The following is a 72,089-nucleotide window of genomic DNA, read 5'->3' on the forward strand; positions in this document are numbered from 1 at the left end:
ACGTGCAGCGGGCAAGCGCATGGGGTGAATATATGGCAACGTGTAGCATGATATTTTTCCGACTTTGACAGTCCACCCTTTTGGCAGTCATCAATAACTGCCACTTCCTAAAACAGTTCAAAGAAAGAAAAATATATGTCATCCTGAAAATACCATTTTATGATTGGGTAAAGGGAGGAGAGGAGCAGGTGGGAAAAAGTATGACCTAGTGAGATAGTAGAAGCATGTATGTATGAATCCATGTTTGAGGGGTCATGTATCATCGTGCCGTACGTGTTTTAAATCAAGCTTCGAGGTATTGCGAAGTATACATTTGAATTCCTTCTTATCCCATATCAAGGGTCTGTGGATGGGCTGTCAAACTTTACCGAGCTCTTTTCGGCTTTTGGTTGCAACAAATGGGGAGCACATTTAGTTGATGATACATGAATGGGAGGATATGTGAGTGCTGATATCTGTGTCTATATTCCCTATCGACTATGTGTGTTATTACCTGAAGGTTGTAGAGGTGAAGATAAGAAGCAATTATTATAAATGCAGTCATAAACTATGTGAGTTTAATATGCATTTGCCGATTGAGGTCTTGTCTGATGTCTTGTCTTGATGTACATGTTGTCTGATGTCTCTCGGTGCTTTTGCTATAAATAGCAACAAAAGCTTTTCCAGTGTCCATGAAATTACAGTCTCTAAAGTATTTGGGCTATCGTAAAAATTTAAAGTCACTAGGGATATTGGGGGTCTGTGGCATAGTCCATCAATGGTCTGTATAAAAGAGGTTGTCAAATTCTTCTTCCAAGCGGATGTCTTTGTACCTTGGAGGAAAACAAAGGAGAAATGGGTGAAAGAAACGGACCGTGGAATCACATTTTCATCACAACATTGTCTCTATCGTTGGGTCATAAATCAAATTAGTTGTTGTTATTACAGTGTCCTCGCTCCTCAGATTCATCACTCTAGTACTACCTTTACACTTTGTTAAAGCCCGAACGCATCTAAATATCAGTCCAACCAATATGACGACTCCTAGAATACACAAAAGAAATTTCCCTACATCCATAATAATACCTTGGGCCCATTCTCCTAAACCAGAGAACCAATTTTGTGGGTTCAACCATGACACCCAACTGGTCAGCTCATTACCCACAGCGGCGAGAGTGAGATTATGTCTCCTTCGGAACTCCCATTTTAATTGTAAAATGTCATCCATCTTTTGGTCTATGACCTCTGCTGGGTCCTCCGTGCTGTTTGTGATATACGTGCAGCCTTTTATTCCATATTGAGTTGCTAGGGTAACACAATACCCGCCTGTCACAGCTGTGAGGTAATTGAGAATCATTCTATGCTGAACCAGTTCTGTTTTGTAGGCTTGTAACTCTTTCCCAGTGTACCTGAATGTGTCGTCATACATTTCGGTGATGGTGTCTAATAAATTTGCAAGCACAGATATATATCTATAATTTATCACTCCTCTGGCGGTACGAGTGATATCTAACGCGAGTAGGAATTGAATCCCGGTGGACTCATGGATCAGATCAGAGGCCGGATGCTCTGTCCTCTCTATCAGGTGCCGTTTAACGACGTGCTCGTAATGAGTGTGAGTATAAGGAGCTTGGGCACTGCGGTGAATATCTTTCATTTTGTTATGGGTTACAGTCATTACTTCAGGCAGTACTTTTCCAATATAACACAATCCCTCTGAGTTTGGGGCAAGCCACTTATACGCCTTCCTCCCGCATATGAAATATGCATAATCGGGGAGAACATATGGGACGGAGTATGACATAACCATGTTACAAATTTTTCATGTGAAATCTCCTAACCCTAATTCTCCCATCTGTTTAGTACACATATCTGTTTGTACGATATGTGCACAGTATCCTGGTGATACTTCTCCAACTCGCATGGTCCTACTTCCTAGAGTGTACCTATACTGGAAAAAATTTCTATTGTCGACTATCTGGCGTATAAGCTCTGTGTCTATGGGCATTTTGTCGGGTCTGTATGAAAAGGTCATGGTTTGATTACTCCATGACACTTCCCAATTTCCTGGCTTTCGGGGATTGGAAATGTTAAAGCACACTAAGGACCTATCCACATGATATTGGTGGAGCTTCAAACTAGGAGGACTAGAGATATTAAACCTCTTGTCCACCGGCCTCCCACCACTTAGCTCAAGTACCTCTCCTACAGCTAAAGGGAATGGTACTAGTCCTGATTTGCTATAACCTTGAGGTACTTGAGAGCATACCCAACAGTCTGTCTGATTTAACACTTTACCCACTAAGGAGTGATAGTCACTCAATGGATGCCGGTCCATGTGGATATTAAAACTGGACTGACATTTCTTGATGCACCCATCCTCAACTATGTTATCACAATGCCTACAGATGCAGTTTTCTTCAGCTAACAATACTTCACAATTCCTTCTATTGTCAATGCTACCAGATCGTTTTCTGATACTCGCCTTTACTCGGTGATTGTGCTGTTCTTGGAAAACTACGCCTCCATCCTGGTCATCAGAACCCATTTCAGATCCTTCCTTGACCTCCATGGTACTCTCACCGAAACAGACTGCTCTGGTCAACAACAGGGTCAACAGGAAAATCCGGATCACAGTCTCTTGGGGCAAGTCCATCTTAGAGGAGTAAAAGGAGAAAAATAAGAAAGGGGAAAAGAAATAGGAGGGAGGTGGGAACTGGAGAAAATAACAAATGGGAAAAAGAAATCTGGCTCGACAAGCTTCCGGTCTTATTATTCTCAGCGCTCAGGTGTCGTCTCAATCTTCCCTGAACAGACACTCTAGTGATACAACCTCTACCGTCTGTTCTTTATCACGGGACCTCTCTGGATCAGCAACCTTTTTACAATGAGACGAATGGACCCAAGTCTTCCTCTCGGCAACCTTCAACGCTGTTGTGCTGGATAATAAGACTTGGTATGGTCCTTCCCATCTGTCAATAAGGCAACCTGAGCGTAGAAAATTCCGTATCATTACATAATCCCCAGGTTCAATGTCATGACAATTACTGTCTGGCAGATCAGGAATCACCAACTTTAGATTATCATTCTGATTCCTCAATTGCTTACTCATCTTAACCAAGTACTTTACAGTTACTTCATTGTTACATTTCAAATCATCCTGGGGGTTAATCATAACATGGGGTTGTCGACCAAACAAGATTTCAAAAGGAGACAGATTAAGAGGGGACCTGGGAGTGGTTCTGATGCTGTATAATACAATTGGCGAAGCTTCGGGCCATAACAGTCCTGTTTCAGTCATTACCTTGCTCAATTTATTTTTAATAGTGCTGTTTACTCTTTCCACCTTCACACTCGCCTGAGGGCGGTACGGAGGGTGCAGCTTACTATTAATTCCCATCAACTTACACATTGTTTGAAAGACTTCACCTGTAAAATGGGTACCCCTATCACTTTCAATGATTCTAGGGATACCATACCAACACACAAATTCCTGCACAATTTTCTTTGCAGTAAATACAGCGGTATTTGTGGCTGCGGGAAATGCTTCAACCCAATTTGAGAACACATCAATACAGACCAATACATATTTTAAATTTCTACAAGGTGGCAATTGTATGAAATCAATTTGTATTACCTGAAAAGGGACATCTGTCGGAGGGATATGGGATGGCTCTGTCGGTATTGCCTTCCCGATATTCTTCCTCAAGCAGGTGAGACATGTCATCGCTCTTTTACCCGCATGGGAAGAAAATCCTGGGGCGCACCAATAAGCTCTTACCAACTTACACATTCCTTCTTTGCCTAGATGAGTCAGCCCATGTGCCGCTTCCGCTAGACTTGGAAGGTATGCTCTGGGTGCCACTGGCTTACCCTGTCCGTCTGTCCAGAGTCCTGAGGACTCCTGGCCATATCCTTTTGACCTCCAAACTGCTTTTTCTTGTGGGGAACACAAATTTTGCATTTCATATAATTTCTGTGTATTTACGTTATTAAATACCATCAGTTGTGTGCTGTCTGTCTGTATGGGGGTACTGGCTGCTGATTTAGCAGCTTCGTCTGCTCGGCTGTTACCAAGTGATACCGGGTCTTGGCTGTACGTGTGAGCTTTACACTTGATAACAGCCACTCTGTCGGCTTCCTGTATCGCTGTTAGAAGTCTTTTAATGTGGGCTGCATGCGCTACGGGTGTGCCAGCTGCCGTCATGAAATTTCTGAGGCGCCATAGGGCCCCGAAATCATGGACTGCTCCGAAGGCGTACCTAGAATCTGTGTAAATATTGGCTGACTTGCCCTTAGCCAATTCGCATGCTCTGGTTAGGGCAACCAGTTCAGCAACTTGTGCTGAGTGTGGTGGGCCTAGGGGTTCCGCTTCTATGGTACCTTGGTCATCTACGACTGCGTATCCAGTACACAAGTCTCCCGAGTCCGTCTGTCTGTGACAACTACCGTCAGTGTAGAAAGTAAAATCTACATCTTCCAGTGGGTTGTCACTGATGTCAGGCCTTGCCGTGAAATTTTGGGTCAAATATTCCATACAATCATGCGTGTCATTTTCCCTACTAAATCCTCCTTCACCATCACTCTCATCCTCCACCCTTTGTGCCTGTCCAGGCACACCTGGGAGATATGTTGCAGGGTTTAATGCACTGCATCTCCTTATGGTGATGTTTACGGGGGCCATCAATGCCAATTCCCATCTTGTAAACCGCGCTGATGAGACGTGTCTGGTTTGGGCCGAATTCAGTAAGGCTGACACTGCATGTGGTGTATGAATTGTGAGATTGTGTCCTAGCACTACATATTCGCTTTTACTTACTAGCAATGCTATTGCTGCAACACTTCGCAAGCATGTGGGGAGGGATCGCGCTACCGTGTCTAGCTGAGCGCTATAGTAGGCTACCGGCCTGCTGGCATCACCATGCTTCTGGGTTAAGACACCTGCTGCGCACCCAGCACTCTCTGTTCCATACAGCTCAAAGGGTTTCCCATAGTCAGGCATACCTAATGCCGGTGCCTGCGTTAGGCACTGTTTAAGTCTCTCAAATGCCATCTCAGACTCGTCTGTGTGCGAAATCCGATCAGGTTTGCTTGATGAGACCATCTCCTGCAAAGGTAGGGCTAGTATGGAAAAACCTGGGATCCAGTTACGGCAATACCCACACATTCCTAAAAATGTTCTAATCTGTTGCTGGGTTTGTGGCAGGGTCATGTCACGAATTGCTTGAATTCTATCAGCGGTGAGGTGTCTCAGTCCTTGTGTCAGACAGTGTCCCAAATACTTCACACGGGTCTGGCATAATTGTAACTTGTCCTTGGAAACCTTGTGTCCTGTGTCTGAAAGATGAAACAGGAGTTGTTTCGTATCTCTCAGGGACGCTTCCAGTGAATCTGAATACAGCAGTAAATCATCCACATACTGTATCAATATTGATCCACTCTCTGGTTGGAAAGACTGTAAACAATCATGCAGGGCCTGTGAGAAAATACTTGGACTGTCTATGAAACCTTGTGGTAATCGAGTCCAGGTGTACTGAACTCCTCTGTATGTAAATGCGAATAAGTATTGACTGTCAGGGTGCAGAGGTACCGAGAAGAAAGCGGAGCAGAGGTCAATCACAGTGAAAAATTTGGCAGTGGGAGGGATTTGCATAAGGATGACAGCTGGATTTGGCACTACGGGGAATTGACTCTCAACTATTTTGTTGATCCCTCTTAGATCCTGCACTAATCTGTAACCCCTCCCCCCACTCTTTTTAACAGGGAAGATGGGACTATTGGCAGTGCTGGACGTTCTTACCAGAATGCCCTGTTGTAGCAAGCGCTCTATTACAGGGTAAACTCCTAACTCCACTTCTGACTTCAGAGGGTATTGTGGGATTTTTGGAGCTATCCTACCATCTTTTACTTGCACAACTACTGGCGCTACGTTTGCCATTAATCTAGTGTCTTGTCCATCCTTGGTCCAAAGTGATTCCGGTATCTGGGAAATCATTTCCTCTACCTTGGACGGACACCTATTTACAACAACAGTGTGGGACATTAATCTTGTTGGGGAGTCTAGCATATCCTGCACTTCCTGAGCGTGGTTTTCGGGTATGTCCAAGAACACACCTTCAGGAGTACAATATATGACGCATCCCATTTTGCACAGTAAATCTCTCCCTAGGAGATCAGTCGGAGCCGATGCAGCCAGCAGAAAAGAATGCTTGGTATGCAAAGGCCCTATCGTAATCTCTGCAGGTTTGCTTAAAGGGTAGTGCTGTACTACTACTGTTACTCCCATGGCTGGAATTGTTTTACCAGTGGTTCTCATGCCCACGGTCGAATTTATCACTGACTTGGCCGCCCCCGTATCTACAAGGAAATTTAGAGATTTACCAGCTACATTAATTGTGACCTCGGGTTCACTTCCAAGGCTCGCAATTAATTTCACTGGCTGCAGACTACAGGTGTGGCCCCACCCCTATTGTATGTGGTGACCTCCCTGCATTGCGCTGGCAGCTATTACCTGTGAAGGGGGTAAATTGGAACTATCAGAGACTTGCCAGTCTCTTTTTGGGGGATACCTTTTTGTTTCCCCTGCGTGTGGCTCATAATTCCGTCTCTGCGGTCCTTGATCCCAATTTCGTGTGTCATGTTGTTGTCTAGGGGGTTGATATGATTTTTGTGCATTTTTCAATCTACAGTCTCGTGCAAAATGTCCCTCTTTATGACAGTAATAACAAGTTACCACATTTGACTTACCCACAGGGGTCGGAGATTTATACTGTGGTGGCCTTGTGGTCAGGGCCTGTATACTTACGGCCATTAACTTATCACTTTGTGACTCCCTGTGTCTGGTGATATTCCGATCATGATCAATAACGGCCTCTCTCAAAGTAGCCACCGACAGACCTCGCCAACATGGTTGAGTGGTCTGTACCCTCGTCCTCAATACTTCCTTTAAACCATCCATTAACACAGATACTGCTACTTCTCTATGATTCACATTTGTCTTAATGTCTTCTATGCCTGTATACTTAGCCATTTCCAGTAGTGCCCGATGAAAATAATCATCCGCTGTTTCTCCCTCCTTTTGCTTGATGGAGAAAATTTTGTTCCATTTAGCAACAGCTGGGAAATATACTCCCAGCTGCAAATTAATTCTTTTCACATTATCTTGATTGTACTCCTCAGTAAGGGGTACTTCTTCGTCTAGTCTACAGTCAGTTATAAAACTCGCTGAGTCGACATTGGAGGGTAAACATGCCCTCAGCAATGTCCGCCAATCTTTGTTATTGGGCTCTACCGTATGTCCTAGCTCTCTAATGTACTTCTGGCTTGCAACTAGATCTTTCCTAGGATCAGGGAATTCAGACACCATTGATCTTAATTCCGTTCGGGAAAAGGGGCAGTGCATGGCGATGTTTCTGACAGGAGTGACTCCTGAAGTGTCAGTTTTCCCATTTGGTACTGCAATTACCCTAACGGGATTAAGTTCAATAACATCATCACGGTTAATATTAGCATCAACAATCTTAGTTACATTATTCTTAACATTTATACAGTTACTAAGTGCATGTTTATCATACACCAGTGTGTCATTCTCTGTAACCACTTTCTCTCCTGTTATGTATGGTGGCGGTGGCTCAGTGGCTATCAGTTTCCTGATAGGGTTAGATCCAGCCGCTTGAGCCAATCCTCTTTGTATTTCACCTTCCTGTTGCCATAACTGTAAATAATCATAATGTTTGATCCGTCTCTTTGCAGATTTAATGAGACATATCCTTCTCCTTAGATTTTGTAACACCTCGGGACTAAAACTGCCTACCCTTGGGAACTTTTCCCTGTCATGCACAGTCATTCTTTCCCATTCATCGCACAAAACCTCTGTGTGTGAACCGTATTTCTCACACATGACATACCTTGCCGACCCGATTGGTCGGTTTACTGAATCAACTTGGACCAGGGTTGATCGCCCCCTACCTGAACAACTGGCCCCCATCTTTGCAGGTGTTGCTTTCACTACCTCTGACCTTCAAATCAGGGTCTTCAGCGAACCCTTACAAAAACCAAGATGTCCGGGGTAGACTGGCAGCGGAAGTTTACCGAGTACCTCCACTCACTTCTCGCCCACGTTGGCCAGTACTGCAATCACTGACTCAGAGCTGCTGTACCCAACCTAGGGCCCCTATGAACCTTTATTTACTGAGGCGTGTGGAAGTAGGTTACCCGTCCCCAGCAAGTATCGGTTGTTAGAGAATTCCCGAGTGACCAGCGAACCTCCCTTAAAATAAAAAAAAGTTACACAAATCACGTTAGAATGTACAAATAGCGTTTATGACCCTCTAGCGTACGCAAACGGTACTGGGTCAAGTTACAAACTAATGCACACAATTACGTGCGGTACAATCGTACTGCACATAAGCAACTAATCTTATGTGCGGAACGACCAGCGGAATTGAAAATTGTGGCTGCGAATTCCTTCAGCCGGAGCTTAATGGCCTATATGGGTACCGCACCAACCCTTCCTGGTGTTGTGCTTCTTTACCTGGACCTCCTGGTCCGTGACCTCCTGGTCTGTGCTACAGTAGACCTCCTGGTCTGCTATACTCTAATGCTCCTTTTTTAATATGTTTAACAAGGGATGCCTCCCAAGCCACCGTGCCGTCACTTACACGTATGTACCTCACGAGAACTCGATTTCCTGTGGTTCCACCCAAAAATTAGAAACTTATATATGTATATACACACACTTTCACCTCATATACTCTTTACTTTTGTTTCTGCGCAGAAATCCCTTTCATTCAGTATCGCAGGCTAATCCCGAGGAGTTGCAACTAGAGAAGGATCTATTAGCTTAAAATTTTGGACACTGAGATTGATTTGCGCTATTATCGCGTTGCCTCCGTATCGCCTACTAAAACAATACTATCGTGCGATTTGTATTACGTGGGCATACCCAGACGCTCCGTTGCGTAATATACACTCCGTGCGTCGGCCCTTGCGTACGCTAGTCCCGCCCTTTGTTAGAGACACGTGTACGCCAACCGGGTATATCCACAGAAATACAACTAACACGTTTATATCAATGTAAATGATTTTTAACTGTAATCATCTGCCGAGCACCACACAGATCTTTCCTTGTATCTTTAGGCAAAGCCATGTGCGTGTTTTACAAATTACTCCTTAACGTATTAATATTACTTTTAACTACCAATAGCAACAAATCTTTCTCAGCACGTTATCAATTGTGAAATGGCAAACAGGAAAGTGAGGTGTGAAAATACACAAATGAAAAGAAATGCAGGTGTGTGCGTGTGTTGCGTACGCAATGTGTACCAAACAGAAATGAAACAGTTTTAAAAGACAATAGCGTACTGTTCTTACCTTCCACCAGCACTCCTACAGCGTAGCGAAACAGACGCTTATCTAGCCAGCACTACTGTATCCCTCACCACCAATACGGATATGAAGGGATACTGCCTTCCCGCCCTTGCTGACAGATAAAGTCTGTGTTTGCTAGTGCGGATATGTGGAGGACGGACGAGGCCCCAATTGATAATGCCGATTTATTACCTTATAACCTTCACTATATACTGGTAAGAGGCTCAGTACGCAATTGGCGTATGGGGTACCGTAAGGGTACGCACTTAGCGTTGCATACGCTTAGCCGTGGTCGAGACGCACATGCGGCACGCTCGCTCACAGCTTAACGCGTGGTGTCGAGCACGCAGCGGCCGACTACCGTAATGCTACGCTACCAGCGTAGCGGACGCTCGTGACCACAAGGGGAACACGAGCGGCGCAGATGCTCACAGGATGACACTCAGTAAACCTTGTATGCAGCACACTGAAAGATTGAGTTTGTACTGTAAACCTTACTACTGAAATACTGTAGCGATATAACGCTGCTTAACTTTGTTAATGTGAAAGCTGTTTGAGCGATTGAGACGCTCCGATTACCCTCCGCAATGTAATAAACACACGATACCTTGCTAAGGTTCCAACACCTTTACTAACAATGTCTAGCTATGTAAAAAGGGGAAAACAGTTAACAGTTCATACACTACAGTCTAACATCAATATCTAAGCAGAATAACTACACATAAATATACAATAGCGTCACAATCTTATACAATAACAGAGAGTGAGAGAATATGGCAAATACAAACAGGGAATAAGTTGGTTACAGAGAATAACTTACACACACTGGGGAATGATCGCTGCGCAGTCCTGGTACCAGCTCCGAGTTAGTCAATGATGAAAACCGTTTGTGGAGAGAAGACTGAGCTGACCAGGCTGGCTGTCCTTATATACACTGCGTACAGTATACTACAAAGGGACCTATAATCTCATTGTTCATTGGACACAGGAATGTCTCCTCGCATCATAACAAAAGGTCATAGGTTAGTTTGAACAGGTGGGCTGTGACTATATCAAACTGCTCAGGTGGGAGGGAATCTCAGAATTCCCGCCGCATGGATAATGAACCGCAAAATAGTAAATGTCCAGAAACTACTAATAGACATAACTATACACAGGAGCGATTAATCTTTACCTAACCAGCACCGGATTGTTTCTAATAAAATGTTCTTTAGTTAGGTACCAAACACAACTGCTCAAACCCTGTCTGACCCTTCGTACCATGCAAAGAGGAATTCCTCTGTCCAGCAACCAGTTACATTAAACAAACTTACTGTTATTATTAAGGGGAACATTACCTATAAAACATACTATTTGAATTTATTATGTAACGATTGAGTCGCCCGCTAGACGCACACAAACTCCACCGTAAATGCACATACCATGCGCTCGAGCGCATGGCTGAGGAGGCGCCGTCACGCAACTGCGAATATGCGCACGCACGGGAGAGAATGTGCACGTGCAGCGGGCAAGCGCATGGGGTGAATATATGGCAACGTGTAGCATGATATTTTTCCGACTTTGACACTGTCTGCCGTAATGTGTAAAAAGGGGGACTGTCTGCTGTAATGTGTAAAAAGGGGACTCTCTGCCGTAATGTGTAAAAAGGGGACACTGTCTGCCGTAATTTGTAAAAAGGGGGACTGTCTGCTGTAATGTGTAAAAAAAGGACTCTGTCTGCCGTAATGTGTAAAAAGGGTACACTGTCTGCCGTAATGTTTAAAAAAGGGCCGCTGTCTGCCATAATGTGTAAAAGCGGGACGCTGTCTGCCATAATGTGTAAAAAGGGGACACTGTCTACCGTAATGTGTAAAAAAGGGCCGCTGTCTGCCGTAATGTGTAAAAGCGGGATGCTGTCTGCTGTAATGTGTAAAAAGGGGACGCTGTCTGCCGTAATGTGTAAAATGGGGAATCTCTGCCGTAATGTGTAAAAGGGGCTCTACCTGGTGTATTGGTGCTACTGTGTGGTGTAATTTGAATAATGGAAACTACTGTGCACCGTTATATGAATTGGTATTATTTTGTGGACACATACCTTCCCCATGAAGCCACGCTCCTGATGCCGTTTCTTGCACACAGCGCTAAAATGTCTAGTTACGGCACTGTTGCTAGGTATCCATTTCCCTGGCCCTGAGCAGGTCCCCCTCACTAGATCCTCTCCAAGACTTGGACGGGATGAGGGTTGGGGAAAGGGAGGTGGGAATGAGGTGCTGATTTGAGTTTTCCAGGAGAATATTTAGGCATGAAGAAGAAGACATGACCAAAATGCTAATGAAAAATAAGCTACTCTTATTTTGTTTGCTGAGGAAGGGAAAGAGCTGGCCTGTAGAGGGTTCAAATCTGCAACTCTGGCGTTATTAGAATTGCTCACTAACCAACTGAGCTAACCGACCACCTGGCACCACTGGTGTATGATACAAGGCACTAAGCAATGCTTCCCTTACATACACCCCTCCAGGGACAGACTGTGGGCCGAAATTGGCCCTGACATGCTTGTGCATATGACAGGGGCATGCGCGCTGCTAAAGGGGGTGCATGGACACTAGCGACTGGGGCGTGCCACTAGTAAAGGGGGTGTGGACTCGTGGCACCCCCCTATTTCCATTGAAATGGGTGTTGGCGTGCCACGAGTCAGGGGGCCTGGACTAGCGCCATGCCTCCATTTCCATGGAGATGGGCAGGGAAACAGGGTACCGTCCACAACAGAGAGCCAGAGGCTGCGCTGCACGTGGCCTTCCCGGCTCTTTGAATGACAGGACCAGTACACAAAACCCATTGGCCCTTCTGCCAGATGGGCAGTCTGGCCCTGCACCCCTCCAAACACCTCTGGCCTTTTCATTGATCACTCTACTCTCCCCGTCATCTCCCTTCTCTCACTTCTGTATTCTGACACCATTCTTCCCACCTCACATCTACAGGCTCTGCCCCAACCTCAAATGCTCCCTCAAAACTAAACTCTTGTGCTCACCTACCCTGCCCACCCATATAGACCCTCATGTCCAAAATAGGTTCAGTATACTTTATCGATGTTCATCGTGTTGACATAAGAAAGTCCACAAGATTGAATGCTGACATGCTGCATTTCAATATGGACCACAAAGACATGACACTGATGAAATGTCGACGTGCTTATAATGTCAACAAAAAGTTCCTGGTTTATCTTTTGGTGACTTACCAACATTGTACGTGATGACATTATGACTACATTTTATATTTGCAATTTTAAAAATCATCATGGAGTCTTCTTAATGGTAATAAGCATTTCCAAATGTGTGACCCCAGCTTGACTTTTTCAGCTGTGACCATCAGTGAGGTTGATCCTTATCTATTCCTCCTTATGGTGAAATAGACATGATGAATGGTTAAGGCTGAGTATGTGGTTATACAGATCCCCTGCATTGCCCTGACCGACAACTGGGGTGTGTGTCATTCTGATACCTGATAACCACTGTTATATTTAAATAGTTGATGATTCTGCTGGGAACGGCTGGTCTGCTCCTTATGACTTGTGATTTAAAGCTATTGGTTAAGAGCTGTTGATCTCTAGTGTTTTAAAAAGATTGGTGTTCTTAACTGATGCATCTTGGTGTTCAAATTATGGAGTTTTGACATAACAATAGAAAATATCCAGAAACATGATGTGGAAGCGCCTTACCTGGTCCTAGACACAGGCTCAATTTTTAACTGATTATCTAGTGATGATCAATATTATTTAGCCAATGATATTCTGTATTAACTGCAAACATGGCGATCCTGTATCCATATGAAAGATAGATGCAAGACGCCTATTGTCCATCCCTAGATTGTATCATAGATGGCCATCTCTGCTGTGGTGCACAGCAGGCTGTAGGCCAATAAGGAATGGGGGCCAAGCACTGTGACTCTGGTGATGGCTTACATCAATGGCGAGAAACCTTGGATTTCCACCACAAATGGTAAAACCATTAGTCATCTGTGCAAGACCGTCTATGGTTGATGTTTTTTGTTATTGATGACTAAGGTCTGATCTTTCTCCACCATAGATGGCTGATGGTGTTGTCATCGATGACTGAGGTCTGATATTTCTCTAGCAACAATAGTTGATGGCCATCCCTAATTTATACCCTTTGATTTAATGATTCAGCAATGGGACCTTGACAGACTGCAGATAACTAGCTACGTATAGGAAAAGTCACATTTGTGAGCTTCTGATTATGGGATCATGCTTTTCAGTGTACATGAACATATTTTTTAGGGAGCTTTGTACCATCAATGGTGAGGAACCATTAGCTCACTTGCAAAACCATCTGGAAATGGTGGTTAACCATCGATGATCAATGGACAACCCTAGTAAAATCCTCTCTAAGTGGAGATACAGTAGGTGTCTTTGAAGCAATTTACTTTTATAGACAAGACTAAGAATGGGCTGGACCTTACAGCTGCAGTATCTGTAACACCACCTGGGTTGTCCTGGCTTGTAATTTCAAAATAATGGCTTGATACAATCAGAACCTCTACATATGAAGAAAAGGACCTACTGAAAATTATACAAAAAAAATTAGTTTTATGTTATTTGCTTAGGACTGGAAAAAACTCAATGATGGCCAATACAGGGATCAAACACAGGACCTTGGCATTATTAGCACCATGCTCTAACCAATTGAGCTAACCGGCCAACTTGCCTGTCTTGCACTTAATACAAAGCTACACCCCAGCTTGGCCGCTCTGCTCTGCTTATAACCTCTGTCTCCTCTTTCTATCATATAGTCCATATGTAATAGGCTACTATTTGCTGGTCCTGATGTGATTTTGATGTGATTTTGCCAATAAAGCAAATGTATCCTGGTTTTGCTATAAAACTAACTGCTTCTTTAAATCTAGCAGCTATCTCGCTGAGAACACACCGGGACCAGCCAGTCCCAGCCTATCACATAAGGGCTTATGACCCATGTCAGTCTGTCTATATCAATAGTCCCTGTTATGCCATATGCTCAGTGCCATTTCTTGCGGTGGGCGTGCCGTGTGATTGCACAGGAAGTCCGCCGCTCCCCCTCCTCCCTCGTACTCTGCTCGGGGGGTGGAGTTTCATGGAATAACACATTTACATCATTCCACAAAACTCCGCCCCCCTCTCCTGGAGCAGAGTACTAGGAAAGAGGAGGGGTATATCAGTGCTGAGCATTACCCTTGGCAACAAGCATAGAGTCCAGGGCATATTTCTGTTGCTTGCACTGGGAGCCACATTATCTAGAAACAGCCCTGTTATGCTTAGTGTTAGGTTTCAGAGTATGGCATACCGGCACTTCGAGCACTGACCCAGACCGCCACCGCATTTCAAATTACGAGATGTTCAAGCGCTGTAACTGGCAGCCAATCAGGAGCAGCCTTGCGGGCGCTCCTGATTGGCTGCCTATTCACAGCAGATTTCAAATGGTGGTGGTGACGGTCATAGGGGCCGAAGGCCTTCCCCTCACTGACAGCCATGTACTGCCCACCGCCTTCACCGCCGGCCACGTCCTGCACACCGCCGCCGCCGGCCACATCCTCCTCTGCACCGCCACTGGCCAGGGCCTTCTACTCCACACCGCCGCCGCCCAGGGCTTTCTCCTCACTGTCACCAACTACAGTCCCCTCCGCTGCTCAGGTACTCTTACTCTGCTTCCCTATGTCCCTCTGTCACTCTGTCACTGCTGTCACTCTCCCTGTCACTCTGTATGTCCCTGCTGTCACTCTGTATGTCACTGTCCCTGCTGCCACTCTCTCTGTCACTCTCCCTGTCTCTGCTGTCACTCTCTCTTTTCCTGCTGTCACTCTCCCTGTCCCTGCTGTCACTCTCCTTGTGCCTGCTGTCACTCTCCCTGTCACTCTCTCTGTCCCTGCTGTCACTCTCTGGCGTAATGTGAATTTCTGGTCATACAGTGCGCTATAATGTGAATTTTGGCTCATACCGTGTGGTATAGTCCATATGTAATAGGCTGCTATTTGCTGGTCCTGATGTGATTTTGCCAATAAAGCAAATGTATCCTGGTTTTGCTATAAAACTAACTGCTTCTTTAAATCTAGCAGCTATCTCGCTGAGAACACACCGGGACCAGCCAGTCCCAACCTATCACATAAGGGCTTATGACCCATGTCAGTCTGTCTATATCAATAGTCCCTGTTATGCCATATGCTCAGTGCCATTTCTTGCGGGGGCGTGCCGTGTGATTGCACAGGAAGTCCGCCACTCCCCCTCCTCCCTCGTACTCTGCTCGGGGGGTGGAGTTTCATGCAATAACACATTTACATCATTCCACAAAACTCCGCCCCCCTCTCCTGAGCAGAGTACTAGGGAAGAGAAGGGGTATATCAGTGCTGGCAGGCGCAGTACACCCCCTTGGCAATGAGCATTACCCTTGGCAACAAGCATAGAGTCCAGGGCATATTTCTGTTGCTTGCACTGGGAGCCACATTATCTAGAAACAGCCCTGTTATGCGTAGTGTTAGGTTTCAGAGTTTGATAGTTACATAATATACACTGTTGTGTTCCAGAATGGTTTATATTCCTGATTATTGCACCAAGTCTCTGATTGTGCTTACTTGTGTGCTATTATAATTATTTGTACTTGTTACTATGCTCAGTTGTATTAATATACTTCTATGTATACTGATTGCTGATTGGCTAACGCTGTGGAATTTGTGGTTCCCTATAAATAAATGGAGGTGATGATGATATGTCCTGCTATCTGCCATGTGCTGGACTACATGTAACAGGCTCGCCAGCCCATGGGTGTAAGCAGATCCAAAGCTTCTCATTTTGTGATAAAAGATAATCATTGTGTAACAGCTGATGTGGAGTCTCCCTGATGTTACTAAACATTTCCAATCATGTGGCCCCAGCGTGACGCCATTAATCAGTGTCATCAGTGAGGTTTATCCTTACCTGTACCTCCTTATGGAGAAACAGACATGATGAATGGGGGAGGCTGAGTATGTGATTATACAGATCCCCTGCACCACCCTGACCGACAACCGGGGTGTGTGTTATTCTGATACCATCGCTCACTGATGATCACTTGTTATGGGTGAAAAAAAAAAGAATTGTTGAATAATTGCAAACCAGGTTCAGCTGCTGACCATGTATTGGTGTTGTAGTATACTCTCTTTGTTGTCTTATGTGTAAGTTTTGTTTCATTTCTGGTCACAGACAACTTCAAAAATTTACATGAGGGCCACCACCAACATTTCTCTTATTTAATAAAACATTTCAAAGCAAGATGATTTTTTGGATCCATTTTTCCTTTGTATGGACCTATTTTGTTAAGAATAATGACTTTGCACTTCAGGGAAGACAACCAATCATATTCTTTGGTTATGGAAGCAAGGATGTAGGCTTGTTTGCTTCCCAATTACCTAATTCACAATTTAGTATGTGCAGGAGGTCTATTGGTAATACAAAGCACCTGTAGCACATTACAACTGATTTTCACAAGAGAGCTCATGGCGCAACGGTGGCGCATCTGACTCGAGATCAGAAGGTTGCATGTTTGAATCATGTTGGTTTCAACTACTATTTTTTTATTTTTTATGCGACATTAAAGTTACTACAATTGTTTTATATATATATATATATATATATATATTGCTCAAAAAATAAAGGGAACACTAAAAAATAACAGATGTGCTCAATTGGATTCAGGTCTGGGGAACGGGCGGGCCAGTCCGTAGCATCAATGCCTTTGTCTTGCAGGTACTGCTGACACACTCCAGCCACATGAGGTCTAGCATTGTCTTGCATTAGGAGGAACCCAGGGCCAACCGCACCAGCATATGGTCTCACAAGGGGTCTGAGGATCTCATCTCGGTACCTAATGGCAGTCAGGATACCTCTGGCGAGCACATGGAGGGCTGTGCAGCCCCCCAAAGAAATGCCACCCCACACCATTACTGACCTACTGCCAAACCGGTCATGCTGGAGGATGTTGCAGGCAGCAGAACGCTCTCCTTGGCGTCTCCAGACTCTGTCACGTCTGTCACATGTGCTCAGTGAGAATCTGCTTTCATCTGTGAAGAGCACAGGGCGCCAGTGGCGAATTTGCCAATGTTGGCGTTCTCTGGCAAATGCCAAACGTCCTGCACGGTGTTAGGCTGTAAGCACAACCCCCACCTGTGGACGTCGGGCCCTCATACCACCCTCATGGAGTCTGTTCCTGATCGTTTGAGTAGACACATGCACATTTGTGGCTTGCTGGAGGTCATTTTGCAGGGCTCTGGCAGTGCTCCTCCTGTTCCTCCTTGCACAAAGGCGGAGGTAGCGGTCCTGCTGCTGGGTTGTTGCCCTCCTCCACGTCTCCTGATGTACTGGCCTGTCTCCTGGTAGCGCCTCCATGCTCTGGACACTACGCTGATAGACACAGCAAACCTTCTTGCCACAGCTCGCATTGATGTGCCATCCTGGATGAGCTGCACTACCTGATCCACTTGTGTGGGTTGTAGGGAGGTCATACAGGCACGTGGAGGCCACACACACTACTGAGCCTCATTTTGACTTGTTTTAAGGACATTACATCAAAGTTGGATCAGCCTGTAGTGTGTTTTTCCACTTTAATTTTGAGTGTGACTATAATTCCAGACCTCCATGGGTTAATAAATTTGATTTCCATTGATAATACAGTCCCCTCCGCTGCTCAGGTACTCTTACTCTGCTTCCCTATGTCCCTCTGTCACTGCTGTCACTCTCTTTGTCACTCTGTAAATGTCCCTGCTGTCACTCTGTATGTCACTGTCCCTGCTGCCACTCTCTCTGTCACTCTCCCTGTCCCTGCTGTCACTCTCTCTTTCCCTGCTGTCACTCTCCCTATCCCTGCTGTCACTCTCCTTGTCTCTGCTGTCACTCTCCCTGTCACTCTCTCTATCCCTGCTGTCACTCTCTGGCGTAATGTGAATTTCTGGTCATACAGTGTGCTATAATGTGAATTTGGGCTCATAACGTGTGGTATAATCTGAATTTTGGATCATACTGTGTGGTATAATGTGAATTTCAGCTCATAATGTGTGGTATAATGTGAATTTCGGCTCATTTTGTGTGCTATAATGTGAATTTCGGCTCATACTGTATGCTATACCATGATTTTTGGCTTATACTGTGTGCTATAATGTGAATTTCGGCTCATACTGCGTGGTATAATGTGAATTTCGGCTAATACTGTGAGGAATAATGTGAATTTCGGCTCATACCGTGTGCTATACCATGATTTTTGGCTCATACCGTGTGCTATAATGTGAATTTCAGCTCATACTGTGTGGTATAATGTGAATTTCAGCTCATAACATGTGGTATAATGGGAATTTCGGCTCATTTCGTGTGCTACAATGTGAATTTCAGTTCATACCGTATGCTATACCAGGATTTTTGGCTCGTACCATATGCTATAATGTAAATTTCGCCTCATACTGCATGGTATAATGTGAATTTCGGGTCATACTGCGTGGTATAATGTGAATTTCTGTTCATACTGTGAGGAATAATGTGAATTTTGACTCATAGTGTGTGTTATAATGTGTAAGGGGCACCAGTACTAGATAGTATAAGGGGTCCTACTATTGTGGTGCATAATGTGTGTAAGGGGTATATGATGATGTACACTACACTTAAGGACATGCCCCCTTTTGATGGCCACCCCCCTTTTCTGGAGCCTGCGCGCCTTAGGCGTGCGCATGATTACAACCATCACTTTTCCATACCCCGACTTCAAAATTTCCACTTCGCCACTGTGCAGTAATGTATATATATATATATATATATATATATATATATATTCATTATGAACTGCAAGTGATATGTGGCCATTTCATGCCTTTATTAGTGGATGGGGGTGGTATATTGGGGGGTAACACCAGATCCTGAGTATGTAACACTATGTGGTCTACTTGTACCTTGCACACAGGCAATGTATGGGGGGTAACACTCAGTCTTGGGGTAGATCATAAGTGCCCTGCTAGTAGCACTCAGTGGAGTAATTACCAGTGGAATAGTGTACAGGGGGCAATATATTGGGAGTAACAAGCAGTCTGGCAGATAGATCATGGGGTGGATTTAGCAATATATTGGGTACTTATCAATAGCTAGTGTATAGGGGGCAATATACTGAGGGGAACACGCCATCTGGTGGTGCATCATAGGGTACAGCACTGTGTGCGGGGTAATTATCAATAGATAGTATGCAGGTGACATATACTGGTGGTACATCATGGTGGTGATAGCACTTTGTGTGGGAGGCACTTATCAATAGATAGTATAAAGGTGGCAATGGGCCGTCTGCTGGTACGTTATGGGGGTTATAGATCTGTGTGGGATGCTTTGTTTCCAACATTACGTGGAGCCTCTGTTCCTGCACATAGTTGTACAGGAAAAGAGCTTGTGAAAAATGAAAGCCAGGAGGAAAACCACAATCCGACGAGGATGGGATTCGAACCCACGCGTGCAGAGCACAATGGATTAGCAGTCCATCACCTTAACCACTTGGCCACCTCGTCCCTGTGTGCAACCAATTCCCCATCCCAGCCAGGTGTCAGTATCTATTACACAGGTTCTCAAACTCGGTCCTCAGGACCCCACACAATGCATGTTTTGCAGGTCTCCTCACAGAATCACAAGTGAAATAATTAGTTCCACCTGTGGACCTTTTAAAATGTGTCAGTGAGTAATTAATACACCTGTGCACCTGCTGGGTTACCTGCAAAACATGCACTGTGTGGGGTTCTAAGGACCGAGTTTGAGAACCTATGACATACTTGCCTACCTGACCCTCTCCATGAGGGGGAAAATGCTCTGTTCCTGGACTTTCCTGGTAATGGAACAAAGGTTTTTGATCCTGCACAGACCTAGATTCAAAAATACACAGTAAATTATCTGAAAGCCAAAAATGGACAATAATGTTTGGAAATTCCTGTCTGTCCGTGTGGCGGTGCGCCCAGAGTCATAAAAAGGCAAACAATAGTATATGTACAAGAGGAAAAAGTATGACTCTTGTTTGGGCGCACTCTTGTTATATTATCTTAAATGATGGTCAATAGGTGATAAGTCTACAACTTAATGATGTCGTCTTTAGCTAGTACCCTTCTCCACACGTAAAAACTCAAAACAAGCTAAATTCGACATAAGTAATCATGATTGTATAGTGCGGGAAATATATCTGGAAGAAAAACATTTTTGGTTTCAAAGTAATGTATATGAAATGTTCAGATCTTAATTATGCCTGGATAAATGCATATAGGAAAAGTAGCTACATCACAAGCTGCCTCCGTCTGCCAAAGATCTGTACAAACTCAGTTTGTATTAATGCGGCCCTAAATGAGGTTAAATACGCGAGTGGGAGAGCCCACACACTGTTTAACAATTCTAATAGTTTGCCACTGTCATTGATAAGTAAATCATCACAATTGGAGATTAAAGAAGTAGTAGGATTGAGTATAAGTGGTGATACTGCTGTTGGCGTTATTACCATAGGGAAGAAAATCTTCCTACTTCACCAGGTATTCCCTAGCAGTCGCCTGTCTAGGTACTGACCCAGCCCACCTCCGTTTAGCTTCCAAGATCGGACGAGATTGGGCGTGAACGTAGGGGTATGGTCGTAGGGAGAACTTACCCTATATCACCAATGAGAGTGCACCGAAAAGGAAGGATTGATTCCTTCTTGAGAGAAAGAATGAATGATCAGACTGTATTGAGATTGGGTAGGTAACGGTTGTCAGATAGGTGTGAATCTGCTGTCCATGTTAGACTGGAGAGACGCGTCCCTCCAGTCTAACGTGGACAGCAGATTCACACCTTTCTGACAACCGTATAGGGTAAGTTCTCCCTATGGTAATAACGCCAACAGCAGTACAGGTTGAGTATCCCATATCCAAATATTCCGAAATACGGAATATTCCGAAATACGGACTTTTTTGAGTGAGATTGAGATAGTGAAACCTTTGTTTTTTGATGGCTCAATGTACACAAACTTTGTTTAATACACAAAGTTATTAAAAATATTGTATTAAATGACCTTCAGGCTGTGTGTATAAGGTGTATATGAAACATAAATGAAATGTGTGAATGTATACACACTTTGTTTAATGCACAAAGTTATAAAAAATATTTGCTAAAATGACCTTCAGGCTGTGTGTATAAGGTGTATATGTAACATAAATGCATTCTGTGCTTAGATTTAGGTCCCATCACCATGATATACCAGTATGGTATGCAATTATTCCAAAATACGGAAAAATCCCATATCCAAAATACCTCTGGTCCCAAGCATTTTGGATAAGGGATACTCAACCTGTATCACCACTTATACTCAATCCTACTACTTCTTTAATCTCCAATTGTGATGATTTACTTATCAATGACAGTGGCAAACTATTAGAATTGTTAAACAGTGTGTGGGCTCTCCCACTCGCGTATTTAACCTCATTTAGGGCCGCATTAATACAAACTGAGTTTGTACAGATCTTTGGCAGACGGAGGCAGCTTGTGATGTAGCTACTTTTCCTATATGCATTTATCCAGGCATAATTAAGATCTGAACATTTCATACACATTACTTTGAAACCAAAAAAGTTTTTCTTCCAGATATATTTCCCGCACTATACAATCATGATTACTTATGTCGAATTTAGCTTGTTTTGAGTTTTTACGTGTGGAGAAGGGTACTAGCTAAAGACGACATCATTAAGTTGTAGACTTATCACCTATTGACCATCATTTAAGATAATATAACAAGAGTGCGCCCAAACAAGAGTCATACTTTTTCCTCTTGTACATATACTATTACTTTCCTGGTAATGTTTGATTGCCATCACCTGTGGTGAAACACCTTTCTTATCAATTTACTAGCTCACCACAGGTGATGGCAATCATACATTACCAGGAAAGTAAAGGAACAGAGCATTTTCTCCCTCATGGAGAGGGTCAGGTAGGCAAGTATGCATACCTCCCAACATGACCCTCTCCAGGAGGGACAGAATGCTCTGTTCCTGGACTTCCCTCTTAATTTGTGATTACCATCACCTGTGCTCAAACACCTTTCTTATCCATTAACCTGTCCAAAACAGGTGCCGACAATCATAGAGAAAGGGAAAAGTCCAAAAGCAGAGCATTGTGTCCCTCCTGGAGAGGGTCATGTTGGGAGGTATGAGTATGACCTAGGATCATTACTTACTAGGGGGTGGGGGATTACCTTCCCGCACAGAGGCTATGGCAAGATGGCCACAACAGGGCCCCCTAAAGCATACCTCTCAACATGACCCTCTCCAGGAGGGACACAATGCTCTGCTTTTGGACTTTTCCCTTTCTCTATGATTGTCGGCACCTGTTTTGGACAGATTAATGGATAAGAAAGGTGTTTGAGCACAGGTGATGGTAATCACAAATTAAGAGGGAAGTCCAGGAGCAGAGCATTCTGTCCCTCCTGGAGAGGGTCATGTTGGGAGGTATGCCTAAAGACACGCAGTGGGGGAGTCTGCTTCCATGTATCAATGACCCATACCTCCCAACGTGACCCTCTCCAGGAGGGACAGAATGCTCTGCTCCTGGTCTTCCCTCTTAATGCATGATTGCCGTCACCTGTGCTAAACCACCGTTCGTATCCATTAACATGTTCAAAACAGGTGCTGGCAATCATAGATTAAGAGAAACGCCCAGAAACAGAGCATTGTGTCCCTCCTGGAGAGGGGCATGTTGGGAGGTATGATGACCCCCACCAGTCTCTCCTAAACATGTTCCACCAGGAAGATGGCTGATGACTGAGATCTTCGGGAAGGCAACAACCGAATGGGTGGGGTTTATGCAAATCAGCAGATCTTGGCTGGATTTAGGATAAATACAAAACTAACTCTACCTCCTGTTATATATATATCTATATAGAGAAGATGCTTAGTAGGATCCCAGTGACCAGGTCAGGGGGTGGGTGGTAAGGGGGTTACATGCCTGTTATAAGGTGCATGTGGGTGGTCTCCATGAGCTCACAAGAAGTGGGCTATGGTGTGTCCCCAGCGTGACACCATTAATTAGTATCATCAGTGAGGTTGATCCTTACCTGTTTCTCCTTAGGGAGAAGCAGACATGATGAATGGGGGAGGCTGAGTATGTGATTATACAGATCCCCTGCACCACCTTGACTGACAACCGGGGTGTGTGTTATTCTGATACTATCGCTCACTGATGATCACTTTAGTCATGGGCAAAGTGATGCACTGAACTGAGTTGAGATACATGATTCAGTTCAGTGAAGTGTCTCGAGTCAGTGTCTTGGCACATGAGTCATGGCTAGTGATGGGTAGTTCATGAATGATTTGTTCAAAATGAACTAATCTTCAAAGTGATCTAGTTCGTTCAGTTCCCAGCTTTGGCAAAGATTAGTTCATCAGGAAGGAGGAGTCAGATACAGACAGAATAGAGCCAGCAGCTGCATTAGGCTTCTCACTGTCTCATTCACTTCACTGGATTTTCACTTCCTGAATCTGATGCTGTAAAATGAAAGTTAAAAGTACAACACAGCCCAGCAATACAGATCTAATAAAAAAAATAGCATCTGCACTGCCTGGTCAACGTCTGTGTGTCTGTGAGTGAGCATGTGTGGTCATGCTGCTCACTTTTCTGTGATATAATCACTGTGCTATTAGTCCAGATGTCCAAACACTTGCTACTACTTCTGGTACTACTGGCTTCTGTGCATACTGTTGTGCTAAATCTTCTGCTGGGTGTTGTGTAGGTGCAGCTGCAGCAGCAGCAGCACTGTTGTTATTCAGCTCTCACTCAGCAATGCTCATGAGTCAGTACATCTCTGCTGCCACAGGGGTCACTGCTGTGCTAAGACATGGAGTGGACTCACTCTGTGGAGCTGATTGAGTTACATTGTCCTGACGACTCATGAGTCATTCTCCTTGCAAGTAGTTCAGTAGTTCAGTGATTCATTACAGTTCACTGATCAGTTCACTGACTCAATGACTCATACAGCCATACGAGTCAGTGCAGTACTTCTAAGCTACCATGTGTGGCACTGCTGTGCACAGGCATATGCATTGTATGGAGCAGATACTGAACTGCATATAGCCATCATTAATTCACCTAGCATATTAGGTGGTCACAAGGTACACTGTCACTCCCAATCAGCCAAAGACACAGTTCTGAGTGCTGCATTCTATCCTGTAGGGTCTGATTACTCTACACAAGACATAGGGGGATATGTATGTTTGTCTGATGAACCTTCAGACTTGAAATACTTAAAATATGATGGTACATATACTTAGGTAGTTCTATAGAAGTGGAGATGTTGCCCATAGCAACCAATCAGTGTGTGTGTGTGTGTGTGTGTGTGTGTGTGTGTGTGTGTGTGTGTGAGAGAGAGAGAGAGAGAGAGAGAGAGAGAGTGAATACTGAATACTCATGAGTCAGTTTACCTCAGCTTCCACAAGGGTCACTGCTGTGCTCATGGAGTCAGTGGACTCTGTGGAGCTGATTGAACTGCATTGTCCTGACGACTCATGAGTCACTCTCCTTGCAAGTAGTTCAGTAGTTCAGTGATTCATTTCAGATCACTGATCAGTTCACTGACTCAATGACTCATACAGCCATACGAGTCAGTACAGTACTTCTAAGCTACCATGTGTGGCACTGCTGTGCACAGGCATATGCATTGTATGGAGCTGATACTGAACTGCATATAGCCATGATTCATTCCTCCAGTATATTAGGTGACAAGCTACACTCCCAATCAGCTAAAGACACAGTGCTGAGTGTTGCATGCTATCCTGTAGAGTAGGATTACTCCACAGAAGACACAGGGGGATATGTACTATGAACCTTCAAGTGACATAAATTAGAGCAGTTGCCCCTAGCAACCAATCAGCTTCTGTCACTTTATATACTGTTGAAGATAAATGACAGAAGCTGATTGGTTACTTTACAACAGCTCCACTTTATCTCTCTAAGGTCTGTTACATTGGGGCAAAGGGACTTTTTTTTTCTTTTAATTATTGTATTTTAAAAGCAGAAAAAAAGTGACATGACATTACTCTGAATTTGGGTCTTTCACTTGCATATTATGAAGTAAAAAGGAGTACCAACAATGGGATTAATATTGCAGAGATACATATGTCACTATAAGGTTGTTCTATATCTTATTGATTTTCTTAAAAATAAAAATAATCTGACATTTTAAACATATCTGATCATTTAAAAAAGATTATAACTCCTACAATGAGCTAGTATTAGAAATACCTACTCTATGTGTAATAGTCTAGACTAGTTCTAAATCTAATCACTCCTTTCAGTCTCAGAGTCAGCGAGTGAAATGATGAACTACATGAACTAATCTTCTGAACTAATCTTTTCAGTGAACTAGATCATAATGAACTAATCACCAAAGTGAACTAGATTTCCCATCACTATGACTCATTTGTATTGGAATGTGTTGCAGAGACAGTGCACATGAATCAGTGAGTTGCCAGTGCTGGCAGATCAGTGCTGGACTCATGGAGGGAGTTATTCAGCTGCAGTGATTGTGCAGTGTATCTGGGGGAGGCAGCTGCTTATGCACTGATTATTAATAATATATTAACATAGATTCAGTGTTATGTTGATATATTATTAATAACCACTTATTGCACACTAGTTACAGAATATGCACATTACTTCTGGTTGAGGAAAGAAAGCTTAACAGCCATGCAACACATCATTCAGTCTGTAACTAAACCAAATAAAATTTTTATTTTTTATTTTGCATACTTTGCTAATTGGATGATTTTAGGTGGGATTGGATTTATTATATTATCCACTATCTAGCCTCCAGGGAGTTTGCCACTCACAACCACATTGAGCAGGAACAGTGAGTTGAGAACACTGAGCTGAGAGCCTTGTACTACATGGGCTCCACCTCCTGCAGGCTTATGCTGCATGAATCAGATCCATCCACTGAGTCACTGAGTCTACACAGTGTACAACCATACCTCCCAACTGTCCCGATTTTCGCGGGACAGTCCCGTTTTTTGGGGACTGTCCCGCTGTCCCACCCGCGGGCCGCAGTGTCCCGCGGTGGGGGGGGGGGCAGTTGGGAGTCTCTGTCACCCGCTGCCCTGCTTAGCAGAGCAGCGGTGAATAGACGCTGTGCGCATGCGCACAGCGTCTATTCAGTGCAGACAGAGGGAGAGGAGGCATGCCAGCGGCTCACAGAGCGCTGGGCATGCCCCCTCAGTGACGAAAACGGGGGCATGACTCGCGATCGCGGGTCCTCCTGCGAAACCACGCCCCCTTTTCGTAGGCCACACCCCCTTTTTGGGAGCGCGCTGCGAAGCCGCGCGAGTGTCCCGCTTCCCCGAAGAAGAAAGTTGGGAGGTATGGTACAACTGTCTCAACTCACTGGCAGACTCAGGATGAATCATGATTCATGAAATGGATCAGGCACAGCAGCAGAGCACTCACTGACTGGTGAGTCGTGACTGCTCCCTCCCCCCTCCCACTGGGTGTCACCTGGTATAGCCTCTGGCCAATCACAGCTAAAGACACTCAGCAGAAGACACTGACTGAAGGACATACTGAGTTTCCTCCTTCTGGCTGAGAGAGGCTGCTGCTGCAGCTGTCTCCACTCATTAAACAGTGAGTGACTCGAATCATTCAAACTTCCTGATGATGATTGTGTTGAGACAGTGAGTCAGTAGCCATGTCTAGATCACTTGTTATGGTTGAAAAACAGAGACATTGTTGAATAATTGTGGACAAGTTGTAGCTGCTGACCATTTGTATTTATAGAAGCATACTCTGTTTGTCCTCTTTTTTTGTGTTACGACTATGTCTACTCTTGTTTCATATTACATCGTTTAATTTCTGGTCACAGGCAACTTTGAAAGTTTACATGAGGGCCACCACCAACATTTCTCTAATTTAATAATACATTTAGAAGCAAGATGATTTTTTGGATCCATTTTTACTTCGAGCTAACCTATTTTGTTAAGAATAATTACTTTGTACTTAAGGGAATACAAACAGTCATATTCTTTATTTATTTTTGCTTTTGCATGTGCCTAATTCACAATTTAGTTTGTGCAGGTGGTCTATTAGTAATATAAAGCACCCGCAGCACATAACAGCTGATTTTCACAAGGGACCTCGTGGCGCAATGGTAGCGCGTCTGACTCCAGATCAGAAGGTTGCGTGTTCAAATCACGTCGGGGTCAGTTACTATTTTTATTTCTCTAACGTCCTAAGTGGATGCTGGGGACTCCGTAAGGACCATGGGGAATAGCGGCTCCGCAGGAGACTGGGCACATCTAAAGAAAGCTTTAGGACTAACTGGTGTGCACTGGCTCCTCCCCCTATGACCCTCCTCCAAGCCTCAGTTAGATTTCTGTGCCCGACGAGAAGGGTGCACACTAGGGGCTCTCCTGAGCTTCTTAGTGAAAGTTTTAGTTTAGGTTTGTTATTTTCAGTGAGACCTGCTGGCAACAGGCTCACTGCATCGAGGGACTAAGGGGAGAAGAAGCGAACTCACCTGCGTGCAGAGTGGATTGGGCTTCTTGGCTACTGGACATTAGCTCCAGAGGGACGATCACAGGCCCAGCCTGGATGGGTCCCGGAGCCGCGCCGCCGGCCCCCTTACAGAGCCAGAAGAGCGAAGAGGTCCGGAAAAATCGGCGGCAGAAGACGTTCCTGTCTTCAATAAGGTAGCGCACAGCACTGCAGCTGTGCGCCATTGCTCTCAGCACACTTCATACTCCGGTCACTGAGGGTGCAGGGCGCTGGGGGGGGCGCCCTGAGACGCAATAAAACATGATAAAAATACCTTACATGGCAAAAAAATACATCACATATAGCTCCTGGGCTATATGGATGCATTTAACCCCTGCCAGAATATACAGAAAAACGGGAGATAAGGCCGCCGAAAAGGGGGCGGAGCCTATCTCCTCAGCACACTGGCGCCATTTTCCCTCACAGCTCAGTTGGAGGGAAGCTCCCTGGCTCTTCCCTGCAGTCACTACACTACAGAAAGGGTTAAAAAAAGAGAGGGGGGCACTAATTAGGCGCAGTATTAAAACATACAGCAGCTATAAGGGGAAAAACACTTATATAAGGTTATCCCTGTATATATATATAGCGCTCTGGTGTGTGCTGGCATACTCTCCCTCTGTCTCCCCAAAGGGCTAGTGGGGTCCTGTCCTCTATCAGAGCATTCCCTGTGTGTGTGCTGTGTGTCGGTACGTTTGTGTCGACATGTATGAGGAGAAAAATGATGTGGAGACGGAGCAGAGTGTCTGTAACAGTGATGTCACCACCTAGGGGGTCGACACCTGAGTGGATGTACTGTTGAAAATTACGTGACAGTGTCAGCTCTGTATAAAAAAACAGTGGTTGACATGAGACAGCCGGCTACTCAGCTTGTGCCTGTCCAGACGTCTCATAGGCCGTCAGGGGCTCTAAAGCGCCCGTTACCTCAGATGGCAGATACAGACGCCGACACGGATACTGACTCCTGTGTCGACGGTGAAGAGACAACCGTGATTTCCAGTAGGGCCACACGTTACATGATTGAGACAATGGAAAATGTTTTATACATTTCTGATAATACGAGTACCACCAAAAAGGGGTATTATGTTCGGTGAGGGAAAAACTACCTGTAGTTTTCCTGAATCTGAGAAATAAAATGAGGTGTGTGATGATGCGTGGGTTTCCCCCCGATAACAATTGATAATTTCTTAAAAAGTATTGGCTGTATACCCTTTCCCGCCAGAGGTTAGGGTGCGTTGGGAAACACCCCCTAGGGGGGATAAGGCGCTCACACGCTTGTAAGAACAAGGGCTCTACCTTCTCATGAGATGGCCGCCCTTAAGGATCCTGCTGATAGAAAGCAGGAGGGTATCCAAAAATGTATTCACACACATACTGGTGTTATACTGCGACCAGCAATCGCCTCAGCCTGGAGGTGCAGTGCTGGGTTGGCATGGTCGGATTCCCTGACTGGAAATATTGATATCCTAGATAAGGATAGTATATTATTGCCTATAGAGCATTTAAAAGATGCATTTCTATATATGCATGATGCACAGCGGAATATTTGCCGACTGGCATCAAGTATAAGTGCGTTGTCCAATTCTACCAGTAAAATGGTCAGGTGATGCGGATTCCAAACGGCATTTGGAAGTATTGCCTTTGAAAGGGGACATTTGGGGTCGGTCTTTTAGACCTGGTGGCCACGGCAACAACTGGGAAATCCACGTTTGTACCCCAGGTCGCCTCTCAAAATAAGACGCCGTATTATCAGGCGCAGTCCTTTGTTGGCAAGCGGACAAAAGGTTCCTCTTTTCTGCTCATGACAGAGGGAGAGGAAAAAGGCTGAAGAGATTACCCAGTTCCCAGGAACAGAAATCCTTTCCCGCCTCTGCAAAGCCCTCAGTATGACGCTAGGGCCTTACAAGCTCAGGCACGGTGGGGGCCCGTTCTCAGTGAATTTCAGTGCGCAGTGGGCTCACTCGCAAGTAGACCCCTGGATCCTTCAGGTAATATCTCAAGGGTACATATTGAAATTCGAGACGTCTCCCCCTTGCCGTTTCCAAAAGTCGGCTTTACCGACGTCTCCCTCTGACAGGGAGGCAGTTTTGGAAGCCATTCACAAGCTGTATTCCCAGCAGGTGATAATCAAGGTACCCCTCCTGCAACAGGGAACGGGGTATTATTCCACACTATTGTGGTACCGAAGCCAGACGGCTCGGTGAGACCGATTCTAAATCTAAAATCTAAAATCTTTGAACACTTACATACAGAGGTTCAAATTCAAGATTGAGTCACTCAGAGCAGTGATTGCGAACCTGAAAGAAGGGGACTACATGATGTCTCGGGACATCAAGGATGCTTACCTTCATGTCAAAATTTACCCTTCTCACCAAGGGTACCTCAGGTTATGGTACAGAACTGTCACTATCAGTTCAGACGCTGCCGTAGGGATGGTACACGGCACCCCGGGTCTTTACCAAGGTAATGGCCGAAATGATATCCCTTCGAAGGAAGGGAATTTTAGTTATCCCTTACTTGGACGATTCCCTGATAAGGGTAAGATCCAGGGAACAGTTGGAAGTCGGTGTAGCACTATCTCAGGTAGTGTTGCGGCAGCACGATTGGATTCTCAATATTCCAAAATCGCAGCTGGTTCCGACGACTTGTCTTCTGTTTCCTAGGGATGTTCCTGGACACAGTCCAGAAAAAAGGTGTTTCTCCCGGAAGAGAAAGCCAGGGAGTTATCCGAGCTAGTCAGGAACCTCCTAAAACCGAACCAAGTCTCAGTGCATCAATGCACAAGGGTTCTGGGTAAAAATGGTGGCTTCCTACGAAGCAATCCCATTCGTTAGATTCCACGCAAGAACTTTCCAGTGGAACCTACTGGACAAATGGTCCGGGTCGCATTTTCAGATGCATCAGCGGATAACCCTGTCACCAAGGACAAGGGTATCCATCCTGTGGTGGTTGCAGAGTGCTCATCTTCTAGAGGGCCGCAGATTCGGCATTCAGGACTGGGTCCTGGTGACCACGGATGCCAGCCTGCGAGGCTGGGGAGCAGTCACACAGGGAAGTAATATCCAGGGCTTAGGGTCAAGCCTGGATACATCACTTCACATAAATATCCTGAAGCTAAGGGCCATTTACAATGCTCTAAGCTTAGCAAGACCTCTGCTTCAAGGTCAGCCGGTGTTGATCCAGTCGGACAACATCATGGCAGTCACCCACGTAAACAGACAGGGTGGCACAAGAAGCAGGAGGGCAATGGCAGAAGCTGCAGGGATTCTTCGCTGGGCGGAAAATCATGTGATAGCACTGTCAACAGTATTCATTCCGGGAGTGGACAACTGGGAAGCAGACTTCCTCAGCACGACCTCCACCCGGGAGAGTGGGGACTTCACCCAGAAGTCGTCCACATGATTAAAAAACTCGACAGGTATTGCGCCAGGTCAAGAGACCCTCAGGCAATAGTTGTAGACGCTCTGGTAACACCGTGGGTGTACCAGTCAGTGTATGTGTTCCCTCCTCTGCCTCTCATACCCAAGGTACTGAGATTGATAAGATGGAAAGGAGAAAGCACTATATTCGTGGCTCCGGATTGGCCAAGAAGGACTTGGTAACCGGAACTTCAAGAGATGCTCACGGAGGATCCGTGGCCTCTACCTCTAAGAAGAGACCTGCTCCAGCAAGGACCCTGTCTGTTCCAAGACTTACCGCGGCTGCGTTTGACGGCATGCCGGTTGAACACCGGATCCTGAAGAAAAAAAGGCATTCCGGATGAAGTCATCCATATCCTGATCTAAAGCCAGGAAGGATGTAACCGCAAAAACATTATCACCGCAATTGGCGAAAATATGTTGCGTAGTGCGAGGCCAGTAAGGCCCGACGGAGGAAATTCAACTGGGTCGATTCCTACATTTCCTGCAAACAGGAGTGTCTATGGGTCTGAAATTGGGGTCCATTAAGGTTCAGATTTCGGCCCTGTCAATTTTCTTCCAAAAAAGAACTAGCTTCAGTCCCTGAAGTTTAGACGTTTGTAAAAGGGTTACTGCATATACAGCCTCCTTTTGTGCCTCCAGTGGCAATTTGGGATCTCAATGTAGTTTGGGTTCCAAAAGTCACATTGGTTTGAACCACTTAAATCTGTGGAGTTAAAATATCTCACATGGAAAGTGGTCATGCTGTTGGCCCTGGCCTGGGCCAGGCGCGTGTCAGAATTGGCGGCTTTATCCTGTAAAAGCCCTTATCTGATTTTCCATTCGGACAGGGCGGAATTGAGGACTCGTCCTCAGTTTCTCCCTAAGGTGGTTCCAGCGTTTTCACCTGAACCAACCTATTTGTGGTGCCTGCGGCTACTAGGGACTTGGAGGAATCCAAGTTGCTGGATGTCAGGGTCCTGAAAATATGTGTCCAGGACGGCTGGAGTCAGGAAATCTGACTCGCTGTTTATCCTGTATGCACCCAACAAGCTGGGTGCTCCTGCTTCTAAGCAGACTATTGCTCGTTGGATTTGTAGTACAATTCAGCTTGCACATTCTGTGGCAGGCCTGCCACAGCTAAAATCTGTAAAAGCCCGTTCCACAAGGAAAGTGGGCTCATCTTGGGCGGCTGCCCGAGGGGTCTCGGCTTTACAACTTTGCCGAGCAGCTACTTGGTCAGGGGCAAACACGTTTGCTAAATTCTACAAATTTGATACCCTGGCTGAGGAGGACCTGGAGTTCTCTCATTCGGTGCTGCAGAGTCATCCGCACTCTCCCGCCCGTTTGGGAGCTTTGGTATAATCCCCATGGTCCTTACGGAGTCCCCAGCATCCACTTAGGACGTTAGAGAAAATAAGAATTTACTTACCGATAATTCTATTTCTCATAGTCCGTAGTGGATGCTGGGCGCCCATCCCAAGTGCGGATTGTCTGCAATACTTGTACATAGTTATTGTTACAAAAATCGGGTTATTATTGTTGGGAGCCATCTTTTCAGAGGCTCCTCTGTTATCATACTGTTAACTGGGTTCAGATCACAAGTTATACGGTGTGATTGGTGTGGCTGGTATGAGTCTTACCCGGGATTCAAAATCCTTCCTTATTGTGTACGCTCGTCCGGGCACAGTATCCTAACTGAGGCTTGGAGGAGGTTCATAGGGGGAGGAGCCAGTGCACACCAGTTAGTCCTAAAGCTTTCTTTAGATGTGCCCAGTCTCCTGCGGAGCCGCTATTCCCCATGGTCCTTATGGAGTCCCCAGCATCCACTACGGACTATGAGAAATAGAATTATCGGTAAGTAAATTCTTATTTTTTTTATTTTTATGCTACATTAATGTTATTACAGTTGCAATATGTGTGTATACACATATATAAATATATATATATATATATATATATATATATACATACACAAGCAGGTCGCACTCTCATTTTCACAATAGCCAACAGCTGGGGTGTCCACTCAAAATACCACAGGTATTTCAGTTATAGAAACAGTCACAGTCCAGGCTTTGTAAATATGCAAGACATCATTTATTGTGATATACTTAACACAATCCACAAGGTAATTGGAAACATCCCTCAAGCGCTTACGGCCCTCAATGGGCCTTCATCAGGAGGCACTAAGTAGCAGTATGTAGCAGCATAGCATCAGAGTACAAAGTAGAGATTCAGTCAATCACAGTGCAGGTTATAAGGATAACCAAGCTTGGGCACAGGTGAGTTAATTAGTAAAACCAAAAAAAGAAAAAATACAGACAGGGAGGGGGTAGGGAAGGAGAGGGACAGCTGCAGCAGCGCCTCCACCAATTACACTGCGCTGCTGCGACTCCTGAGTCTCCCTCTCTCCTCCTTCTTCTCCCCTGCCCGGGATCATCATCTGCCAGAAGCTGCACCGAGGAGCCTGACTGCCAGCGGAGACAGTAAGTATAATCTATCTATCTATCTATCTATCTATCTATCTATCTATCTATCTATCTATCTATCTATCCTGTCTGCCTTAATGTGTAAAAAAGGGGACGCTGTCTGCCGTAATGTGTAAAATAGGGGACGCTGTCTGCCGTAATGTGTAAAATGAGGACGCTGTCTGCCGTTATGTGTAAAAAAGGGGACGCGGTCTACCGTTATGTGTAAAAAGGGGGACGCTGTCTGCCGTAATGTTTAAAAAGGGGGACTGTCTGCCGTAATGTGTAAAATAGGGGACTCTGTCTGCCGTAATGTGTAAAAAAGGGGACTCTGCCGTTATGTGTCAAAAAGGGGACTCTGTCTGCCGTAATGTGTAAAAAGGGGGACTGTCTGCTGTAATGTGTAAAAAAGAGGACACTGGGGGTCATTCCGAGTTGTTCGCTAGCAAATTTCGGTCGCAGCGCAGCGATCAGGCAAAAAAACAGCACTTCTGCACATGCGTATGCAGCGCAATGCGCATGCGCGTCATACTATTACAACGAATGATATTGTTTCACACAAGGTCTAGCGAAGCTTTTCAGTTGCACTGCTGGCCGCAGAGTGATTGACAGGAAGAGGGCGTTTCTGGGTGTCAACTGACCGTTTTCAGGGAGTGAGCGGAAAAACGCAGGCGTGCCAGATAAAAACGCAGGCGTGGCTGGGGAAACGTAGGCATGGCTGGCCGAACGCAGGGCGTGTTCGTGACGTCAAAACAGGAACAGAATAGTTTGAAGTGATCGCAAGCGCTGAGTAGGTCTGGAACTACTCTGAAACTGCACAAAACTATTTTGTAGCCGCTCTCAGATCCTTTCGTTCGCACTTCTGCTAAGCTAAACTACACTCCCAGAGGGCGGCATTCCGAGTTGTTCGCTAGCAGATTTCGGTCGCAGCGCAGCGATCAGGCAAAAAAACAGCACTTCTGCACATGCGTATGCGGCGCAATGCGCACGCGCGTCATACTATTACAACGAATGATATTGTTTCACACAAGGTCTAGCGAAGCTTTTCAGTTGCACTGCTGGCCGCAGAGTGATTGACAGGAAGAGGGCGTTTCTGGGTGTCAACTGACCGTTTTCAGGGAGTGAGTGGAAAAATGCAGGCGTGCCAGATAAAAACGCAGGCGTGGCTGGGGAAACGTAGGCATGGCTGGCTGAACGCAGGCGTGTTCGTGACGTCAAAACAGGAAGAGAATAGTTTGAAGTGATCGCAAGCGCTGAGTAGGTCTGGAACTACTCTGAAACTGCACAAAACTATTTTGTAGCCGCTCTCAGATCCTTTCGTTCGCACTTCTGCTAAGCTAAACTACACTCCCAGAGGGCGGCGGATTAGCGTTTGAACGGCTGCTAAAAGCAGCTAGCGAGCGAACAACTCAGAATGACCACCTCTGTCTGCCGTAATGTGTAAAAAGGGAACACTGTCTGCCGTAATGTGTAAAAAACGGGACGCTGACTGCCGTAATGTGTAAAAGCGGGACGCTGTCTGCCGTAATGTGTAAAAAGGGGTCTCTGTGTGCCGTAATGTGTAAAAGGTGACTCTGTCTGCCGTAATGTGTAAAAAGGGGACGCTGTCTGACGTAATGTGTAAAAATGGGAATCTGTCCGCCGTAATGTGTAAAAGGGGCCTCTGTCTGCCGTAATGTGTAAAAAGGGGACGCTGTCTGCCGTAATGTGTAAAAAGGGGGACTGTCTGACGTAATGTGTAAAAAGGGGATGCTGTCTGCCGTAATGTGTAAAAAGGGGGACTGTCTGCCGTAATGTGTAAAAAGGGGAATCTGTCTGCTGTAATGTGTAAAAAGGGGACTCTGTCGGCCGTAATGTGTAAAAAGGGGAATCTGTCTGCCGTAATGTGTAATAAGGGGATGCTGTCTTCCGTAATATGTAAAAAAGGGGACGCTGTCTACCGTAATGTGTAAAAAGGGGACACTGTCTGCCGTAATGTGTAAAAAGGGTACACTGTCTGCCGTAATGTGCAAAAAAGGGCCGCTGTCTGCCGTAATGTGTAAAAAGGGTGCACTGTCTGCTGTAATGTGTAAAAAAGGGCCGCTGTCTGCTGTAATGTGTAAAAGCGGGACGCTGTCTGCCGTTATGTGTAAAAAGGGGGACTGTCTGCCGTAATTTGTAAAAAGGGGGACTGTCTGCTGTAATGTGTAAAAAAAAGGACTCTGTCTGCCGTAATGTGTAAAAAGGGTACACTGTCTGCCGTAATGTGTAAAAAAGGGCCGCTGTCTGTCGTAATGTGTAAAAAGGGTGCACTGTCTGCCGTAATGTGTAAAAAAGGGCCGCTGTCTGCCGTAATGTGTAAAAGCGGGACGCTGTCTGCCGTAATGTGTAAAAAGGGTACACTGTCTGCCGTAATGTGTAAAAAAGGGCAGCTGTCTGCCGTAATGTGTAAAAGCGGGATGCTGTCTGCCGTAATGTGTAAAAAGGGGACGCTGTCTGCCGTAATGTGTAAAAAGGGGACGCTGTCTGCTGTAATGTGTAAAAAGGGGAATCTCTGCCGTAATGTGTAAAAGGGGCTCTACCTGGTGTAGTGGTGCTACTGTGTGGTGTAATTTGAATAATGGAAACTACTGTGCACTGTTATATGAATTGGTATTATTTTGTGGACACACCCCTTCCCCATGAAGCCACGCTCCTGATGCTGTTTCTTGCACACAGTGCTAAAATGTCTAGTTACGGCACTGTTGCTAGGTATCCATTTCCCTGGCCCAGAGCAGGTCCCCCTCATTAGATCCTCTCCAAGACTTGGACGGGATGAGGGTTGGGGGAAAGGGAGGTGGGACCAAAGCATTTTGTTGCACCTGGGCGCACCACTCGCTAGTTCCACCACTGCCTCAATCAATTTTATTTAATAATCTGTGCTCAGCCATAGATATCCTTAAAACCTGGACCATTAGGGTGCCTTGAGTACCACATTTGGTAACCTCTGGGCTATGGTAAAATGGCCACAGAAGGGATGCGTGTGTCTACCCATTATGACATGCAGCGGTGAGGAGTCTGCTTCCATGTATCAGCGACCCTACCTGTTTCTCCTTAACGTGGATATAGGTGTTTTAGTACCATTTTACTTTTATAGACAAAACTAGGAATGTCCTGGACTTTGTGGCTTCAACCAACATACCTCCCAACATGACCCTCTCCAGGAGGGACACAATGCTCTGCTTCTGGATTTTTCTCCTAATTTATGATTGCCATCACCTGTGTTGAACAGGTTAATGAATACGAAAGGTGTTTTAGCACAGGTGATGGCAATCATAAATTAAGAGGGAAGACCAGGAGCAGAGCATTCTGTCCCTCCTGGAGAGGGTCATGTTGGGAGGTATGAACCAATGTTCTGGGTTTTCATTCCTCATGAATGAGGTGCTGATTTGAGTTTCCCAGGAGAATATTTAGGCATGAAGAAGAAGACATGACTAAAATGCAAATGAAAAATAAGCTACTCTTATTTTGTTTGCTGAGGAAGGGAAAGGAAAGAGCTGGCCTGTAGAGGGTTCAAATCTGCAACCCTGGCGTTATTAGAATTGCTCACTTACCAACTGAGCTAACCGACCACCTGGCACCACTGGTGTATGATACAAGACACTAAGCAATGCTTCCCTTACATACACCCCTCCAGGGACAGACTGTGGGCCGAAATCGGCCCTGGCATGCTCGTGCATATGACAGGGGCATGTGCGCTGCTAAAGGGGGCGCATGGACACTAGCAACTGGGGCGTGCCACTAGTAAAGGGGGTGTGGACTCGTGGCACCCCCCATTTCCATGAAAATGGGTGTTTGTGTGTCACGAGTCAGGGGGCCTGGACTAGCGCCACGCCTCCATTTCCATGGAGATGGGCAGGGAAACAGGAGACCGTCCACAACAGAGAGCCAGAGGCTGCGCTGCACGTGGCCTTCCCGGCTCTTTGAATGACAGGACCAGTCCACAAAGCCCATTGGCCCTTCTGCCAGATGGGCAGTCTGGCCCTGCACCCCTCCAAACACCTCTGGCCATTTCATTGATCACTCTACTCTCCCTGTCATCTCCCTTCTCTCACTTCTGTATTCTGACACCATTCTTCCCACCTCACATCTACAGGCTCTGCCCCAACCTAATATCCCTCAAATGCTCCCTCAAAACTAAACTCTTGTGCTCACCTACCCTGCCCACCCATATAGACCCTCATGTCCAAAATAGGTTCGGTATACTTTATCGACGTTCATCATGTTGACATAAGAAAGTCCACAAGATTGAATTCTGACATGCTGCATGTCAATATTGACCACAAAGACATGATGACATTGATGAAAATGTCAACATGATTATAATGTCATTTGTTTCCCCCAGCACCCTGAATGATAACCGTAACCAGATATAAATTCCACATAATAATAGAATTCAGAGATCTTCATTACACATATTTGCGCAAATGTGTGAATAAGCCCCAAAGCCGCATCAAGGCGTCTCTGTATATTTGGGGTCCCTAGCGCTATATCTAGGTGCAGGGTGTGGCACCCCAAAACACCAGCATTAGCCAGAAAGCCCAGCGTAGCATACCAGTGAAAAAACTATAGTGTTAATAAATTAGTATTTAGGAAGCCGAAGTTATAGAGAAAGTGATACAAAAATGAAATGCAATTAAAATAGAGAAATAGTGTTAAAAAATTAATAAGTGAAAGGTGTTAATAGAATGTAAAGGTATGCCACACTAAGGCCATCCAGCTCAGCCAGTCCAGAGGCACCACACCTCACACCTCCATTACCCCAATCTGGGTCTAAGATTAACCAGCAAGGAGCCACATGATAATGGCTCCTTACTACAATATGTCTAATCTAAGAGCTACCTACCTTGGAGCAACCCCATAATGCTCCATGTTGCATGTCAGGGCCTGCACCTCCTCCTAATGCAGGAACCTCTCTGCCTCTCACAACAAACATATATATTGGTAGATGCTCAATTAGCTTAGTGATATCATTCAGGTGCTCGAAAGGGAGGGGTATTTCTAAGCAAGAAAAAAAGGCATTTGTTTCCCCCAGCACCCTGAATGATAACCGTAACCAGATATAAATTCCACATAATAACAGAATTCAGAGATCTTCATTACACATATTTGCGCAAATGTGTGAATAAGTCCCAAAGCTGCATCAAGGCGTCTCTGTATATTTGGGGTCCCTAGCGCTATATCTAGGTGCAGGGTGTGGCACCCCAAAACACCAGCATAAGCCAGAAAGCTCAGCGTAGCATACCAGTGAAAAAAATATAGTGTTAATAAGCTGAGTTGGATGGCCTTAGTGTGGCATACCTTTACATTCTATTAACACTTTTCACTTATTAATTTTTTAACACTATTTCTCTATTGTAATTGCATTTCATTTTTGTATCACTTTCTCTATAGCTTCGGCTTCCTAAATACTAATTTATTAACACTATAGTTTTTTCACTGGTATGCTACGCTGGGCTTTCTGGCTTATGCTGATGTTTTGGGGTGCCACACCCTGCACCTAGATATAGCGCTAGGGACCCCAAATATACAGAGACGCCTTGATGCGGCTTTGGGGCTTATTCACACATTTGCGCAAATATGTGTAACGAAGATCTCTGAATTCTATTATTATGTGGAATTTATATCTGGTTACGGTTATCATTCAGGGTGCTGGGGGAAACAAATGCCTTTTTTTCTTGCTTAGAAATACTCCTCCCTTTCGAGCACCTGAATGATATCACTAAGCTAATTGAGCATCTACCAATATATATGGATGATTATAATGTCAACAAAAAGTTCCTGGTTTATCTATTGGTGACTTACCGACATTGTACGTGATGACATTATGACTACATTTTATATTTGCAATTTTAAAAATCATCATGGAGTCTCCTTAATGGTAATAAGCATTTCCAAATGTGTGACCCCAGCTTGACGTGTTTAGCTGTGATCAACAGTGAGGTCCGGAGGCGCCGTGGGTGGAGAAGGGGAAGGTGTGGGTGGTGCGGCGGAAGGGGAAGGGGGGTCTGGAAGTGCTGCAAGTGGTGGAGGGGAGGGGGTCTGGAGGTGCTGTGGGTGGTAGAGGGGCAGGGGAGTGGGAGCCGCGGGTGGTGGAGGGGGTCTGGAGGCACAGCATGTGTGGGGGTGGGGGGTGGAGTGCTGCATGTGGTTGAGGGGAACGTACGGAGGTGTGGTGCTTTGGGGAGGGGTCTGGAGGCGCTGAGGGTACTGTACCTGCCAAAAAGGTAATTGGAGGGTATGCAGTAACAGGGTCAGAACAGGGGTGACTGGGCCAGGACAGGGGTGACAGGGTCAGAACAGGGGTGACAGGGGCAGGACAGGGGTGATGGGGCAAGGACAGGGGTGACGGGGCCATGACAGGGGCAATGGGGCCAGGACAGAAATGACAGGTACAGGATAGGGGAGACAGGGCCAGGGTAGGGGCGGCAGGACCAGGACAGGGGTGACAGGGCCAGGATAGGGTTGACAGGGCAAGCACAGGGGTGACAGGACCAGGATAGGGGTAACAGGGCCAGGATAAGGGTGACAGGGCCAGGATAAGGGTGAAAGGGCCAGGATAAGGGTGACAGGGCAAGGCCAGGGGTGACAGGGCAAGGCCAGGGGTGACAGGGACATGACAGAACACAGGACACGGGAGAGATTGGTATTAGGGACAGAACAGTGGTGACAGACAGATGTGTCTTACCGGAGTCACTGCTGATGGCTGCTGCTGTTCCACTCCAACCTGTTGGAATCTGCTGCTGGTGGAGACTTGGCATGGCTGACTCTCTCAGGCTGGAGTCCTGCTTCCTCTGCCCGTCCGCATCCCACCCCCCCCTCCTCAGTCACACACCGCGGACCTCGCACGGCTGCCGGGCACTGTGGTAAGGGGAGACTGGGAGTGACTGGTTAGCCCCCAGGAGACGCTGCGGCTGGAGGGAGGGGGGGGGGGTCATAGCATGCACGCGGCACGGACCTCGCGGCTGCCGGGCACTGTGGTAAGGGGAGACTGGGAGTGACTGGTTAGCCCCCAGGAGACGCTGCGGCTGGAGGGAGGAGGGGATCGGAGCCTGCAAGCAGCGCAGACTTCTGCAGCTAAAGTGTGTGAAGGAGCTGGGCGCACCTCACTGCGGGCGGCAGTGCTGCAGCTAGCGGTGGGGTTGGCGGTGCTGGAGACAACAGAGGCAGTACGGAACCTGCACAGTGGCAGGTGCCTCACAAAACTGCAGCTAAGAAGCGTGGAGTGTGCCAGAAAGTGACGCTCCTCCGTGCCGGAGAGATCCTGCTGAGTTTGCTGATGTGGGGGTCAAGCACACAGTGAGCCGGTGCCCATCTGTCTGTACGGCATACCCCCTCACACACCCCCATACCTCCCAACTGTCCCCGTTTTCACGGGACAGTCCCATTTATTTGGGTCTGTCCCGCTGTCCCACCCGCGGCCCACAGTGTCCCGCTGTGGGGCAGGGGGCAGTTGGCAAGCTCCTGTACTAGCTGTTCTGCTTAGCAGAGCAGCTGTGAATAGACGCTGTGGAGACAGAGGGAGAGGGGGCATCAGGGGGTACGGATTAAGGGGGGGTTCCGGCAGCAGAGCCGGATTAAGGGGGGGCCCAGGGGGTACGTACCATGTGCCCCACAGGGGGCCCCCCAGCTGGAGTAGCTCTGTCCCAGCTCTGAAGCTCCCCCATCCTGCCAGCAACAGCAGCAGCATTGTGCTACAGGCAGCACACGCTGCTGCGAGTTGGCAGGTCTGTGGTGTTGCAGGGAGGCAGCTGCCTCCCTGCTTACTTCTGCCTGTGCGGGTGTGTAGGGGGGAGCGGATTTACCCCTAGCTGAGGGGCCAAAATCCCATTTAAAAAAAAGCCCGGAATTTGCATAAGGGGCGTGGCCACGTGGGGTGCGCGATTAGGCCACGCCCCCAAACCCAGAGCAGGCACAGCAATGAGATAGGGCCTCCCTGTCTCAAGTGCCCTGGGCCCGCCGGACTCATAATCCGCCCGTGGGGGCATGCCAGCAGCTAACAGAGCGCTGGGCATGCCCCCTCACTAACGTAAATGGGGCGTGGCTCGTGACCGCGGGTCCTCCAGTGAAGCCACGCCCCCTTTTCGTTGGCCATGCCCCTTTTTGCCACGCGTGTGTCCCTCCTTCTGCCTGAAGAAAGCTGGGAGGTATGCACCCCTGTGTGCCATGCCCATACCATCTGCTTCTGCTGTTAGTCTCCTATAGATTTGCCCAGATCTGTGACTCATTTGACTAACTCCGCCCAGTGTTGTGACTCCGCCCAGCTTTAGCGAATGAGGCACAAAGTCACAGATCTGGGCTATTATATAGGAGATACTTGTCTGTATACTGATTGCTGATTGGATAATGCTGTGGAACTTGTGGTTCCGTATAAATGGAGGTGATGATGATATATCCTGCTATCTGCCATGTGCTGGACTACACGTAAAAGGTTCACCAGCCTATGGGTGTAAGCAGATCCAAAGCTTCTCATTTTGTGCTAAAATATAATCATTGTCTAACAGCTGATGTGGAGTCTCCCTGATGTTACTAAACATTTCCAATCATGTGGCCCCAGCGTGACGCCATCAGCTGGTATCATCAGTGAGGTTGATCCTTACCTGTTTTTCCTTATGGAGGAACAGACATGATGAATGGGGGAGGCTGAGTATGTGATTATACAGATCCCCTGCACCACCCTGACTGACAACTAGGGGGTGTGTCATTCAGATACTATCACTCACTGATGATCACTTGTTTTGGATGAGAAATAGTTGAATAATTGTAAACCAAGTTCAGCTGCTGATGCGTTGGTGTTGTAGTGTACTATTTGTTGTCTTATGAGTAAGTTTTGTTTCATATTGCTTTGTTTCATTTCTGGTCACAGACAACTTCAAAAATTTACATGAGGGCCACCACCAACATTTCTCTTATTTAATAAAACATTTCGAAGCAAGATGATTTTTTTGGATCCATTTTTCCTTTGTATGGACCTATTTTGTTAAGAATAATGACTTTGCACTTAAGGGAAGACAACCAATCATATTCTTTGGTTATGGAAGCAAGGATGTAGGCTTGTTTGCTTCCCAATTACCTAATTCACAATTTAGTATGTGCAGGAGGTCTATTGGTAATATAAAGCTCCTGTAGCACATTACCACTGATTTTCACAAGAGAACTCATGGAGCAACGGTGGCGCATCTGACTCGAGATCAGAAGGTTGCATGTTCAAATCACGTTGGTTTCAACTACCATTTTTTTGTATGCTACAATTGTTTTATATATATTAGAGATGTGCACCGGAAATTTTTCGGGTTTTGGTTTTGGATTCGGTTCCGCGGCCGTGTTTTGGATTCGGACACGTTTTGCCAAAACCTCCTTGAAAATTTTTTGTCGGATTCGGGTGTGTTTTGGATTCGGGTGGGTTTTTTTTACAAAAAACCCTCAAAAACAGCTTAAATCATAGAATTTGGGGGTCATTTTGATCCCATAGTATTATTAACCTCAAAAACCATAATTTACACTCATTTTCAGTCTATTCTGAACACCTCACAATATTATTTTTAGTCCTAAAATTTGCACCGAGGTCGCTGGATGGCTAAGCTAAGCGACACAAGTGGCCGACACAAACACCTGGCCCATCTAGGAGTGGCACTGCAGTGTCAGGCAGGATGGTACTTCAAAAAAATAGTCCCCAAACAGCACATGATGCAAAGAAAAAAAGAGGCGCACCAAGGTCGCTGTGTGACTAAGCTAAGCGACACAAGTGGCCGACACAAACACCTGGCCCATCTAGGAGTGGCACTGCAGTGTCAGACAGGATGGCACTTCAAAAAAATAGTCCCCAAACAGCACATGATGCAAAGAAAAAAAGAGGCGCACCAAGGTCGCTGTGTGACTTAGCTAAGCGACACAAGTGGCCGACACAAACACCTGGCCCATCTAGGAGTGGCACTGCAGTGTCAGACAGGATGGCACTTCAAAAAAATTGTCCCCAAACAGCACATGATGCAAAGAAAATAAGAGGCGCACCAAGGTCGCTGTGTGACTAAGTGTACGTACCGTACTGCTATATATACTGGTGGTCACTGTCAGCAAACTGCAAAACTAAAATGCACCACAGGTATAGAATCTAGATGGATAGTATACTTGACGACACAGAGGTAGGTAGAGCAGTGGCCTTCCGTACCGTACTGCTATATATACTGGTGGTCACTGTCAGCAAACTGCAAAACTAAAATGCACCACAGGTATAGAATCTAGATGGATAGTATACTTGACGACACAGAGGTAGGTAGAGCAGTGGCCTTCCGTACCGTACTGCTATATATACTGGTGGTCACTGTCAGCAAACTGTAAAACTAAAATGCACCACAGGTATAGAATCTAGATGGATAGTATACTTGACGACACAGAGGTAGGTAGAGCAGTGGCCTTCCGTACCGTACTGCTATATATACTGGTGGTCACTGTCAGCAAAACTCTGCACTGTACTCCTCCTATATAATACTGCTGGTCCCCAGTCCCCACAATAAAGCAGTGTGAGCACAGATATATGCAGCACACTGAGCACAGATATGGAGCGTTTTTCAGGCAGAGAACGGATAAAACTGGTGGTCACTGGTCAGCAAAACTCTGCACTGTACTCCTCCTATATAATACAGCTGCTCCCCAGTCTCCACAATTAAGCAATAAGCACAAATATTTGCAGCAACATTAATAAATGGAGCGGACGCCAGCCACGTCCTCTCCCTAACATTTCCAATGCACGAGTGAAAATGGCGGCGACGCGCAGCTCCTTATATAGAATACGAATCTCGCGAGAATCCGACCGCGGGATGATGACGTTCGGGCGCGCTCGGGTTAACCGAGCAATACGGGAGAATCCGAGTATGCCTCGGAACCCGTGTAAAATGGGTGAAGTTCGGGGGGTTCGGTTTTCGAGGAACCGAACACGCTCATCACAATATATATATATATATATATATATATATATATACATACAGTAACAGTGCTCGAAGTGGGTCGGTATACACCGGTATGGCATATCAGCACTTTGAGCACTGACCCAGACCGCCACTGCATTTCAAATTACGAGATGTTCAAACGCTGTAACTGGCAGCCAATCAGGAGCAGCTTTGCGGGCGCTCCTGATTGGCTAAACCAAAAATACAAATAGAGTGCACTGTCAACGGCCAGCTGTACAGGGAAGGTCCGTTCCCTTGGAAGAATAAACAAGAAAGAATACAGGTACTGGCGCCGGCTGAGGTTCAAAGAAAATTAACTATACCAGTGTATAATAAAAATATTATGTTTTATTTCTACACATTCATAAAAATGAAGGAAAAATATTGCTTATTCCTCAGTAATAAAACACAAACAAGTGCTAATGTCTAAAATTATGAAGATAGGAACCACAGTTTCACCCTTTGAATATGTATCGTCCACACTCCCTGGCTAGGACTCTTTGTCCACAGTTATTCACAAGTTCAATTGGATATAGATTGGTTACCAGACTCTCTTTCCAAATGGAAGTCCCCTAGGTATCCGTATTGCAGTGGAAACCAGATAGCAGATGGGTGTGAGTCCGGATCTGTAAATCCCTTGTGTGCAAAATTGAAGATGGTGGGTGCATAAGAGTCCAAATATCGCCTGGAGATGGATGGGGGTGCTGGTACTTGTGGTCCTTCAGGTAAAAGTCCAACGCGTTTCACTGGTCTTATGGGTGCCAGCTTCCTCAGGAGCATATACTTAGTGTCTAACTGGCAAGCTATATATACCCTTAGAATCATAGGGCAATTAGAAACATCTGTTAATCCTGCCACAACATAATTAATAAACATATCATAAAATAATATAAAACTTCAGCAGGAGGCAATCCTTTGGAACTCAATACCACAGATATCATTTATTTGTAAAAACGAGATCTAGAAACGTTAGAAAATGTATAAATATATAATCAAGACCTATACCATGTGATCGTTCCCGATCACATGATATTTTTTAGCCAATGGGCTCCACATACTGGGCGTTTGTATATTCCCGCCCGGGAGCACGTGATCTTCTCCGATCACGTGGTCCCGCCGTCGGGTCGTATTGTCAACATACGGCGCATGTGCGGAAGTGTCATTGCGCTCCGTGGAGCGCACGACTGACACTCAGGAAGTAAATTGCATTCCAGAAACTCTGGGGCGCTACGCTATCAGTGGTACAGAACGAGTGGAGCATGTTAGGAGAGAAAAAATCCTCAGAGAGATATAGGGACAAATAAGTATATATACAGATAGGTGGAGGGTTATTTTCCATAGAGGGGGCAATCTTCTCCCTAGGTGAGAATGCTTCAATATACCAGTATAGGCACACATATGACTTAGAACACTTCTACATATACAGTTTCAAAAATAATAATACGGAGACACAAATGGCCAGAACTTCAAAGGCTTCAGCTGCCATGCTATGTTTTTGCAAAGAACTATAACCAAACTTTAAAAACTCATACATATACAAACGTGCACCTACATGTGCACATACATACATAGCGGTTAAATACACACATGGGAATGTACGCTAAGCGCACATTCTCACTATACTTGAAAATTTATGCACAGCACCATATAGATTTCTATTTCTTTGATGTAAAATATGTACTTCCGCTTTTCATTGAATAAATAATAAACAGTATAAGAAAAAATAATAATAATAATAATAATAATAATAATAATAATAGATATTATATGAATGAAGAGTAATTTCTTGAATGAAAACTATTCTTAGATAGTATAGTTACATCCCGTCTTGTTGTTATAAGACCCAAAACATACCTTATTTTATTTAATTTTATTTGATTCCATAAGAAAATATATTAAAAAAAAAAAGAATCAGAGCAAAGGTTATGGATATTCTATAATTACAAAGAGTATTATTGTATTGTGTTTAACGCTATGCTTTCATTAAGCCCATCTGGATACAAAGAGCCAAATTTGAGTATCCAATAAACTTCTCTGCAACAGAGCTTGTTGAACCTGTCACCCCCTTTAGGTGTGGGGGCGACATGTTCAACACAAATTAGGGACAGATTTCTGGGATCCCCTGAATGTATTTGTGAGGAGTGTCTCGAGACACTATGTTTATCATATTTTTTAATTATGTTTCTGCGGTGCTCCATAAATCTATCATGTATAGGTCTGGTAGTCCTCCCTACATAGTTAAGGCCGCAACCACAGTTCAATAGATAAATTACATAATTTGTGTCACAGTTCATAAATGTTTTTATATTGTATTATTCATTAGTCCCTGGTAGGGTAAGGGAACATGTTTTTTTGGGCATATGTGTACTCGTAGTGCAGCGGGTCTTCCCACAATTAAAACACCCAGTCGGTTTGGTTGGCAACCACATGCATCCTATAGATGTATCTTTTTTTCCGCTCTCGGGGGTCCAAATATGTTGGAGCCAGTATAGTTTTAAGGGACTTGTTCTTCTTAAATATCACCAGAGGTTTGGAGGGAAGTACTTGATTCAGGGTTCGGTCTTGTTTTAAAACTCTATAATTTTTGGAAATAATAGATCGTATTTCCTGAGCTGCATTGTTATACTTACAAATATAGGCTAGTTGTCTCTCACCATTGTCAGTATTGCCATTTTTATTTCTAATATTCGTATCTTTAATTTTTGGGATAAGCAGTTTGGTTCTATCCATATTATACACCTCACTGAAAGCTTGTTGGAGCAGATTTTCCGGATATTTTCTCCGTCTCAGGGAGTCCATTAGTTCTTTTGCCTGCTGCGAGAAGGTGTCAATATCAGAACAGTTTCATCTGAGTCGCATCATCTGCCCCTTGGGGATGTCACGTTTCCAGGGGGCATGGTGTGCACTCTCAAAGTGTAAATACGAAAAATGTGCTCACTGATTTGGTATAATTGGATGTAATAATTTGATTATCTATAATTTCAAGGGTCACATCCAGGAAATCTATGCGCTCCCTACTATGGTCAAAGGTGAATGATAAATTATAAGTGTTGTGATTAAGATAGGAAACAAAAGAGGAAATACTGGATAGATCCCCATCCCAAATAATAAAAAGATCATCAATGTAACGGCCATAGAAGACCAGGTTGTCCCCCCAGCTGCTTCCCCACACAAGTGAGTCCTCAAGGTCTCCCATGTACAGGTTGGCATAACTGGGGGGCAAACCTGGTCCCCATGGCCGTCCCCATTACCTGTAAATAATAAGTGGACAGAAAAAGAAAATAAATGTGAGATAGTATATAGGAAATAGACTGGAGAATAAAAGTCTGGTGTTCAGCGCTGAGGTCCCCATCCAAAGACAGTCTCCGGGAAATTGTATCAATCCCTCTGGAATGAGGGATGTGTGTGTATAATGCTTGTACATCTAACGTTAGAAAGTGGTAATTTTCTTTCCATTGTATATATACGATACGATAAAACTTTTGATCACCTAATTGTCGGTTGGCTTCACTGATATAATCTGTTTTGTTCATTACCACAAGACCCCCACCCTTATCTGCTTCCTTTATAATGAGGGTGCTATCTTGTGTAAGGTTCTTAAGTGCTCTCTTTTCCTCCATGGATAGGTTGGATGGAGATTTTCTACAGCCCTGCTGTCGTCCTACCAGATCTCGGAAATCTTCTAATGTTATCTTGTAGAATGATTCTATCGAGCTACTTTTAGTATGTATAGGAAAAAATTCCGATTTCTTCTTAAAAACAGTGGGTTCTCTCCTATAATCATAAACCTTCTGCTCATGATCCCCCTCTATGTGGTTCTGTTCCCAAAGCTCTTCTAAAGAGGCCAATAATACATCATCATTGCTGTCTAGCACTATTGGGATTGACAGTTCGTCATCTTTGGATAATTTTTTATTTGCGAAATACTTTTTCCTACACATAGTGCGGACATATCGATTTAACTCTACAAAGAGATCGAACATGTTGGGTCCACTCGTCGGGGCAAATTTAAGGCCTCTTTCTAACAACGAAATTTCTTAGTTGTTAAGTTCTCTAGAGGAAAGATTGAACACACTTTGTCTCTTATTTGAAAGATTCTGAGCCATATCTACATTCTCCTTGGGTTTTTCCTTTCTTTTTCTAGCTCTACCTGCTCTTCTTCTCCTTGATTTGAATCTCTTCTCCTTTTGGGGGTTCCCCATGTACTTGTTTTTGTTATATCCCAGGTTTTTGTTTTCGGCGTGCCCCCCAAAAATGATCCCTACAGTCGTTTCCTTCTCTATTCATGGAACTGTCCCTGTAGTTACTTCTATGGGGATAGAACCTATTGGACTGATAGTCTACCTTCTTTTCTCTAGCCCATCGTGTTTCTTCCCCCATTTGTTGTTCTGTGAATCGTGTCTTTAAACTAGTATTGGAATGATTCCAATTTGCCCGTCTATTCCCCTTATCCCAATTCTTCCTCCCCATATTTGTGTTTCTTGTCTTTCCCCAAAGAGACCACCCTTCTGTTTCCCTTTCTCTCTAAAAGTTCTTACTTTATTATTTTCATAATCTAATAGGTCCCTCCTAAATTTTTTCTGTTTAGTTTCCATAATATTGCGTTCATATTTAATGACTCTGTCATTGATTATCTTATCTTTTTCTTTCAATCTCTCATCGTTTTTATCCATTGTTATCTTAATATCTTCTATCTCCTTTTCAATTATCTGAACCTTTGATGTCCTGTATTTGATGGTTAGTCCAATCAATGCAAAAGAACAATCATCCAATAATTGGTTCCAGTGCCTCTGGTATTCCACATCATTCTGGAATATTGATGGCTTAAAGAGACGGAGGCCCCTGGGAATCATTTTTTTGTCTAAATATTGTTGGAGATTGACACTATCTAACCAGTTCCTTGATTCCGCTTTAAGCAGATCTTCTAATTTATATAATTTCTTAAATACATCTGTTTCATCAGATACAGGGACATCTATTTTTGGTTCATCTAAATGAGACCAAAAGGATTGCCTTCTACTGTTAGGTTCATTTAAATTTGAAAAACAGCTCATGACTGCAGCACTCACTGACCAAAAGTATAAACCAAAGCAAAAATACAAATAGAGTGCGCTGTCAACGGCAGGCTGTACAGGGAAGGTCCGTTCCCTTGGAAGAATAAACAAGAAAGAATACAGGTACTGGCGCCGGCTGAGGTTCAAAGAAAATTAACTATACCAGTGTATAATAAAAATATTATGTTTTATTTCTACACATTCATAAAAATGAAGGAAAAATATTGCTTATTCCTCAGTAATAAAACACAAACAAGTGCTAATGTCTAAAATTATGAAGATAGGAACCACAGTTTCACCCTTTGAATATGTATCGTCCACACTCCCTGGCTAGGACTCTTTGTCCACAGTTAATCACAAGTTCAATTGGATATAGATTGGTTACCAGACTCTCTTTCCAAATGGAAGTCCCCTAGGTATCCGTATTGCAGTGGAAACCAGATAGCAGATGGGTGTGAGTCCGGATCTGTAAATCCCTTGTGTGCAAAATTGAAGATGGTGGGTGCATAAGAGTCCAAATATCGCCTGGAGATGGATGGGGGTGCTGGTACTTGTGGTCCTTCAGGTAAAAGCCCAATGCATTTCACTGGTCTTATGGGTGTCAGCTTCCTCAGGAGCATATACTTAGTGTCTAACTGGCAAGCTATATATACCCTTAAAATCATAGGGCAATTAGAAACATCTGTTAATCCTGCCACAATATAATTAATAAACATATCATAAAATAATATAAAACTTCAGCAGGAGGCAATCCTTTGGAACTCAATACCACAGATATCATTTATTTGTAAAAACGAGATCTAGAAACGTTAGAAAATGTATAAATATATAATCAAGACCTATACCATGTGATCGTTCCCGATCACATGATATTTTTTAGCCAATGGGCTCCACATACTGGGCGTTTGTATATTCCCGCCCGGGAGCACGTGATCTTCTCCGATCACGTGGTCCCGCCGTCGGGTCGTATTGCCGTCATACGGAGCATGTGCGGAAGTGTCATTGCACTCCGTGGAGCGCACGACTGACACTCAGGAAGTAAATTGCGTTCCAGAAACTCTGGGGCGCTACGCTATCAGTGGTACAGAACGAGTGGAGCATGTTAGGAGAGAAAGGATCCTCAGAGAGATATAGGGACAAATAAGTATATATACAGATAGGTAGAGGGTTATTTTCCATAGAGGGGGCAATCTTCTCCCTAGGTGAGAATGCTTCAATATACCAGTATAGGCACACATATGACTTAGAACACTTCTACATATACAGTTTCAAAAATAATAATACGGAGACACAAATGGCCAGAACTTCAAAGGCTTCAGCTGCCATGCTATGTTTTTGCAAAGAACTATAACCAAACTCATACATATACAAACATGCACCTACATGTGCACATACATACATACATAGCGGTTACATACACACATGGGAATGTACGCTAAGCGCACATTCTCACTATACTTGAAAATTTCTGCACAGCACCATATAGATTTCTATTTCTTTGATGTAACGACTCTAGGGATCTTTTTTGGGGGGCACGCCCAAAAACAAAAACCTGCGATGTAACAAAAACAAGTACATGGGGAACCCCCAAAAGGAGAAGAAATTCAAATCAAGGGGAAAAAGAGCAGGTAGAGCTAGAAATAGAAAGGAAAAACCCAAGGAGAATGTAGATATGGCTCAGAATCTTTCAAATAAGAGACAAAGTGTGTTTAATCTTTCCTCTAGAGAACTTAACAACTCAGAAATTTCGTTGTTAGAAAGAGGCCTTAAATTTTCCCCGACGAGTGGACCCAACATGTTCGATCTCTTTGTAGAGTTAAATTGATATGTCCGCACTATGTGTAGGAAAAAGTATTTCGCAAATAAAAAATTATCCAAAGATGACGAACTGTCAATCCCAATAGTGCTAGACAGCAATGATGATGTATTATTGGCCTTTTTAGAAGAGCTTTGGGAACAGAACCACATAGAGGGGGATCATGAGCAGAAGGTTTATGATTATAGGAGAGAACCCACTGTTTTTAAGAAGAAATCGGATTTTTTTCCTATGCATACTAAAAGTAGCTCGATAGAATCATTCTACAAGATAACATTAGAAGATTTCCGAGATCTGGTAGGACGACAGCAGGGCTGTAGAAAATCTCCATCCAACCTATCCAGGGAGGAAAAGAGAGCACTTAAGAACCTTACACAAGATAGCACCCTCATTATAAAGGAAGCAGATAAGGGTGGGGGTCTTGTGGTAATGAACAAAACAGATTATATCAGTGAAGCCAACCGACAATTAGGTGATCAAAAGTTTTATCGTATACTGGAAAAAAAACCCACTGGGGCCTTTTTGAAGGAAATCAAAATATTGTTAGACTCAGCTCTTGAGTCGGGGGTCATATCCAAGGAGGAATATGGCTTCCTCCTACCCCAATTTCCTGTTTCACCCACTTTTTATTTTCTTCCTAAGATTCACAAGTCCCTCACCACACCCCCTGGGCGACCTATTATGTATGTGGAGCCCATTGGCTAAAAAATATCATGTGATCAGGAATGATCACATGGTATAGGTCTTGATTATATATTTATACATTTTCTAATGTTTCTAGATCTCGTTTTTACAAATAAATGATATCTGTGGTATTGAGTTCCAAAGGATTGCCTCCTGCTGAAGTTTTATATTATTTTATGATATGTTTATTAATTATGTTTTGGCAGGATTAACAGATGCTTCTAATTGCCCTATGATTCTAAGGGTATATATAGCTTGCCAGTTAGACACTAAGTATATGCTCCTGAGGAAGCTGGCACCCATAAGACCAGTGAAACGCGTTGGGATTTTACCTGAAGGACCACAAGTACCAGGACCCCTATCCATCTCCTGGCAATAATTGGACTCTTATGCACCCACCATCTTCAATTTTGCACACAAGGGATTTACAGATCCGGACTCACACCCATCTGCTATCTGGTTTCCACTGCAATACGGATACCTAGGGGACTTCCATTTGGAAAAAGAGTCTGGTAACCAATCTATATCCAATTGAACTTGTGAATAACTGTGGACAAAGAGTCCTAGCCAGGGAGTGTGGACGATACATATTCAAAGGGTGAAACTGTGGTTCCTATCTTCATAATTTTAGACATTAGCACTTGTTTGTGTTTTATTACTGAGGAATAAGCAATATTTTTCCTTCATTTTTATGAATGTGTAGAAATAAAACATAATATTTTTATTATACACTGGTATAGTTAATTTTCTTTGAACCTCAGCCGGCGCCAGTACCTATATTCGCTCCTGATTGGCTGCCTATCCACAGCAGATTTCAAATGGTGGTGGTGATGGTCATAGGGGTCGAAGGCCTTCCCCTCACTGCCAGCCATGTCCTGCCCTCTGCTTTCACCGCCGGCCACGTCCTGCACATCGCCGCTGCTGGCCACATCCTCCTCTGCACCACCACTGCCCAGGGCCTTGTCCTCCACACCGCCGCCGCCCATGGCTTTCTCCTCACCGTCGCCAACTACAGTCCCCTCCGCTGCTCAGATACTCTTACTCTGCTTCCCTATGTCCCATTGTCACTCTGTCACTGCTGTCACTCTCTATGTCCCTGCTGTCACTCTGTATGTCACTGTCCCTGCTGCCACTCTCTCTGTCACTCTCCCTGTCCCTGCTGTCACTCTCTCTTTCCCTGCTGTCACTCTCCCTGTCCCTGCTGTCACTCTCCTTGTCCCTGCTGTCACTCTCCCTGTCACTCTCTCTGTCCCTGCTGTTACTATCTCTGTCACTCTCCCTGTCCCTATGTCCCTGCTTTCACTCTCACTGTCCCTGAATTGTGGATCATACCGTGTTGCATAATGTGAATTTTGGATCATACTGTGTGGCATAATGTGAATTTTGGCTCACTCAGTATGGCGTAATGTGAACTTCTGGTAATACAGTGCGCTGTAATGTGAATTTTGGCTCATACCGTGTGGTATAATGTGAAATTCAGCTCATAACGTGTGGTATAATGTGAATTTCGGCTCATTTTGTGTGCTATAATGTGAATTCCGGCTCAATCCGTATGCTATACCGTGATTTTTGGTTCAAGCCGTGTGCTATAATGTGAATTTCGGCTCATACTGCATGGTATAGTGTGAATTTCGGCTCATACAGCGTGGTATAATGTGAATTTCGGCTCATACTGTGAGGAATAATGTGAATTTCAGCTCATACCGTATGCTATACCGTGATTTTTGTCTCATACCGTGTGCTATAATGTGAATTTTGGCTCATACTGCGTGGTATAATGTGAATTTTGGCTCATTCTGCGTGGTGTAATGTGCATTTCTGCTCATACTGTGTGTTATAATGTGTAAGGGGTACCAGTACTAGATAGTATAAGGGGTCCTACTTTTGTGGTGCATAATGTGTGTAAGGGGTATATGATGATGTACACTACACTTAAGAACATGACCCCTTTTGAGTGGCCACCCCCCTTTTTCCAGAGCGTGTGCGCCTTAGGCGTGCGCATGATTACAACCATCACTTTTCCATACCCCACTTCAAAATTTTCACTTCGCCACTGTACAGTAATGTGTAAATATATATATATATATATATATATATATAAATTTATATTCATTATGAACTGCAAGTGATATGTGGCCATTTCATGCCTTTATTAGTGGATGCGGGTGGTATATTGGGGGGTAAAACCAGATCCTGAGTATGTAACACTGTGTGGGCTATTTTTACCTTGCACACAGGCAATGTATAGGGGGTAACACTCAGTCTTGGGTTAGATCATAAGTGCCCTGCTAGTAGCTTTCAGTGGGGGTAATTACCAGTGGAATAGTGTACAGGGGGCAATATATTGGGAGTAACAAACAGTCTGGCAGATAGATCATGGGGTGGATATAGCAATATATTAGGTACTTATCAATAGTTAGTGTACAGGAGGCAATATACTGAGGGGAGCACGCCATCTAGTGGTGCATCATAGGGTACAGCACTGTGTGTGGGGCAATTATCAATGGTATACATGTGAGAAATACTGGTGGTACATCATGAGGGGTGATAGTACTTTGTGTGGGAGATACTTATCAATAAAAAGTATAAATGTGGCAATAGGCTCTCTGCTGGTACATTATGGGGGTTATAGCACTGTGTGGGATACTTTGTTTCCTACATTGCATGGAGACTCTGGGGGTAATTCAGACCTGATCGTAGCAGCAACTTTGTTAGCAGATGGGCAAAACCATGCTGCACTGCAGGTGGGGCAGATGTAACATGTGCAGAGAGAGTTAGATTTGGGTGGGGTGTGTTCAAACTGAAATCTAAATTGTAGTGTAAAAATAAAGCAGCCAGCACAGAAACAATATAACCCACCCAAATCTTACTCTCTCCATATTTTACATCTGCCCCACCTGCTGTGCACATGGTTTTGCCCATCTGCTAACAAATTTGCTGCTACGATCAGGTCTGAATTAGGACCTCTGTTCCTGCACATAGGCCCTCATTCCGAGTTGTTCGCTCGCAAGCTGCTTTTAGCAGCTTTGCACACGCTAAGCCGCCGCCTACTGGGAGTGAATCTTAGCATAGTAGATTTGCGAACGAAAGATTAGCAGATTTGCGAATAGACAGTTCTTAGCAGTTTCTGAGTAGCTCGAGACTTACTCTGCCACTGCGATCAGTTCAGTCAGTTTCGTTCCTGGTTTGACGTCACAAACACACCCAGCATTCGCCCAGTCACTCCCCCGTTTCTCCAGCCACTCCCGCGTTTTTCCCTGAAACGGCAGCGTTTTTTCGCACACTCCCATAAAATGGCCAGTTTCCGCCCAGAAACACCCACTTCCTGTCAATCACACTACGATCACCAGAACGAAGAAAAAACCTCGTAATGTCGTGAGTAAAATACCAAACTTAATAGCAAATTTACTTGGCGCAGTCGCACTGCGGACATTGCGCATGCGCATTAGCGACTAATCGCTCCGTTGTGAAAAAAAAATAACGAGCGATCAACTCGGAATGACCACCATAGTTGTACAGGAAAGGAGCTTGTGAAAAATGGAAGCCAGGAGGAAAACCACAATCCGACAAGGATGGGATTCGAACCCACGCATGCAGAGCACAATGGATTAGCAGTCCATCGCCTTAACCACTCGGCCACCTCATCCCTGTGTGTAGCTGTTACTGCACAGAGGCTACAGCAGAGGTACTCAATCACAGTCCAGGTTTTAAGGATAACCAAGCTTGGGCACATGTGACTTAATTAGTACCTCAATCAATTTGATTTAATGATCTGTGCTCAGACCTGGATATCCTTAAAACCTGGACTATTAGGGTACCTTGATGACCACATTTGGGAACCTCTGGACAAAGGCAAGATGGCTGCAGCAGGGATGCATGTGTCTACCCCTTATGACATGCAGCGGGGAGGAGTCTGCTTCATACTTGCCTACCTGACCCTCTCCATGAGGGAGAAAACGCTCTGTTCCTGGACTTTCCTGGTAATGTATGATTGCCATCACCTGTGGTGAAACACCTTTCTTGTCAATTAACTAGGTGATGGCAATCATACATTACCAGGAAAGTCCAGGAACAGAGCATTTACTCCCTCATGGACAGGGTCAGGTAGGCAAGTATGGTCTGCTTCCATGAATCAATGGCTCCCTCAGTTTCTCCTAAACATGGATATAGGTGTTTTAGTACCATTCTACTTTTATAGACAAAACTAGGAATTGCCTGGACTTTGTGACTTCAACCAATGTCCTGGGTTTTCATTCCAAATGAATAGGGTGCAGATTTGAGTTTCCCAGGAGAATATTTATACATGAAGAAGAGGACATGACCAAAACGCTAATGAAAAATAAGCTACTCTTATATTGTTTGCTGAGGAAGGGAAAGGAAAGATTTCAAAACCCGCAACCCACAACCCTGGCATTATTAGCGCCACTCTCTAACCATCTGAGATAACCAGCTATCTGGCACCACTGCTGTATGATACAAGGCCCTCAGCAATGCTTCCCTACATCTCCATACATCTCTGGCCCATAAATTACACCCCAGATTGATCACTTTACTCTTCCCATCATCTCACTTCTCTCACTTCAGTATTCCGACACCAATCTTCTTACCTCTACCCCAACCTAATATCCATCAAGTGTTCCCTCAAAACGTAACTCTTTGTGCCCGCATACCCTGCCCTCCTATATAGACCCTCATGTCCAAAATGGGTTCAGTATATTTTGTTTTACGTTCATCACATTGACATAAGAATGTCAACATGATTGAATGCTGACATGCAGCATGTCAATATCGACCACAAAGGCATGATGACACTGATGACATGTCGGCGTGATTACAATGTCAACAAAATGTTCCTGGATTGTCTATTGGTGACTTACCTACATTGTACATGATGACATTATGACTACATTTTATTTTTGCAATTTTAAAAATCATTATGTGATGTTCACATGGAGTCTCCTTAATAGTAAGCATTTCCAAATGTCTGAGCCCATTGTGAGGCCATCTACTGGTATCATCAGTGAGGTTGATCTGGAGAAATAGACATGATGAGTGGGGGAGGCTGAGTATGTGATTATACTGTTCCTCTACCCCACCCTGACCGCCAAGTGGGGCGTGTGTCATTCTGATATTGGACAACATTACAGCATGATTCTTTTTATAGTTTAACTTTAAATAATAGATGATTATCATCAACGAACATGACTTAGTGATAGAGCCATAGGACCTGCCCAGAGCTTAGGTGGATTACTAGGGATGGCCATTGGTGTGTTTGCCATTGATGGTCAATTGATTGATGGTCAATGTCTACAATATAAAATATGTATCAAGATAACGGGCGCACTTGCATCAGTCTTGGGTGCAAATAAAACACTGGGAGTATGCTAGAGTGCCTCACCTAGTTAAATTAGAAGCATGGGCAGCAAAATGGAGAATGCGCTTCAATACAGACAAGTGTAAGGTAATGCACTGTGGTAACAAGAACAAAAATAACACCTACGTACTAAATGGGGTAAAATTAGGGGATTCTGTACTGGAAAAGGACTTAGGTGTCCTCATAGATAGCAAACTAAGCAGCAGTACCCAAAGTAGGATTGCAGCAAAGAAGGCTAATAAGATATTAGCATGCATAAAACGGGGAATCGATGCAAGGGACGAGAGTGTTATACTCCCATTATATAAATCACTAGTGAGGCCACACCTTGAATACTGTGTACAATTCTGGGCACCATACTACAAAAAGGATATCCTGCAGCTAGAAAATATTCAGAGGCGGGCAACCAAACTAATTAAGGGCATGTTGACGCTGGAATACGAGGAAAGGCTTGCAAGACTAGGCATGTTTACATTGGAAAAGAGGAGACTAAGAGGGGACATGATCAACATCTACAAATATATAAGGGGACAATACAAAGATCTTGCACAGGATCTGTTTTTGGTTAGATCAACACAGAGGACTCGTGGACACTCGCTCAGGTTAGAGGTGAGGAGATTCTGCACAATATGGCGTAAAGGCATTTTCACAGTAAGTACAATACGTTTTTGGAATTCCCTGCCTGAGGGAGTTGTAATGGCGGACTCAGTAAACACCTTTAAGAAAGGGTTAGATAAATTCCTAATGGATAAGGGTATCCAGGGTTCTGGTGCTTAGTCACGCAGTATAGTTATTATAAAAAGAGGGATAAAACGTAACAGTAGACATCAGCATCAGTCAAAATTTTAGAGCAAATAATCCTGCATAGGATAGTGATGTGCACCCGACATTTTTTGGGTTTTGTGTTTTGGTTTTGGATTCAGTTCCGCAGCCGTGTTTTGGATTCGGACGCGTTTTGGCAAAACCTCCCTGAAATTTTTTTGGCGGATTCGGGTGTGTTTAGGATTCGGGTGACCTGGTGGCGCAACGATAGCGTGTCTGACTCCAGATCAGAAAGTTGCGTGTTCAAATCACATCGGGGTCATTTACTATTTTGAAGATGAAATTTACCAAATGAAACACCATAAAAGAAACAAATTACCAAGTCTGTCATCCACCTTCTCTAATGTGATATTTGCTCACAGGGATAACTATATCACCTGCACAGTTTCATAATAAATGTCCATTATGCTCATTTCTCATAATACTTATGCAAAAATAACCCAGTTTATTGGAAATTACCATATCTTGACATTGAAGCATACTCTGTACTCTTGGTTTCTTTATGACTAAGTTTTGTTTCATATTGCATCATTTCAATTCCGGTCACAGACAACTTCAAAATTTTACATAAGTGCTAACACCAACAATTACTTTATTTTGTAAGACATATAGAAGTAATTTGATTTTTTGATCAATTTTTCCTTTCAGCTTACTTATTTTGCTAAGAATAATGACTTTACATTTAAGGAAAGACAAACAGTCATATTCTTTGGTTATGGAAGCAAAGATGTGGGCTTGTTTGCTTATCAATAACAAAATTCTTGATTCAGTTTTTACAGAAAGAATATTTATCGTCTAAAGCACCGCAATCAGTAAAGAAACCATTGCTCATAAATGACCTCGTGGCGCAACGGTGGCGCGTCTGACTCTAGATCAGAAGATTGCGTGTTCAAATCACGTCGGGGTAAATTGCCATTTTGAAGATGAAATTTACCAAATGAAACATTATAAAAGAAACAAATTGCCAAGTCTGTCATCCACCTTCTGTAATGTGATATTTGCATCACCTGCACAGTTTCATAATAAATATCCATTCTGCTCATTTCTCATAATACTTATACAAAAAATACCCAGTTAATTGGAAATTACCATATCTTGACACTGAAGCATACTCTGTACTCTTGGTTTCTTTATGATTAAGTTTTGTTTCATATTGCATCGTTTCATTTCCGGTCAAAGACAACTTCAAAATTATACATAAGTGCTAACACCAACAATTACTTTACTTTGTAAGACATATAGAAGTAATTTGATTTTTTGATCAATTTTTCCTTTCAGCTTACTTATTTTGCTAAGAATAATGACTTTACATTTAAGGAAAGACAAACAGTCATATTCTTTGGTTATGGAAGCAAAGATGTGGGCTTGTTTGCTTATCAATAACAAAATTCTTGATTCAGTTTTTACAGAAAGTATATTTATCGTCTAAAGCATCGCAATCAGTAAAGAAACCATTGCTCATAAATGACCTTGTGGCGCAACGGTGGCACGTCTGGCTCTAGATCAGAATATTGCGTGTTCAAATCACGTCGGGGTCAATTACCATTTTGAAGATTAAATTTACCAAATGAAACACCATAAAAGAAACAAATTGCCAAGTCTGTCATCCACCTTCTGTAATGTGATATTTGCTCACAGGTTTAACTATATCACCTGCACAGTTTCATAATAAATGTCCATTCTGCTCATTTCTCATAATACTTATGCAAAAATAACCCAGTTAATTGGAAATTACCATATATTGACATTGAAGCATACTCTGTACTCTTGGTTTCTTTATGATTAAGTTTTGTTTCATATTGCATCGTTTCATTTCCGGTCAAAGACAACTTCAAAATTTTACATAAGTGCTAACACCAACAATTACTTTATTTTGTAAGACATTTAGAAGTAACTTGACTTTTTTGATCAATTTTTCCTTTCAGCTTACCTATTTTGTTAAGAATAATGACTTTGCACTGAAGTGGAGACAAACAGTCATATTCTTTGGTTATGGAAGCAAGGATTTGGGCTTGATTGCTTATCAATAACCAAATTCTTGATTCAGTATTTACAGAAAGTATATTGATAGTCTAAAGCACCACAATCAGTAAATAAGCCACTGCTCATAAGTGACCTCGTGGTGCAACGGTAGCGTGTCTGACTCCAGATCAGAAGATTGCGTGTTCAATTCACGTTGGGGTCAATTGCCATTTTGAAGATGAAATTTACCAAATGAAACACCATAAAAGAAACAAATTGCCAAGTCTGTCATCCACCTTCTGTAATGTGATATTTGCTCACAGGGATAACTATATCACCTGCACAGTTTCATAATAAATGTCCATTCTGCTCATTTCTCAAAATACTTATGCAAAAATAACCCAGTTTATTGGAAATTACCATATATTGACATTGAAGCATATTCTGTACTCTTGGTTTCTTTATGACTAAGTTTTGTTTTATATTGCAACATTTCAATTCCGGTCACAGACAACTTCAAAATTTTACATAAGTGCTAACACCAACAATTACTTTATTTTGTAAGACATATAGAAGTAATTTGATTTTTTTGATCAATTTTTCCTTTCAGCTTACTTATTTTGTTAAGAATAATGACTTTACATTTAAGGAAAGACAAACAGTCATATTCTTTGGTTATGGAAGCAAAGATGTGGGCTTGTTTGCTTATCAAAAATAAATTCTTGATTCAGTTTTTAAAGAAAGTATATTAATCGTCTAAAGCACCACAATCAGTAAACAAATCATTGTTCATAAATGACCTCGTGGCACAACGGTGGCGCGTCTGACTCTAGATAAGAAAATTGCGTGTTCAAATCACGTCGGGGTCAATTGCCACTTTGAAGATGAAATTTACCAAATTAAACACCATAAAAGAAACAAATTGCCAAGTCTGTCATCCACCTTCTGTAATGTGATATTTGCTCACAGGTATAACTATATCACCTGCACAGTTTCATAATAAATGTCCATTCTGCTCATTTCTCATAATACTTATACAAAAAATACCCAGTTAATTGGAAATTACCATATCTTGACATTGAAGCATACTCTGTACTCTTGGTTTCTTTATGATTAAGTTTTGTTTCATATTGCATCGTTTCATTTCCTGTCAAAGACAACTTCAAAATTTTACATAAGTGCTAACACCAACAATTACTTTATTTTGTAAGACATATAGAAGTAATTTGATTTTTTGATCAATTTTTCCGTTCAGCTTACCTATTTTGTGAAGAATAATGACTTTGCACTGAAGGGGAGACAAACAGTCATATTCTTTGGTTATGGAAGCAAGGATGTGGGCTTGATTGCTTATCAATAATCAAATTCTTGATTCAGTATTTACAGAAAGTATATTGATAGTCTTAAGCACCACAATCAGTAAATAAGCCACTGCACATAAGTGACCTCGTGGCGCAATGGTAGCATGTCTGACTCCAGATCAGAAGGTTGTGTGTTCAAATCACATCGGGGTCATTTACTATTTTGAAGATGAAATTTACCAAATAAAACACCATAAAAGAAACAAATTACCAAGTCTGTCATCCACCTTCTGTAATGTTATATTTGCTCACAAGGATAACTATATCACCTGCACAGTTTCATAATAAATGTCCATTCTGCTCATTTCTCAAAATACTTATGCAAAAATAACCCAGTTTATTGGAAATTACCATATATTGACATTGAAGCATACTCTGTACTCTTGGTTTCTTTATGACTAAGTTTTGTTTTATATTGCAACATTTCAATTCCGGTCACAGACAACTTCAAAATTTTACATAAGTGCTAACACCAACAATTACTTTATTTTGTAAGACATATAGAAGTAATTTGATTTTTTTGATCAATTTTTCCTTTCAGCTTACTTATTTTGCTAAGAATAATGACTTTACATTTAAGGAAAGACAAACAGTCATATTCTTTGGTTATGGAAGCAAAGATGTGGGCTTGTTTGCTTATCAAAAAACAAATTCTTGTTTCAGTTTTTAAAGAAAGTATATTTATCGTCTAAAGCACCGCAATCAGTAAACAAATCACTGTTCATAAATGACCTCGTGGCGCAACGGTGGCGCGTCTGACTCTAGATCAGAAAATTGCGTGTTCAAATCACGTTGGGGTCAATTGCCATTTTGAAGATGAAATTTACCAAATGAAACACCATAAAAGAAACAAATTGCCAAGTCTGTCATCCACCTTCTGTAATGTGATATTTGCTCACAGGTATAACTATATCACCTGCACAGTTTCATAATAAATATCCATTCTGCTCATTTCTCATTATACTTATACAAAAAATACCCAGTTAATTGGAAATTACCATATCTTGACATTGAAGCATACTCTGTACTCTTGGTTTCTTTATGATTAAGTTTTGTTTCATATTGCATCGTTTCATTTCCTGTCAAAGACAACTTCAAAATTTTACATAAGTGCTAACACCAACAATTACTTTATTTTGTAAGACATATAGAAGTAATTTGATTTTTTGATCAATTTTTCCTCTCAGCTTACCTATTTTGTGAAGAATAATGACTTTATTTATTTATTTATTTATTAACAGTTTCTTATATAGCGCAGCAAATTCCGTTGCGCTTTACAATTTGAAATAACAATTACAAACTGGGTGATAACAGTCATAGAGGTAGGAAGGCCCTGCTCGCAAGCTTACAATCTATAGGCATATGTACATAAGGAAAGGTGCTATCTATTGCATAGAATGAGAAGACATGTGAGGATATGTGTGGACTGTACAGAGTGGATGTAATTTGATAGCAAGGTTTATGAAAGTTATGTGGGCGGTTCAGGAATTTGATACGCTTGCCTAAAGAGGTGAGTTTTGAGGGAACGCTTGAAGGTTTGGAGACTAGAGGAGAGTCTTATTGTGTGTGGTAGGGCATTCCACAGAGTGGGTGCAGCCCGATGAAAGTCCTGCAGTCGTGAGTGGGAGCGAGTAATGAGTGTGGATGAGAGACGCAGGTCTTGTGAAGAGCGCAGAGGTCGGGTTGGGAGATATTTTGTGATAAGCGAAGTGATGTACGTTGGTGTAGTTTGGTTAATGGCCTTGTGTGTGAGTAAAAGTATTTTATATTGAATGTGGTAGAATACAGGTAACCAATGGAGGGACTGACAGAGTGGATCTGCAGACGATGAACGTCTAGTGAGGAAGATAAGCCTCGCCGCTGCATTCAGAATGGATTGTAGTGGTGAGAGTCTCGTTTTGGGAAGACCAGTTAGGAGACTATTGCAATAATCAATGCGGGAGACAAACAGGACTTTGCACTGAAGGGGAGACAAACAGTCATATTCTTTGGTTATGGAAGCAAGGATGTGGGCTTGATTGCTTATCAATAATCAAATTCTTGATTCAGTATTTACAGAAAGTATATTGATAGTCTTAAGCACCACAATCAGTAAATAAGCCACTGCACATAAGTGACCTCGTGGCGCAATGGTAGCATGTCTGACTCCAGATCAGAAGGTTGCGTGTTCAAATCACGTCGGGGTCAACTGCCATTTTGAAGATGAAATTTACCAAATGAAACACCATAAAAGAAACAAATTGCCAAGTCTGTCATCCACCTTCTGTAATGTGATATTTGCTCACAGGTATAACTATATCACCTGCACAGTTTCATAATAAATATCCATTCTGCTCATTTCTCATAATACTTATACAAAAAATACCCAGTTAATTGGAAATTACCATATCTTGACATTGAAGCATACTCTGTACTCTTGGTTTCTTTATGATTAAGTTTTGTTTCATATTGCATCGTTTCATTTCCTGTCAAAGACAACTTCAAAATTATACATAAGTGCTAACACCAACAATTACTTTACTTTGTAAGACATATAGAATTAATTTGATTTTTTGATCAATTTTTCCTTTCAGCTTACTTATTTTGCTAAGAATAATGACTTTACATTTAAGGAAAGACAAACAGTCATATTCTTTGGTTATGGAAGCAAAGACGTGGGCTTGTTTGCTTATCAATAACAAAATTCTTGATTCAGTTTTTACAGAAAGTATATTTATCGTCTAAAGCACCGCAATCAGTAAAGAAACCATTGCTCATAAATGACCTCGTGGCGCAACGGTGGCGCGTCTGGCTCTAGATCAGAATATTGCGTGTTCAAATCACGTCGGGGTCAATTACCATTTTGAAGATGAAATTTACCAAATGAAACACCATAAAAGAAACAAATTGCCAAGTCTGTCATCCACCTTCTGTAATGTGATATTTGCTCACAGGTTTAACTATATCACCTGCACAGTTTCATAATAAATGTCCATTCTGCTCATTTCTCATAATACTTATGCAAAAATAACCCAGTTAATTGGAAATTACCATATATTGACATTGAAGCATACTCTGTACTCTTGGTTTCTTTATGATTAAGTTTTGTTTCATATTGCATCGTTTCATTTCCGGTCAAAGACAACTTCAAAATTTTACATAAGTGCTAACACCAACAATTACTTTATTTTGTAAGACATTTAGAAGTAACTTGACTTTTTTGATCAATTTTTCCTTTCAGCTTACCTATTTTGTTAAGAATAATGACTTTGCACTGAAGGGGAGACAAACAGTCATATTCTTTGGTTATGGAAGCAAGGATTTGGGCTTGATTGCTTATCAATAACCAAATTCTTGATTCAGTATTTACAGAAAGTATATTGATAGTCTAAAGCACCACAATCAGTAAATAAGCCACTGCTCATAAGTGACCTCGTGGTGCAACGGTAGCGTGTCTGACTCCAGATCAGAAGATTGCGTGTTCAATTCACGTTGGGGTCAATTGCCATTTTGAAGATGAAATTTACCAAATGAAACACCATAAAAGAAACAAATTACCAAGTCTGTCATCCACCTTCTGTAATGTGATATTTGCTCACAGGTATAATTATATCACCTGCATAGTTTCATAATAAATGTTCATTCTGCTCATTTCTCATAATACTTATGCAAAAATAACCCAGTTTATTGGAAATTACCATATATTGACATTGAAGCATACTCTGTACTCTTGGTTTCTTTATGACTAAGTTTTGTTTCATATTGCATCATTTCAATTCCGGTCACAGACAACTTCAAAATTTTCCATAAGTGCTAACACCAACAATTACTTTATTTTGTAAGACATATAGAAGTAATTTGATTTTTTTTGATAAATTTTTCCTTTCAGCTTACTTATTTTGCTAAGAATAATGACTTTACATTTAAGGAAAGACAAACAGTCATATTCTTTGGTTATGGAAGCAAAGATGTGGGCTTGTTTGTTTATCAATAACCAAATTCTTGATTCAGTATTTACAGAAAGTATATTGATAGTCTAAAGCACCACAATCAGTAAATAAGCCACTGCACATAAGTGACCTCGTGGTGCAACGGTAGAGTGTCTGACTCCAGATCAGAAGGTTGCGTGTTCAATTTACGTCAGGGTCAATTGCCATTTTGAAGATGAAATTTACCAAATGAAACACCATAAAAGAAACAAATTGCCAAGTCTGTCATCCACCTTCTGTAATGTGATATTTGCTCACAGGGATAACTATATCACCTGCACAGTTTCATAATAAATGTCCATTCTGCTCATTTCTCAAAATACTTATGCAAAAATAACCCAGTTTATTGGAAATTAGCATATATTGACATTGAAGCATACTCTGTACTCTTGGTTTCTTTATGACTAAGTTTTGTTTCATATTGCATCATTTCAATTCCGGTCACAGACAACTTCAAAATTTTCCATAAGTGCTAACACCAACAATTACTTTATTTTGTAAGACATATAGAAGTAATTTGATTTTTTTGATAAATTTTTCCTTTCAGCTTACTTATTTTGCTAAGAATAATGACTTTACATTTAAGGAAAGACAAACAGTCATATTCTTTGGTTATGGAAGCAAAGATGTGGGCTTGTTTGTTTATCAATAACCAAATTCTTGATTCAGTATTTACAGAAAGTATATTGATAGTCTAAAGCACCACAATCAGTAAATAAGCCACTGCGCATAAGTGACCTCATGGTGCAATGGTAGAGTGTCTGACTCCAGATCAGAAGTTTGCGTGTTCAATTTACGTCAGGGTCAATTGCCATTTTGAAGATGAAATTTACCAAATGAAACACCATAAAAGAAACAAATTGCCATGTCTGTCATCCACCTTCTGTAATGTGATATTTGCTCACAGGTATAACTATATCACCTGCACAGTTTCATAATAAATGTCCATTCTGCTCATTTCTCAAAATACTTATGCAAAAATAACCCAGTTTATTGGAAATTACCATATATTGACATTGAAGCATACTGTGTACTCTTGGTTTCTTTATGACTAAGTTTTGTTTTATATTGCAACATTTCAATTCCGGTCACAGACAACTTCAAAATTTTACATATGTGCTAACACCAACAATTACTTTATTTTGTAAGACATATAGAAGTAATTTGATTTTTTTGATCAATTTTTCCTTTCAGCTTACTTATTTTGCTAAGAATAATGACTTTACATTTAAGGAAAGACAAACAGTCATATTCTTTGGTTATGGAAGCAAAGATGTGGGCTTGTTTGCTTATCAAAAAACAAATTCTTTATTCAGTTTTTAAAGAAAGTATATTTATCGTCTAAAGCACCGCAATCAGTAAACAAATCACTGTTCATAAATGACCTCGTGGCGCAACGGTGGCGCGTCTGACTCTAGATCAGAAAATTGCGTGTTCAAATCACGTCGGGGTCAATTGCCATTTTGAAGATGAAATTTACCAAATGAAACACCATAAAAGAAACAAATTGCCAAGTCTGTCATCCACCTTCTGTAATGGGATATTTGCTCACAGGTATAACTATATCACCTGCACAGTTTCATAATAAATATCCATTCTGCTCATTTCTCATAATACTTATACAAAAAATACCCAGTTAATTGGAAATTACCATATCTTGACATTGAAGCATACTCTGTACTCTTGGTTTCTTTATGATTAAGTTTTGTTTCATATTGCATCGTTTCATTTCCTGTCAAAGACAACTTCAAAATTTTACATAAGTGCTAACACCAACAATTACTTTATTTTGTAAGACATATAGAAGTAATTTGATTTTTTGATCAATTTTTCCTTTCAGCTTACCTATTTTGTGAAGAATAATGACTTTGCACTGAAGGGGAGACAAACAGTCATATTCTTTGGTTATGGAAGCAAGGATGTGGGCTTGATTGCTTATCAATAATCAAATTCTTGATTCAGTATTTACAGAAAGTATATTGATAGTCTTAAGCACCACAATCAGTAAATAAGCCACTGCACATAAGTGACCTCGTGGCGCAATGGTAGCATGTCTGACTCCAGATCAGAAGGTTGTGTGTTCAAATCACATCGGGGTCATTTACTATTTTGAAGATGAAATTTACCAAATGAAACACCATAAAAGAAACAAATTACCAAGTCTGTCATCCACCTTCTGTAATGTTATATTTGCTCACAAGGATAACTATATCACCTGCACAGTTTCATAATAAATGTACATTCTGCTCATTTCTCATAATACTTATGCAAAAATAACCCAGTTTATTGGAAATTACCATATATTGACATTGAAGCATACTCTGTACTCTTGGTTTCTTTATGACTAAGTTTTGTTTCATATTGCATCATTTCAATTCCGGTCACAGACAACTTCAAAATTTTACATAAGTGCTAACACCAACAATTACTTTATTTTGTAAGACATATAGAAGTAATTTGATTTTTTTGATCAATTTTTCCTTTCAGCTTACTTATTTTGCTAAGAATAATGACTTTACATTTAAGGAAAGACAAACAGTCATATTCTTTGGTTATGGAAGCAAAGATGTGCGCTTTTTAGCTTATCAAAAAACAAATTCTTGATTCAGTTTTTAAAGAAAGTATATTTATCGTCTAAAGCACCGCAATCAGTAAAGAAACCATTGCTCATAAATGACCTCGTGGCGCAACGGTGGCGCGTCTGACTCTAGATCAGAAGATTGGGTGTTCAATTCACGTCGGGGTCAATTGCCATTTTGAAGATTAAATTTACCAAATGAAACACCATAAAAGAAACAAATTGCCAAGTCTGTCATCCACCTTCTGTAATGTGATATTTGCTCACAGGTATAACTATATCACCTGCACAGTTTCATAATAAATATCCATTCTGCTCATTTCTCATAATACTTATACAAAAAATACCCAGTTAATTGGAAATTACCATATCTTGACATTGAAGCATACTCTGTACTCTTGGTTTCTTTATGATTAAGTTTTGTTTCATATTGCATCGTTTCATTTCCTGTCAAAGACAACTTCAAAATTTTACATAAGTGCTAACACCAACAATTACTTTATTTTGTAAGACATATAGAAGTAATTTGATTTTTTTTATCAATTTTTCCTTTCAGCTTACCTATTTTGTGAAGAATAATGACTTTGCACTGAAGGGGAGACAAACAGTCATATTCTTTGGTTATGGAAGCAAGGATGTGGGCTTGATTGCTTATCAATAATCAAATTCTTGATTCAGTATTTACAGAAAGTATATTGATAGTCTTAAGCACCACAATCAGTAAATAAGCCACTGCACATAAGTGACCTCGTGGCGCAATGGTAGCATGTCTGACTCCAGAACAGAAGATTGCCATTTTGAAGATGAAATTTACCAAATTAAACACCATAAAAGAAACAAATTGCCAAGTCTGTCATCCACCTTCTATAATGTGATATTTGCTCACAGGTATAACTATATCACCTGCACAGTTTCATAATAAATGTCCATTCTGCTCATTTCTCATAATACTTATACAAAAAATACCCAGTTAATTGGAAATTACCATATCTTGACATTGAAGCATACTCTGTACTCTTGGTTTCTTTATGATTAAGTTTTGTTTCATATTGCATCGTTTCATTTCCTGTCAAAGACAACTTCAAAATTTTACATAAGTGCTAACACCAACAATTACTTTATTTTGTAAGACATATAGAAGTAATTTGATTTTTTGATCAATTTTTCCGTTCAGCTTACCTATTTTGTGAAGAATAATGACTTTGCACTGAAGGGGAGACAAACAGTCATATTCTTTGGTTATGGAAGCAAGGATGTGGGCTTGATTGCTTATCATTAATCAAATTCTTGATTCAGTATTTACAGAAAGTATATTGATAGTCTTAAGCACCACAATCAGTAAATAAGCCACTGCACATAAGTGACCTCGTGGCGCAATGGTAGCATGTCTGACTCCAGATCAGAAGGTTGTGTGTTCAAATCACATCGGGGTCATTTACTATTTTGAAGATGAAATTTACCAAATGAAACACCATAAAAGAAACAAATTACCAAGTCTGTCATCCACCTTCTGTAATGTTATATTTGCTCACAAGGATAACTATATCACCTGCACAGTTTCATAATAAATGTCCATTCTGCTCATTTCTCAAAATACTTATGCAAAAATAACCCAGTTTATTGGAAATTACCATATATTGACATTGAAGCATACTCTGTACTCTTGGTTTCTTTATGACTAAGTTTTGTTTTATATTGCAACATTTCAATTCCGGTCACAGACAACTTCAAAATTTTACATAAGTGCTAACACCAACAATTACTTTATTTTGTAAGACATATAGAAGTAATTTGATTTTTTTGATCAATTTTTCCTTTCAGCTTACTTATTTTGCTAAGAATAATGACTTTACATTTAAGGAAAGACAAACAGTCATATTCTTTGGTTATGGAAGCAAAGATGTGGGCTTGTTTGCTTATCAAAAAACAAATTCTTGTTTCAGTTTTTAAAGAAAGTATATTTATCGTCTAAAGCACCGCAATCAGTAAACAAATCACTGTTCATAAATGACCTCGTGGCGCAACGGTGGCGCGTCTGACTCTAGATCAGAAAATTGCGTGTTCAAATCACGTCGGGGTCAATTGCCATTTTGAAGATGAAATTTACCAAATGAAACACCATAAAAGAAACAAAGTGCCAAGTCTGTCATCCACCTTCTGTAATGGGATATTTGCTCACAGGTATAACTATATCACCTGCACAGTTTCATAATAAATGTCCATTCTGCTCATTTCTCATAATACTTATACAAAAAATACCCAGTTAATTGGAAATTACCATATCTTGACATTGAAGCATACTCTGTACTCTTGCTTTCTTTATGACTAAGTTTTGTTTCATAATGCATCATTTCAATTCCGGTCACAGACAACTTCAAAATTTTACATAAGTGCTAACACCAACAATTACTTTATTTTGTAAGACATATAGAAGTAATTTGATTTTTTGATCAATTTTTCCTTTCAGCTTACCTATTTTGTGAAGAATAATGACTTTGCACTGAAGGGGAGACAAACAGTCATATTCTTTGGTTATGGAAGCAAGGATGTGGGCTTGATTGCTTATCAATAATCAAATTCTTGATTCAGTATTTACAGAAAGTATATTGATAGTTTTAAGCACCACAATCAGTAAATAAGCCACTGCACATAAGTGACCTCGTGGCGCAATGGTAGCATGTCTGACTCCAGATCAGAAGGTTGTGTGTTCAAATCACATCAGGGTCATTTACTATTTTGAAGATGAAATTTACCAAATGAAACACCATAAAAGAAACAAATTACCAAGTCTGTCATCCACCTTCTGTAATGTTATATTTGCTCACAAGGATAACTATATCACCTGCACAGTTTCATAATAAATGTCCATTCTGCTCATTTCTCATAATACTTATGCAAAAATAACCCAGTTTATTGGAAATTACCATATATTGACATTGAAGCATACTCTGTACTCTTGGTTTCTTTATGACTAAGTTTTGTTTCATATTGCATCATTTCAATTCCGGTCACAGACAACTTCAAAATTTTACATAAGTGCTAACACCAACAATTACTTTATTTTGTAAGACATATAGAAGTAATTTGATTTTTTTGATCAATTTTTCCTTTCAGCTTACTTATTTTGCTAAGAATAATGACTTTACATTTAAGGAAAGACAAACAGTCATATTCTTTGGTTATGGAAGCAAAGATGTGCGCTTTTTAGCTTATCAAAAAACAAATTCTTGATTCAGTTTTTAAAGAAAGTATATTTATCGTCTAAAGCACCGCAATCAGTAAAGAAACCATTGCTCATAAATGACCTCGTGGCGCAACGGTGGCGCGTCTGACTCTAGATCAGAAGATTGGGTGTTCAATTCACGTCGGGGTCAATTGCCATTTTGAAGATGAAATTTACCAAATGAAACACCATAAAAGAAACAAATTGCCAAGTCTGTCATCCACCTTCTGTAATGTGATATTTGCTCACAGGTATAACTATATCACCTGCACAGTTTCATAATAAATATCCATTCTGCTCATTTCTCATTATACTTATACAAAAAATACCCAGTTAATTGGAAATTACCATATCTTGACATTGAAGCATACTCTGTACTCTTGGTTTCTTTATGATTAAGTTTTGTTTCATATTGCATCGTTTCGTTTCCTGTCAAAGACAACTTCAAAATTTTACATAAGTGCTAACACCAACAATTACTTTATTTTGTAAGACATATAGAAGTAATTTGATTTTTTGATCAAT

General features: G+C 42.6%; 14 non-coding genes and 1 pseudogene across 14 annotated transcripts; 12 read left to right on the forward strand and 3 right to left on the reverse strand.

The window, feature by feature from the left end:
• The first annotated feature begins 12,689 nt into the window (after window positions 1-12,689).
• LOC134938863 (U8 small nucleolar RNA) lies at window positions 12,690-12,823 on the forward strand. Its single transcript, XR_010181313.1, has one exon. It is a non-coding gene; the product is annotated as a U8 small nucleolar RNA (small nucleolar RNA).
• A 3,442-nt stretch (window positions 12,824-16,265) lies between these two features.
• On the forward strand, window positions 16,266-16,399 carry LOC134938846 (U8 small nucleolar RNA). Its single transcript, XR_010181298.1, has one exon. It is a non-coding gene; the product is annotated as a U8 small nucleolar RNA (small nucleolar RNA).
• Window positions 16,400-19,799: 3,400 nt separating this feature from the next.
• TRNAS-GCU (transfer RNA serine (anticodon GCU)) lies at window positions 19,800-19,881 on the reverse strand. Its single transcript has one exon. It is a non-coding gene; the product is annotated as a tRNA-Ser (tRNA).
• Window positions 19,882-20,865: 984 nt separating this feature from the next.
• LOC134937566 (5S ribosomal RNA) lies at window positions 20,866-20,984 on the reverse strand (annotated as a pseudogene).
• A 2,422-nt stretch (window positions 20,985-23,406) lies between these two features.
• On the forward strand, window positions 23,407-23,540 carry LOC134938836 (U8 small nucleolar RNA). The gene has a single exon (XR_010181289.1). It is a non-coding gene; the product is annotated as a U8 small nucleolar RNA (small nucleolar RNA).
• A 3,952-nt stretch (window positions 23,541-27,492) lies between these two features.
• On the forward strand, window positions 27,493-27,564 carry TRNAW-CCA (transfer RNA tryptophan (anticodon CCA)). The gene has a single exon. It is a non-coding gene; the product is annotated as a tRNA-Trp (tRNA).
• A 14,789-nt stretch (window positions 27,565-42,353) lies between these two features.
• LOC134938851 (U8 small nucleolar RNA) lies at window positions 42,354-42,487 on the forward strand. Its single transcript, XR_010181302.1, has one exon. It is a non-coding gene; the product is annotated as a U8 small nucleolar RNA (small nucleolar RNA).
• Window positions 42,488-55,840: 13,353 nt separating this feature from the next.
• Window positions 55,841-55,922, reverse strand: TRNAS-GCU (transfer RNA serine (anticodon GCU)). Its single transcript has one exon. It is a non-coding gene; the product is annotated as a tRNA-Ser (tRNA).
• A 4,663-nt stretch (window positions 55,923-60,585) lies between these two features.
• TRNAW-CCA (transfer RNA tryptophan (anticodon CCA)) lies at window positions 60,586-60,657 on the forward strand. Its single transcript has one exon. It is a non-coding gene; the product is annotated as a tRNA-Trp (tRNA).
• A 1,220-nt stretch (window positions 60,658-61,877) lies between these two features.
• TRNAW-CCA (transfer RNA tryptophan (anticodon CCA)) lies at window positions 61,878-61,949 on the forward strand. Its single transcript has one exon. It is a non-coding gene; the product is annotated as a tRNA-Trp (tRNA).
• A 1,961-nt stretch (window positions 61,950-63,910) lies between these two features.
• On the forward strand, window positions 63,911-63,982 carry TRNAW-CCA (transfer RNA tryptophan (anticodon CCA)). Its single transcript has one exon. It is a non-coding gene; the product is annotated as a tRNA-Trp (tRNA).
• Window positions 63,983-65,203: 1,221 nt separating this feature from the next.
• Window positions 65,204-65,275, forward strand: TRNAW-CCA (transfer RNA tryptophan (anticodon CCA)). Its single transcript has one exon. It is a non-coding gene; the product is annotated as a tRNA-Trp (tRNA).
• Window positions 65,276-67,791: 2,516 nt separating this feature from the next.
• TRNAW-CCA (transfer RNA tryptophan (anticodon CCA)) lies at window positions 67,792-67,863 on the forward strand. Its single transcript has one exon. It is a non-coding gene; the product is annotated as a tRNA-Trp (tRNA).
• Window positions 67,864-69,703: 1,840 nt separating this feature from the next.
• On the forward strand, window positions 69,704-69,775 carry TRNAW-CCA (transfer RNA tryptophan (anticodon CCA)). The gene has a single exon. It is a non-coding gene; the product is annotated as a tRNA-Trp (tRNA).
• A 1,221-nt stretch (window positions 69,776-70,996) lies between these two features.
• On the forward strand, window positions 70,997-71,068 carry TRNAW-CCA (transfer RNA tryptophan (anticodon CCA)). The gene has a single exon. It is a non-coding gene; the product is annotated as a tRNA-Trp (tRNA).
• The last annotated feature ends 1,021 nt before the right edge of the window (window positions 71,069-72,089 follow it).

This window comes from Pseudophryne corroboree, chromosome 6 (assembly GCF_028390025.1).
Source record: "Pseudophryne corroboree isolate aPseCor3 chromosome 6, aPseCor3.hap2, whole genome shotgun sequence".
Classification (NCBI taxonomy): domain Eukaryota; kingdom Metazoa; phylum Chordata; class Amphibia; order Anura; family Myobatrachidae; genus Pseudophryne; species Pseudophryne corroboree.